Genomic DNA, 72,089 nt, shown 5'->3' on the forward strand with positions numbered 1-72,089 from the left:
TCTCTCACTCCCCCAGACTCACAACCATGTGAAATCTGTTGTTGTTATGGCCAGTGGAGAGACTCTCATGAGCAGTGGTGGGTTTGCATCAGCTGAAGAAAGGACTGAGGGAGGTCAGGAGATGGATTGGCACTGTCTTTCACAATGTGACCTGATCCTATCTTTTCCCTTTCCTCTCCAGCAAAGCCTCATGAAGGTTGATAGCCACAGACTTGCTGCACTTCAGTCTCAAGGTGATCTGGGGAAATCTTCCCTCCTGTAATAAAACATGCTGCAGGACTGAAATGTGCTATACTGGCAACATAGCTCTGACTTGGGGAGAAAACTGGTGGGGGAGGAGAAGAACAATACACTAAGTTATGAATGGGAAAGAAACACCAAGGATTTGTGCAAAAGTCCACTGCAACTAAAGGAGCTGCAGATTGCAGAGACACAGGTCAGGCTCCCATTATAACTTTTTTGGAGACTAGAAAGCCGCACGCAATAGCCTTGTGTCCAGCAATGCCAGTCTCAATCATTTCAGCTTCAACAAGCAGCACCACAATGTTCTAATGGAAGCACAGAGATCGTTTGCCACAAGAGTCAGGAGAGTCATTAGTCCTAACAAACAAAAGGAGATGGGGGAATCTATTTGCTTGTCACAATCACCAGTTCAATGGTTTAAAGTATGTGCAGCAGCTTCAGAATTTGAGATGCATTGTGTTTGCCAACATGAAACCTAAACAAAGTTTCAGGTGGTGATCAGAGGATGCTTTTGAGGTCTCTGCAGGAAACCTAATAGTAAAATTCAAATGAGGTCACATGCTTTGCTGCTTGTCTACAAGATTCTCCCAAAGGTCTCCCTTCTCCCTCAGCTTATGAGCCTAATTAACCCCCTGCACTTTGTTGCCAGGCATGGAATTTTAAGTAATTATGGGGATGTGTGGCTTCCTTACCAGCATGTCAAACTCTTCATGTCACATGCTGAGTGCTGGTATTTGCCTTAAACTTCTTTGTTCAGTGTTGCAGGGGGTGGTCAGCTATCCACACATGCAAATCACAGATCAATTTATAGGCAGTTTTTGGACTAAGGGTTATAATAACTCCCCTAAAGGGTCTTGGGGGTTTCTTCAGCACTCTGGAGAAGGATGCTTCAAGTCTGAGTTGACCTTAGCTGTTTTAAACTACTTCATAGGCATTAACTATGCCCATTTCATACACACAATCCTAACTTAACCAGCTCCCCTGAGCAACACAGATGGTGTGTGAGCTTTTCTGCATATTCAGCTGGCAAGGGACAGCCTAAGGAATCTACACTGCTCCCACAACGCTTTACACATTCCTCATTAGAGAGCCTGGATTGAAAGAATTAAAACAGTACCCAGGAAAAAAATGTAGGAGCAGCAAGCAGAGCTCCAGGAATCGGACAGGAGCTTTGGCACAGGCTGCTGTGGAGGTTGCCCTGTCTGCACTTGTCTTTCCATTGCAGCAATGAATCCTTTGGCTACCCCGTGATTTGGTGATGAAGAAAAGGCACCTCTGCTCACTCCACCATCCTCTTAGTCTCTATCACACCCTGGAATTCAAGGTTTTCATGGAGTGTAGAAGTCACAGAGTCAAACCTCCTCAGGTGGAGAAGAGCTCCAGATCTTTGCATCCCACCTCCTGAGTGAGAGCTCCAACCACTAGGTCAGGAGGCAAAATGGGGGCAGAAGTATTTTAAAAGTCTCCAAATATATGATCTTAACTTAGGAGAGGTTTAAGACTCTGAATTCCAGGGCAGATAAGCCCAGATGACAGTCTCAAACACCCCCTTTCTTGGTTTGCCGCTTAGTTGGCTTAGAGGACCCAGTGCTCAGCACATTAGCTGCTGTAAATCGTATGGGTAAGCATCTACTTTTCCCACCATTCACTATACAGGGAATTGAGGATTTGCTCAGTAATATACTGAATTTACACTAAATTTACGGTACCGAATTTACACTACTGTGAATTCCTAGAGCTGTGAGCCAAATTAGAGGAGCTGCAGTCTCAGCATCATCATACATTGCTAACATGAAGCACTGTCTGTCCAAACTTCACAGAATCACAGAATCACAGAATCGACTGGGTTGGAAAAGACCTCAGAGATCATCGAGTCCAACCCTTGGTCCAACTCTAGTCCGTTTATTAGATCACGGCACTAAGTGCCATGTCCAATCTCAGTTTAAAAACCTCCAGGGACGGCGAGTCCACCACCTCCCTGGGCAGCCATTCCAATGCCTGACCACTCTCTCTGTAAAGAATTTCTTTCTAATATCCAGCCTAAATTTCCCCTGGCAGAGTTTAAGCCCATGCCCCCTTGTCCTATTGCTAACTGCCTGGGAGAAGAGACCAATCCCCACCTGGCTATAACTTCCCTTCAGGTAGTTATAGAGAGTGATGAGGTCACCTCTAAGCCTCCTCTTCTCTAGACTAAACAACACCAGCTCCCTCAGCCTCTCCCCATAGGTCTTATGTTCAAGTCCCTTCACCAGTCGTGTTGCTCTTCTCTGGACTCGCTCCAGCACTTCAATGTCTTTCCTGAACTGAGGGGCCCAGAACTGAACACAATACTCCAGGTGTGGCCTCACCAATGCAGAGTACAGGGGAAGGATCACTGCCCTTGTCCTGCTGACCACGCTATTTTTGATACAGGACAGGATACCATTGGCCTTCTTGGCCACCTGGGCACACTGATGGCTCATGTTGAGCTTCCTGTCAATTAGTACCCCCAGGTCCCTTTCTGTCTGACTGCTCTCCAGCCACTCTGCGCCCAGCCTGGAGCGCTGCAGGGGGTTGTTGTGACCAAAGTGCAGCACCCGGCACTTGGCCTTATTGAACTTCATCCCATTGGAATCAGCCCATTTTTCCAGTCTGTCCAGATCCCTCTGCAGAGCCCTCCTGCCTTCCAGCAGGTCGACACTCCCTCCCAACTTGGTGTCATCAGCAAATTTGCTGATGATGGTCTCAATCCCTTCATCTAAATCGTCAATAAAGATGTTAAATAGGACTGGACCCAACACCGACCCCTGGGGAACACCACTAGTGACTGGCCGCCAGCTAGATGCAGCCCCATTCACCAGCACTCTCTGGGCCCGGCCCTCCAGCCAGTTCTTAACCCAGCGTAGAGTGCACTTGTCCAAGCCATGGGCTACCAGCTTTTGCAGGAGTATATTATGGGAGACAGTGTCAAAGGCCTTGCTGAAGTCCAGATAGACCACATCCACAGCTTTCCCCTCATCCACCAGGTGAGTTACCTGATCATAAAAGGAGATCTTCCACCTTAAGGAGTATTAGGTCTCCCATACATAGCTGGGCATGGTAGAGTTTTTTATTTCAAGAGGAATCCTTATATATTGGAAATCCACCCTGGTTGCTGTCAGAAAAAGGCATGCAAAAATCTTTCACTGAATTGGATGCTGCCTTGTACAATGCAATCATTGCAGTGGCCTTTGTGATACCTATTTTGATTCAACTCCACTTTGAATTTTGTTGTCTCATATGTTGAGGCAGCAGCAGATTTTTCAATGCCCAGTAATGGACTCTTAAAGAAAATAATCAAGTGTACTAGCACAATTTTCAAAATTATCCGGAATAAGGTGAATACAAAGGATATCTTTGAGTTAAAAACTTAACAAATGGCATGTCAGTTTCTTTTTTCAAGACACCACAGCACAAATTCTGATGATACACACACTATGCAGATTCCAAAAGATGAACACTACAGCAATTAGCTATGTGTATATTAAGACAGGCTCTATGAGCAGTTAGTGCGATTAAATGTTGACAACCAATCACAGACACAAGTAGCTATTCTAGATGGTTTTAAACATTTTCCAAGAAGATATCACTGTCCAATTACATTCTGTTTACACCAGTTGATTAACCATGTATTTCAAGTACCTATTAGTCCTTTGAGCTACTGAATTTGGCTTGACTCAGAGTTTGCATCCACAAATCTTACTTAGTGGGTGACTTCCCCTTCTCTGATTCAGTTTCTGCAGATATAAACCAGGGATAACGATAATGACCTCCTTTAGTAATGCCATTAGGGATTTACTAATAAGCTAATTATTATTGGGGAATAAAACTTTATGTGAGAAACCATTTATTAAAGCATCCCCATGGCTTATTCACACTCCATAAGCGATTTATGAATGGAGCCTTAGAGGGAAGGTCGATGAAAAGTGCTCCAGTGCTAAGGCAGCAAAGATCCAAAGCCCATGGCTGCATCTTCAGAGAAAAAGGTGTGTATCAAGGTACAGATATGCACAAATTCTCAGTAGTTCTTCATGTTTATGTCCCTCCTCAGCTTTCCTCACCTGCTGCTTCTGCTAAAGGAGGAGGAAGTGGAGAGTACTTCTTTAGCCTTTTTGGTGCAATAGCATGGGATTCTTGCATGTCCAACTCTGTCACCAAATGAGTGACAAACACTTCCACTGCAGCTGTTTCTGCAGCGTTACACCCACCAGTAATGAGGGAAAGGATGAGGAGGACCTGTGCTTGGAACAAGGATACTGGGTGCAGATGAAGGGAGCTCCCTCATACAGCCTGGAACACCTTTGGGACCATGACAGTGGTGAACAGCATACAAAACTCTCATTTCTTCTTCCACCTTACTGAGCTTCTCCATGGACAATCTGAAATGTTACTAACGTATTTCCTTTCCCTTCTGCCTAGTAACCTCTTTCTCTATAGGTTCTCTTAGTCACACGTTCCTATTTAAGCCTCTGCAGAGCACTTGTCTTGCCCAGCTGCAAAATTTGCTTGGACTGCAAAACTTTGAGATCTGACTGAGTGCCAAATGTGGCTCTTTGGCTCCTACCAGTCACTCAAATGAGGATTTTAGCCTCCATGTTCACTCCTAAAAATAGGAATTAATCACTGGAAATTACAGTAAGGATGTGGGCTGAAAAGCATTTGGAGCTGTTTTCTTCTACAGTTCAGCCTTTTGAACTGCCCAGAAAGGACTCTAAAAGTGTCTAGTCACATGCTGTGATGACCAATGACACATGGATATAGCAAATAAATAAAGAGGGGACAAGTAGAAAGAGAATCATTATGTGCCATGGGTAATGACAACAACCAATCAAATGCTTAGTCCATGGATAGGCAAGATGTCTAGGGGTACTGTAAGCCTATTTTCAACCAAATCTCTTGCTCAACTGCAGTCTACCATTGACTATTCCATACCCTAGGTGACACTACTGAGAGGTTATTACACGTCTGTGCATGGCAGATCTCCTTAGTATCATTCCAGGCACTTTCCAAAATGGTGAGTACAGGCTGGATAAAGACGGGGAGTTAGTGCAAAACAAATCCTGCTGAACTCCTTTTCCTGTGCGTAAATATATATAAAATAATCCTACCTCTTCAAATCCTGGAGGCCCTTTTCTCTTGTATACAGTAATCTGTTCCTGTTCATTTAATGGCAATCATGGTCAAGGGCTCCAGCTGATAAAAAATTACATAGCAGCAGCAATGAACAAAGCAGTGACAACCACTTCAGCATGTAGTCTCAACTCATACAGGCTACAGGTATTTGCTACACAAGGAACAAGCTTCTGTAGTTAGATAACTGATACACAAACGTACAAAGGATCCTAGATCATAGGTTGCACCTATCTCTGTCTTACAGCCAAAGGTCAGGATCAAACTTCAGAACAAGTGGAACAGGAGGTAGAAATCAAATGAAGTCAGCATTCCTATGTAATAAGTACTGAGTCAAGAACAACACTTTCTCAGCTGGAGTAGGATAAAAGCACGTCAAGGGAAGAAGAAATTTGAGCCCAGGGAGGATCAGTCTGTACTTGGGGAGCTAACTCTTCCCACAGTCCTGATCCTGGCCTTTCCCTTCATAGCCAAAAACATTACCACAAATCTGTGCATTGAATCTTCACAAAATGAAATCCATACTTTCAGTCTGCAGGAATGATGCAGGTCTAGCATCAGTGAAAAGTGGCTCAAATGAAACCATGATTCATTTCAAAGTTCATATGTGTTGAATAGAAACCGGCACTCAGCTTCACTGTAAAATATCTGCTTGTCAAAGCTTGGTGGTATGAGAAGTGGCAAAAAGGCTCTGGCTTTTGACAGAGGCCATATGCTTCGATTTGTTCAAAGCCAAGTAGATCGCATAGTGGGAATGGCACTTTGAAAAGGAGGTGGCTGGGCAGTTCAGCCAGATCAGCTTTGCAGCCATGTGCTGCTGGATAACTTTTTTCTCAGACAAGCAAAGAAAGGCTCTGATTCTCCCTCATTCTCCTTTAATTTTCACCAGTGTAAATAATGTGGACTGTGAAAGTCAGTGAAGAGGATCCAGCTTAGATGAGAGAAAGAGCTAGTCCAGAGAGAGAGAAAATTTGTCATCCTGAAACTCTGCTCTGCAGGTGTTTCTGCTGTTACAGATGTCTTGTACAAAGCCCCTAGCGGCATGTAGTTTAAATCCAGTCGGGCCTAAGTAAGGACTGATGTAAGAAACACAACTGCCGTGTTCCTGAGCTCACTGATGTGATGAGCCCTCATTGCATTCTGTCAAGTCCCTGCAGCACTGATGGTAAATGACTGGGGAGGGATACTTCATGCAAACTCACAAGACAAATTATATTAAAAATTAAAAGTGAAAAAGCGAACAGTTCAGCTGGGACTTGAAAGAATAATAGCTGCACTGCATACTTTTCACTCACAGCTTAAGTTCTTATGGCTGAATGGCTTCTGGAAATACTAAGGGTTTGATTTGGCAAATCTCTCGCATGCAGAATCCCTGGGAATTACGATCACTCTGTCCCAAATGTGCTTTTCTCACCTGCTCTGTTCACTGCATTTCTGTCTCCCTTTTACCATTGCAAGACAACAGACATACCAACAGCATATGTGGGCAAGTCCTAGCTGGCATCTTTTCCCCAAGATAAGTGCTTACATGACACAAAAACCTGAAGTACAAATGCCCTAAAGCTGGAAATCTTATTCAGGTTCCCATGCACAGCCCATTTATCTTGAGAGAACTGTTTTTCTGTGCTTTGTAGTCTGGAAGCAGTTGCACAATAGCTTCTGCTTGAAGGTTTCCTATCTTGGGGAAATTACCTTTGCATATCCATGGCCTTAGTCATGCATTTCTTTGGCCATGCGTAGTTTTCTTATGCTGAATTTGCAGTGTGCTAACCACAGTAAAGCTGGGGCCTCTGGTCTCTGCTGCAATACACATCATTAATAAAACTGAACTCTCAAATCAGTTGCTAGGAAGCAAGGGCTTCCACAGCTATGGGTGGTTATATCAGTGAGCCTCCATGAACTGGCACAGGGGCCAGAAAACTCAGGTAACCCCACTGAATACACTGGATCCCAGGCTTCCTAAGCCTGACGTGGGGTGAACACACCCTTTTCCACAGAACCAACCAGGCAATCAAATTTTGAAATACCTTACCACTAGACTTTGAAGAAATACATATCCAAAACTTTTAGCAAAGCCTCCATCCTATCTCATTCCTCCCACTTTATTTGCTGTCCTCCACTGAGATACTCAGCTATGGTGCCCAGGGAGCAGAGCTGAAAACCCACCCAGAGCCCTGTCCTGTGCGGATAGGCAGGGTTGGCAGTGTGCGTGTCCCAGCTCATTCCATACTGACCTACCACTGTGATGAAAACTTGCATCTCTGGCTGTTTTGGGCTTTGTCACTGAAGTGCCTAATTTCACTGGAGGTGTTGGTGGGGGGATGATGTGGTACTAACAAAAGTTCTAGATAACTATTCTGTAGGCTCTTTCAACCTGAATGGAGCTATGTGTAGCTTTCTGGAAAATAGGCCCATATTCTTGCCAGTGATGGTTATCTTCATTCCTCAACACTTTTTTCTGGTATGTGGGGAGAGGCAGAATATTTCAGTCCCCCAGTCTCCCTTACTGCGTCCAGATCCACCCTTCAGGATCCAGTCTGCATGTGCTTGCACTCAGCTCAGTGTCAGAATTGCCACCACCACTAGCAAACTGCACCAGATGGACACTGAGGCCTTCCCCACTCATTTTTGTGTGCTTACAAAATACCTCCCTGCACTTAAAGCTAGATTACCCTAGCACTTCTTTTATTTAAAGACCAGATCCCAAGACTTCTATCTGTGGTGACAACATATCCTGTGCTAGTTTCAGAAGCACAGAATCTGTGCTGGTTTCAGGGGGACTCCTCTGTGCTAATGAATGTATCAGTGTCTAGCGAAAGGTTTTTAGTCTTCAGCAATTGCCTGCAGCAAGGTCCCCATGCTCTGTCCTTCCCATGTTCCCCCTCTCTCTGAAGGAGAGAAGTTGTCCTCTACCCATGGGATCTTGCTGCAACTCCTCCAGTCAAGAACACTTCTGCAAGAGAAGCTCTTAGGGAAAGTCACCTTGTACACGCTCTTTGTCACTTGCCATCATGTACCTGAGAGTTCTGTCTTGTACGAAATCCAAGGTAACTTTAGGTTAAAGCCATAAAAAGGCTTTTTTAAACTGGTGACTAAGCATTCATCAGAAAATGAAATGATGTTGGGAAAAAGCGAGTGTAAGATCTACCCTTATTTTAAAAATCAATTAGCAGCACAACCATGATGAACAGCCCTGTGGTTATGTAGATTTAGTAAAGTCATTAAGATCTCAGATTACATGTGGTGCTATTTCCCCTTACTCTCCCTTTTGCTGCCCCCAGCAATCCTGCCTGTTTTCAGCCTATCACAATACAAAGGGAAACAAATCACCAGGGGTTAAACACCCTAAATTGGATTACAGTCAAACTGTTCAGAAAATAGAGTATTACTGGTAATTGCATTGCATTGAATAAATATCTTTACATTAGTTTACATCACATTAGTATTCTGACAATGATTATTCTCATTGTAATTTTCTTGTCCAAGAATAAGTGTAACACAGAGCTCAGAATCCAAACAATTGATGTGTTCTGAGTGCTGGTATTTGTTTTAAAGATCAAACAGTATCCTAGTTGGACATTAATAAAATCTTAGATCAAAAAAATTCCAGATCCCTCTTCTTTCAGTCTTACTGGAAAATTATAAGCCAAACAACTCTGCTGAAGCCAGTAGGAGTTCTGCTAATCTCTCTTGATTCAGGACCCTCAAAATTTCTTTTATTTATATCACAGTAGTCTCTTAAATGTGCCGGTTCCAAAATATTTATGGATAGTCTGTGATGCCTGGTTTGGTATCAAAGAATTCCAGTCTAAAATGGGGCTGGCACAGTTAGGAGTAAATTTTACCCTTGATCACTTCTCATTTATTTTATTCCAGAGTCTAGGTAACAGTTTGTCTCAGAAGTCTCCATACCTCCCTCCCCACCAGCTTTACTGTGACCACTGACTGCAGTCTCAAAGCAGTTCACTGAGATGATCACCAACCACTTCGATTTTGTTCGGTACCTGCTTTCCTTCACTTTCTCAGGGGAAGAGACAATGCCCTGACGGGCAGATAAAAAAGGATATAAGATAATAAAGGTAAAGAGTTATTTATCCAGGCACTTCTCTAAGCTTCATGGGGTCATGGGAGACACATCTCAAGTTTCTCAGTTCCTTTGTTCCCCCATCTGACTTTGTCTCTGAGATCTCTGATGTTGCCCAGGAGAGTTTAGAGACCTCCAGCTCAGCAGGCCAGCTGTCTAGCAACCAAAAGCATTGCCAGTGTTCCCGGGCCAGCAAGCTCTGGCGTGGAGCTAAGAAGATAAGAGAAGGTGGGGGGAAATACAGGCAGGTAGACAGGAATAGCACTTCATTCCTAGCTGTCAGGTTCAAGAACAGCCACACTACCCCACTGAGCACATTTCTTAATGCAGTACATAGTCCTCCCTTGAAAGAAACACCCAATGGCTGGCTATCTTACACTGGGCATTTGTAGTAATTATTCCTTTTTTTTTGCCATAGGTCCAGAAATTAAAAATTGCCCATGAGAACTACACCATCCTTTTGTCTCAGCCACTGAGCAGCGGCATAAGTTATAAAAGATGTGGGGATTCAGTAGTCCTGGGCAACTTTCCCAAGTGCCTGTATATCTCATCAGTCATGTCAGAATGTTCTGGACATTGACATTTCCATGTTTCCAGGAGAACATCTTAGTGATGATGACTTCTTATGGCAATGCTTTGAATGGAAAAAGTTTTTGGGAAGAGATGTTACCTTTCTTGCATAAAGTAAAAGAAACAAAGACTGTGAGGGCAAAGAAAAATAGGACTGGCATGAAAGAACAGAGATATGATGGTCAAGACTTGAATTAGCTGCACCTGTATAAGGATAAAGTTGAGAAACTGGCCATTGTTTACAGACTGAATACAATATTTGAATAAGGCTATCAATAATGGACAGCCGCTGGGAGGCAAAACCTACCATGACTGGCATTTTCCAAAGAATTATGGGACCTTAGAGTCCAATTTTCACAGGCCACTAGCCTGTAATCTTCTTGATAAATCACTTCCATATGTAGGACTTGATGCTAAACACTGAGAACAACCCACATTTTACTGCCAGCACCAAGTGCATAAAAGAGGAACAAAACATGCTGTAAACTGTTATGAAACTGGAAACTGGGAACAGTACAGGGCTGCATGAAAACAAAATACAGCAAGGAGCCCAGCATTTCAGGTCTTTTCCTGGCAGCTGACACCATAGACAGAAAGTGACTGTAGGCATTGGTGGCTGTCTGAAGAATAGACAGGGGACAGGGTGCCACACAGCTGCCCTCAGCAATATCTTATTCTGGCGTTGCTGGTGGAAAAACCTTGCAAAAATATTGCGATTTGTTGGCATCTTGCGTGATCTGAGATAGTCAGAGAGGAGAGGGACAGAGAGAGGCCACCACAGTAGGCTCTATCCAGGCAGAGGCAACACAGAGCCCCTTTGCACTATAGAAGCAGCAGATCGTGGTGTTTGGAATCCAGTAGGCACAGGGAACACTGGCCTAGAGGACTAAGGCTGGTACGCTGATGGCAGTGCTGCCTGAGGCACTAGCACCACACCCTTGAACTTTTCAGAACATGAATATCTATTATTTATTGCATATTGTTTGTAAATACATCTGGAGCTCAAGCCATGGACTGGCTGGGGGAAATGAGGATGGACCTGTTCCCCACAGTCACAGTTCTACCTTCTGCCAGGTTTCAAAAGAGATAAAGCAATCCCACAACCTCTGTGAACACCAGCAGAAGACTCCTCTCTTTATTTAAACAATAGGCTGGATACCCCCTACCGAAGTAATTCCACCAATCTCCTTCTGCTAAAACCTAGCACAAGTCAGCTCAGTGATGAAGATAAAAGCTGAGGCCATGCTTCCCAGAATGGGGGATAATGCAGCACTAATTCATCCTGGTTTTTAAAGGGGAGAGCTAATAAGCTTGGTCAGGAATTCACGAAAAATGAACTTAGGGCACTGACCCAAGACACAGCAATTTGGAAGCTGGAGGAGAGATAAACAGAACCTATTACATGGCAGCAGCATTTAACTATAGTGAGAATGCTGATATCTGACATCTGAGTCTTGGCTCAGTAGCTACAGATATCATAAAACCACCATGTGCAATTAGACACAATCTGTGATGTGTATTTCATTATAAGGCCAGAAGTACCACAGCATGCTTACTGACTTCATTCACAAACTACAAGCACGATCTTTCCAGGTCACAGTTAAGGTCATTGTCTAGCAACAGCAAAAAATCTTCTGTTTCCTGACAGGTATTTACAATCCTCTCAAGGCTGAGTTAATTAGTCAGATTTTATTTTGCTAATGACATTGACCTTGGGGGGAAAACCAACACAGAAACAAAGTGGGGAAAAAAATTCCTGTTCCAGAAAAGCAAAAACCATAAATCTGATCATGGTGCATTTTTTATTAGTATGCAAGAATAAATCACATTCTAAATGTCTGCTGAAACATGGTGGTTATTTCTTCCTGCATGCATTTAAAACATCCTAAAAACCATGATATGTTACTGGTAAGTACTGCTTTTCTTTTTGTTTTTCCATATGAGTTACAAGTATAAAAATTCAGATCTGGCCCTTCCTTCCCCAAAGCTATTATTAAAATCACATGCAAAACTGACCCTACTGGAAGTACAATTTACTTGAAGCACCTTCGCTCCACTTGGCTAACGAATGAACAATAATCCACATGCTGGTCCCTGCTTATAAGCCATTTCTAAGAAACAAATACCTCAATCTTAGCAACAACAGGGTTTGGTATTTCCAACCAGAAGCTTTTAACAGAGAAACCTTTTTGGAAAAGTTAAAACCTAAGCAATCGACTTTTCAAAGCCTCTTTTGTGGAATGAACAAGGTTAGCTTCAAGAATGTTAAAGGATCCCAGGCGTGCGTGGCACCCAGAGATTTCATTCCAGCATGGAAGATGCCACCTGGTTGCCCTTCCTCACAAGCACTGAACACAGCAGGACCAAAGAGACCCTATTTCTTGAGAGCTAAGCTCTCACAGCCTTGATTACAAGCAGAGCACCTTCTCCTTGTCCTGTTTAGAGCAGTTAAGAACGGAGGCAACCTCTGGCCTTAAGGTATGCATTTATTTGGGATTTCTAACGCACATCTTTCATAAGACCCGATGCTGCAGTCATTTTAGTACTGTGTTGAGCTTGGGTTTTGGACTTCAGTCCACCAGTACTAATATGTCAGAACTTTTAATAGGGAAGAGAATTCATGAAATCCTTGACTGCAAGAAGAGCATTACTGCTCAAGCCTGTCAGTTCCATCACGGGGCAGTGAAAAGGTCCACTGGGTACCACTAGTAACTAAGGAACTAAATGGGTGTTATTCATTGTGGATAGAATTCACACATAGTCTTATGAAGTACATACTGACGGAGGAGAATCAGAGAAGCAGTTTTGTTATTTATCATCTATTCAGATTACCCAGTATATCTGCAAGGATAAGAAAAGTTATTTTCTCAGGCATTCATAGACAGAAACATTTCCAGGCAGAAAAGTGTTTCAGCCTTTGAAGTCCAGGGAAATCAGAACATAAGTATTTAGGCAAGGAGAGCCTCGAGGGGTTTCTCCCCTTTCTTAGAGTTTCAGATCGAGCAGTAGATTTTACGTAGTTCTTACTGAATCAGACTCCAGGATGGAGTTGAAAGAAGCTGTAAACTGTACTCAGTGGATTTAGAAGGCATTATCAATAAGCAGACCTACTGTGTCCTGTGAGAATTATAGAATCATAATTTGGGCTGAAAGATGTATCCAGTCGAGTCTTTAGCACCACCAAAGGTGGAGATTCCAGTGCACCTCTGGGCAACTCATTCCAGTATTTGATCATCTTCTTATTAAAAACAAGAATTTTCCAGATTCTAACTTGTGTCTGTTGGCTTTGTCACTGTACTTCTCATACTGGGGAGTCAAAAAAACTGAAGCAGCACTCCAGATGCAATCTCACAAGAGCTGAACAGAGGGGAAAGATCACTTCACTGGACCTGCTAGCTACACTCTTATTAATACAGGCCAGGATGCAGCTGGCCTCGCAAGGACATGCTTGAAATGTGGCTATTATATGGCTTTAATTAGTCTGAAATAGAAACCCAAAGCTGGCAATGTTTCCCTTCTATGGTTATAAAAGAAGGTGCAACCAAGGCTCTAAAAGGCCACGAATTGTTCAGAGTTCCTCATGGATTAAAAGTGAAATGAAAAAAAAAAAAAGGAATGACATTTTGCTGAGTTTCATTAATACAAAAAAGTGTTCCGTGTGACACAGTCCTAGAGACACTTCTTTAGAGGATCTAAAATCAGATAGATTAATTTCTCATTTTTCCTGTTGTAACCAAGCTACAGTCCATGACATCTTATCCTGAAGACATTACTTTCACCCAGGTTTTATTGTTAGACCTTCAAACAAAGAAATGGCCCAGACTGTAGGAATTGTTTTACCTGATCTTCTACTCTATACCAGCAAAATAACACTGTTCTGGTTCTGATTAGATACTCTTAGGATCAGTAGACTGTAAATGCTAAAACTGGAGAATACACAGAAGAATTAGACTGTTGAATCAGTGCACACCTGAAAAAGCATGATGTACACAACTTCTTTCATCTCCCTTTACAGTCAGTTGGAGTCTTGCCCTCAACTTAACTATGAGTTGGATTTAGTTTATAACATTAAATGGAGGACATTTCAGGTGAAAAATGGGAATCTGCATCTTCCTTAGAGAAGTGTCTTTATATTGCTCATTCTAATACAAAAGCTGCACTGCAAAATGATTTTTCATTGAAATCACTTTGAATTTGATGCAGTGGAGATTTAAGCTGATTGCTGCAGACACTTACTACAGTAAGTGTTTTGGTCCCTTGGCATGGTGGGCTTGCTGCTTTCCAAAACATAGAGTGCTCATATTTTCCCCTGCAGATGATTTATCTTTACCCACAGCTTTGCTCATGCTGTTATCTCCTTCATGTGGAACCATAAAACACTTAAATCAGAATAAGAGAACACCACACAGCACACAAAAGAGCAAGGAAAAGGGATTTAGTGTGAAGCCAACAACTTTAACATATACAGGGACTGTCTGAAATTAAGCGCTGCCTGTAAGCATGAGCGTCAAGCCCAGCCTGCAGCTGGTATCACATGTGAGGATGGAAAGCATCGTCAAACTGCTCGGAGTGCTGCTGAGCTGAGGCGAGTTCAGAGCCCTGCCCTGAGCCTCCCGCGGTGCTCTGACAGCGTATAGAGGTGGAGGAGCTGGAATGGTCAAGGGGCCTCCCTGCAGCAGCTGATGCGATTGTGGCAGAGTCCGACCCAGCAGACAGCCCAGGGAGGGAAGGAAAAAGAACAAGGGGAATGAAATAGCACTGAACAGCACATTGCTCACGCTGTCCTCTTTCCCCAACTGGAATCAATCCACATAACCAGGCAGGAGAACATGTTTTCTCCAGAAAGTCAAACGCATACAGCTGTCAGTTTTAACAGGTATTAAAGTCATTATTATGAGCACACACATTACTATCCAGACAGCACTTTATAAATCCAACCCAGCAGTGCCATCCAGCAGGCCAGAAGCTTTCTTGACAGTAGATTCTACTAGGAATAAGATTTTCATCTACCTAGTCCACAGGACTGAAGGAAAAACCATCTGCTCTGTGCTCTCCTCCCACAGGCAGTAACAGAAAAGGCTTAATGGAAGACGAGGATAATACCAATGCTTTTGTAAACAAGAAGCACAGTGGCATTTCCTCATTCGCATGTGCCTTCTGCAAAGGGGCAGCAATTTTTTAACACAGCAGCCACCATACCTGCTATTTGTCTACAAAGCTGGGCAGGTTGTCTGAAGGCATGTGTTTAACCAAGGTAGAAAATGGTTCTTGGTTGCAGGCAGTAATGAACCAATCCATGGGAGTGACTTCAGCCTGCCAAGGCTCAACTGGTACCCCGAAGCCTCCAAGGTCTCAGAAGCATCATTAGTGAGTTATGGGAGAGGGATGCTTGCAGCCAACTGAAAATCACCTCTGTGGAAGGTGATTGGTGTGCGTGCTGCAGGTAGTTTGCTGCATCTGGGGTTGGACTAGATGACCTTTGAAGGTCCCTTCCAAGCTAAACTACTCTATGATTCTATTTTGTTTCCAGAGACAGGCCTGGGTACGAAGTCAAGGACCTCCCTGAGCACTGTGGACATCAGCAGGCTGATTCAAATTTGGACACTCCTACTGCCTGGAAGAACATAGCACCTACCAATTTATCTCTTTGTCTCCATGGGCCTTGTTAGCGGGCACTCTGAGTACCTCAGAACCTTAATGGGTTTATTTATCTTCGCAGCACTTCGGTGCAACATGTAGGAGTAGCTTCTGTTCACAAACGGAGACCAGAGGCCTGAAAGCATAGATCCTCCCATTTCATTTATTTAGAAGACTGAATTCATTGCTGAAGCACCTTTGCTGCTCTCAAGGGTATCATACTGCTCTCACCCAGCTTTGCTGCTGCCTCAGTCTGCTGGGGTCTCTGTGCAAAGCTGCCTCAGATTGATGCAACCTCCAGCCCACAAGCTTCACTGAGCCAACACTAACACCCCAGAGCAGATCCTTCAGCTGCCTATTCCCTCCTTGTCTTGCTCAGCAAATCCCCATCCCACAGGTGTGCTCATAACACACCTGGGGCAGATGTAGGTTCACTCTGCGTACCCATCTGTGGTGAGGGTGATAAGAAACGTGACACGAGGATCGTGAGAGCCCCATGCGGAGGACCAGCTGTGCACCATTCCCTTTCCACCCTCCACCCACACATCAGGAACCAGGTTAGCCCAGGGCCTTCCCTTGGTGCAGATGGCCATGTACAAACCCCACAGCTGCTCCCCTTGTAGCACTGCAACCTCAGCAATTGAGACCAGCGAGGAGATGAGCCCTGCTCTGCTGGATTTGGAACAGGTCCAGTGAAAAGCCCTAAACATCACCTTCACAGGTGGTTTGAGGCTTTATATCTCTGTTGCTTTCCACTGGCTGAGGAAGAAAAATATTAGCCTGTTTCCCAGTCTAATGGGTGAATGACAAGGTGGATTACCTGCCCAACTCCTGCTCCTCTACCCTGCCACGGACCTGCAGAGATGGTTGTGCGGAGCAGCTATGGCCAGTACTTCTGGGTCAAATTAGCAAGCGTCCAAAGACGGGGTAAAGACAGCAGACCCCACAGATCCTTTGTGAACAGCCACATGTTCTGACATGATCAGCCTTGTATTCTGGCAGAGATACCACTGGCATCACAGAAGAAGCCACTTTGCTGGATGGATCCTCTTCCTACTAATTTAAAATGGAGGCATGAGCACATAGTCATAGAATCATAGAATCACAGAACCATAGAATCTTAGAATGTTTTGCGTTGGAAGGGACTTTAAAAATCACCTAGTTCCAACCACTCTGCCATGGGCAGGAACACCTTCAATGAGACCAGGTTGCTCAAAGCCCCATCCAACCTGGCCTTGAACACTTCCATGGATGGGGCACCTACAGCTTCCCTGGGTAACCTGTAGTCACATCACAGATTTGCTGGAAACAGTGATGTGTTTACCATACATTACTTTTAATACTTAAATGTTTTATTAGCAACATGGCAATGGCCAAAGAAATGACTCCTCCTGTTTACTAATGGCTTCTGCTTAGGTGTTGCACACCAGGAATAGTCATCATAAGTTTCTCCATCGAATGCAGAAGTGCCACCCTTTCCTCGCTGCATATGAGAGGACATGCTGTCCAGTGATGTGCTAAAGAAACATTAAGGGAAAAGCTTCTGGAGAGAAGCTCAGCACCAAAGAGACATGAGAGATGAAATGGGCTAGTAGTTCCCATGCTGGAAAGAGGCATGTGCTTTACCTCCTTCCTTGTTAAGATACATTTGAAATAGAGTTGCTATTTTCTAGGAAAAAAACAAACCAAAACAAAACAAAATCAAAACTAAAAAGCAGACTGCATTTCAATTAAGCTTTGCCTGCTGCTTAAGTCAGTTTTATAGCAACTCCTGTGAATCCAGGCCTCTACTGACATATGAATTACTTCATTTTCATTTGCTGGAATGCACCAATTAAAATCTCACGGTGGAAGAAGAGCTTCTTCTGAGGCACAGCTTGGATGCTTCAGTCAAAAACTCTGTGGCTTTGGCAATCTCAGTAATTTATTTTGCCATGGATCACATTTAGTCAAAAATTACAATGTTGAAAGTAGTTAACAGAGTCATAAGTTTCCAGCGAGAGTTTTAGAAAAAACAGAGTTTGCTGATGTGATAAACATGCACTTAGAATTTGTGCTTTCTGTTCTCAAAATGTGGGTCCCTCTCTGATGTGCAGTTTGCCTTGCTTTCAGGTCTTGAATATGCGGTGGGCCATGCTACACTATATGGAATACCAAAGGTCATATGTTTAGAAGCACGTAGATGTCAATCTCTTGTTGGTGTCATCAAAGGTTTATAGACTAAATGCACATAAAACCTTCCTGACACCAAGAGGATCATTATATCTCTCATGTTATGTCAAAAATCATGAATCTCAACTTTGAGAAATACCAAGCTTCTCATCATATTTGTCAGCATTTTGAGGGACATAAATTTTCTGGTTATCTGAATTCCCAGTTTTCCTCCTGGAAACACAAGCAGAGCCAGCGAGTAGTGACAGCTCCATGCTTATTTCAGACATAAGCCCAAACACAAGTTACAAACTAGTTGTGCCCCTGCCTAGGTCACATCGTGAGGACTGGTCCAACAGAAGTATCAGTATGGCTCTGACACAAGAGAAACCAAGAGGAGCTGATATCCAACAGCATCTGGGTCACACCAGTCATGCAGGATATGTGAGACCCAGCTCAATCTCTTCCTGAGAAGACATGAACAAAACTCTTCCATGAGCATGTCCTAAAAGCAAAACTTTCAGCTCTTTCTGGTGGGTCTGCCTGAATGGCTCCTGATGAAGATACTGCATGATCATGATATATCTGAATATTCATTAGAGAGGACCTCAAAGCACTCTCATTCTCTTCCTGCACCTGATCTAAGAGCTGTTGTCTTTCTTTTCTCTCTCCCCCCACCCCCCCGCCCCCGACTGACTGACTGAGTATTTAATGAGCCAATACAAAACTGAACAGCTTCAGCAGGACAGAGAGAGCACAACTCCCTCAAAAATTGCCTGCAGTCTGGTGGTTTTCAGTACTCTCCTGGGAGATATTGGTTCAAGTTCCTTCAGTGAGATGAGAGACTGACTTCAACCTTGGTTTTTCATACCTCAAGGAAGCAATCTGAAATATTAATGCTTTTTATTAACTGACGTGGCACCATTTCCACTTGTGTGTGAGAAACAGCCAACCTCATTAAAGCACTTAACCTTGGGAGAGTATTAGGCTGTGTAACATGAGTGAAAGGAAGCACCATCCTCCAACAGCTGTCGGGATGCTAATTCTACGTCCTATTCCCCACCAGCTACCTCAGGCATGCCAGATTTGAAGAATCTAATTTCAGGTGGCATTCCTGGCTTTACAAGAACTTGGTGCCTGGCACAGGAATGCACTCTCCTCCTGGCACTGGAGGAGAAAGAGTCAAAAAACTGAAATGTTACAATTCTGAATCCAAATTTCCTTGGTGGACTTAGCTATGGCTGTCATGGAAGGACACCATCCATCAAGGAGCTCTCAGGTCACACATTTCCCTCAATTAAGGGCATGATTGATTTCTACAGAACGCTGTGGAAGAACTTCCATGGACTTCTCTAGGAAGTGGTTTATTCCTCCGGTGCCTGTAATTCCATCATGGTGTTTAAGCGCTCTACTTTGCTAGGTCTATGATGCAGGAGAGTTCTAACATGCCAAATGGAGCATAGTTTATCTCAGCTCTCATAAAACTCTGCTGAAAAAAAGAAACAGAAGCTATTAAATAATTCAAGGGTGTCATAGCTATCAGCTGGCTGAGTACCTGTGAAACACAACATGCCCACAGAACATGACACTAAACCTTGTCTTACTCACAAGAACTTCTCTCTAAGAAGAAAAATAAACATATAACAAGATTACGCATTTCTTCTCATACTGGTTATCTTCTGAAAACAATAATAATGGAAACACAGCACTTCTCATCCAAGTAAGGATGAACAGTGATTTCAAATCAATGTCACTTTTTAAATCTCTGGATATAAGATGTGTGTAAGTTTAAAGATAAGATAGCACTGGAGCAACAAGACACAGCATTGGGGCAACAAAATAACTTTGACATCTAATTCTCAAAAGTAGAGAGCTCAAGTTTAAAGCAACCAGAGCTGGCACTACAAAGGTGGCTGGATCATATCAGCTACATCATCAGAGACTAATAAATGTACCTGCTTCATAGATGGTCCACAGTCTCTAAGCCAAGAGGTACAGTCCCCTCTGTGTTCTGGGTACATGAATGGACTACACATCCATGCTGCTTTGGGTTACTAAAGAGCTCTGCATCATGGCATGTTTTTTGGCCTTAAAAGGGAAATTACTATTTAGAGCATGTGTTATGGACAATCAAAGCCACAAGCACCTCAAATATCCTAAGAGCCATGTTGCAGCCCACTAGAATGGTATTTTTTTACTTGAAATTGTAGATACGTGCTGCTGCACTCAACAATAGATTGAGAGCATACAGATGTGCAAACTCAGCTGGGAAAGTGTTGGAGGGCTGTGAAACGCAGAGGGAACCAGACCCCATGGAGATTCGCCCCTGCTTCCTTGGGGTCTTTGCAGTGGTGGAGTTAGATGGTGGAGTTGTCTGGAGTGAACCAGCCCCACAACTACAACTGGGGTGGAGTTTTCACTCCAAAAGGGAATCTGCAATGAACAAATAATTATGCGATCTGGGTGAGCAAGTGACTGGGACCTGGGAGTGACCCCAGCGAGGTACCATATTTAACAGTGTGGGCATCCCTTTTGACTTTTGCAAGTGATCAAGCACAGCTGTAACTGTGGTATCCATAGCATTCCCTCTGTGACATTTTCACAGGAGACGAATTTGGACCACAAATGCCAGCACAGTGAGCAAGGAGTCATCTAACTGAGGAGCCCCCAATAGCAAGGCAAGAGGTGTGTCTTCAGCTCTGCTCTCCTGCAGTTTGGGCTCCAGCTCAGCAATTGCACAACTGTTCTTCCCTCCACTCCATAGCCAGAGACTGGATTATCTCTAGCAGATAAGCACCAAAGTCCTTTTTTTTTCAAAAGCCATGCAAGAGGTCAATGCTCTCTTTATACGCATGGTCACCGAGATAGCATGTCACCGCCACCAGCCCCCATCCCTTGTACCTGTGGAGTTTAGCTCTGAGGCTTAGAGGTTAAGCACACAGAAGTTTTAAGCATCAAATTTTAGGGACTAGCTCAAGTGATAGATAGGCACTGTAAGTCTTCCATGGCTTTTCCACTCATTGCCATATCTGTAGGTGCAGTATGTCATTATGTATGTGTTTTAGGACACAAAAATACTAGCCCATGGTTTCTGATCCTAGAAAGCAGCAGATTGATCAGAGAATGTGGATTCTGAGGAGCAGTCATTGAAAGAAAACTCAAAGAGATCAAAGAGATCAAAGCAGCTGACAAGGTGCAGAAAATTAAGCACTGGGGTGAGTTGAAGCAGACAGGAAAAAAATGAGAGAACAAGATAGAGAGCTGCAAATATGTGTGGATGTGCACGCACACAGGAGTGATTCCCCTGGGCAATACGGCGTTTTTGTGCCTGCACAGACACAACGTTCCACTCATTGCAGTAGATTTGACGGGAAACTTGGCCTTCAACATAGGGCTGCCAAAACATTTTAGGCAAGAAATAAAACTGCTCCAAAGATAGTAAGGTACGGCACTGAGACACATCTCCCAGTGTAAATGGGAGAACACAAAAAAGTCACTTCTATGCTCAGTCTAGCTCCTGCTTTTAGGATACTCTCACCTTGACACATGCCCATCCTTAATTACTGACGCAATTTTGGAAAGCTCTGACTATGAAGTAGGGCTTTTTGTTCAACAGCAGCTGTGGAGGAGAGGCACCGTAATGTGAAACAGGCAGTGCTGAAAAATGACATTTTGGAGGTTTATTCAACTAGCGTTGGTCCAATCCTGTGGCTGGAGTGCATCTAGTCTGCTTGAATGTTAAAGGAACGTGTGTACGTTGTTTGAAACCACAACGGGATGTAAACTGAAGTGTGTGTGTGTGTGTGTGTGTGTGTGTGTGTGTGTTGGAAGTGGGTGTTAGGGAGACTAATTTCAAAAGCACACCATGATGTGCTTTTCCTATCTCTAAAATGCTCCTGTAATGTAGTCACCAGGTGAATTCAAAACAAAAAGGTCCTGATGCGGGTGCCTGTCACATGCTGCAATCACTTGGAACTGCCCCCACACCCAAGTGTGCATCTCTCCAGCCCCAGCAGTTCTCCCCACCCCAAGAGGCAGACCTATATTTGAAACCACAGAGGCGTATAATCTGATGGAAACGGGTATTCTTTGAGTCCGTGGGCAGTGGCCAGCACCCTGGTAACACCACATTTGTTCCTTCATTTGCTGCTGTTTGATGAATCCTCAAAACAGTGGTGTGCAGTTGGGTTTATAAATTACAAGACAACAGACAAAGAGAATACATGAGACAAAATTAAAGACATTACTCCTGGCTCCCATAAATTATCTCTGTAGTCTATTTTAACAGCATGGATTTACCAGTGCATGTTAAAACAGTACGAATAATAAACCCATCTAGTAGACTAACTAGGCATTAATGAAAAAGCAGAATATTGTTTGGTGTTCTCCAAAACACAGGAAGAAAAATATTCCCACCAGTTCTGATAATGCCTTTCCAGGGGGAAAGAATCATAATCTTCTGTATTGAAAAAGAGAGTGATCTCTTGGAGTCGGAAAGAAAAGAAATTAATAAAACTAATTACACGCTTCGCTCATGGAGGAATCGAAGGCACTAAGTCAGCCCAGGAGAGCCGGGCTCTTGCATGTTGCTCGCTTTACAACTTCCCTGTTATTGTTCGCGGCCCCACGGAGGCACCTCCCGGCGCCCGGCGGGGGCTGCGCGGAGAGGGGTGCGGAGCGGCTCTGCCCCTCGGTGCCGTCCCGGCTAAACTCCGGCTCCCAGTTACTCCCCCCTGACCAAACTGGCGGGTTGGGCTGCCTCATGGCACCGTTCCCTTAAAGGGGCCGTGCGTGAGGGAGTTTGTGCGCGAGTGTGTTGCACACACGCTCCCGCTGCCGAGCGCCGCGAAGAGCTTTGCAGCCGCGGCGCCGAGAGCCCGACCTCCGCTTGCAAATCCGCCTCGGCGGGGAGAAAACCGCTTGGCATGTAGGAGAGAGAAAAGGGAAAAAGGTGCGGGGAACAGGAAGGGTGGGGGGGAAGAAAGGAGGGGGGGGAGGAAAAAAAAAAAAAGGGAAAAAAAAAAAGACCTGCGTCTTTAAATGCTGGGGGCTGAGCCCTCGCCGGGGCGTCCGCAGCCGGATCCAGCCTCCCTGCCCTCGGCCGTGCCTCGCCGGCGCTTGTTGCACAGCCCCGAGTGCCGGCAGCGCGGCGCAGGGCGCTGCTGCTGCTGCGCGGGGAGCGCGGAGCCGCGCGGGCCGGGGCCATGATCGCGATCCAGCCGCGCTGCGCGCCCGCCCCCCGCAGCCGCGCCGCCGCCCGCTCGCCCTAGAGCCGCTCCCGGCGCCGCGCAGCCCTCCCCGCCCGGTAAGTTTGCAGCCGCCCGGTGCCGGGGGAGGGTGCGGGGCGGGAGGCGCACCTGGCCGGCAGCCCGGCGAGGCTCGGCGGCGGGCAGGTGCCCGCTTGTGCGGGCTCTCCGGAGGCGCAGCTTGGCCGTCCCAAGCTCCCACATCCAGATCTCCCCCGGCGTTTGCAGCCCTCCTCTAACAGGTGACTCGGTGCCTGCCCGCTCCCCCGGCGGCTCCTGCGCCTTCCGCCTTCTCGCGGCCGCCTAACAGGTGGCGGTGCCGCCTCGCCTTCCTCCGTGCAGGCAGGGGGGTCCGCAGCCCCTGCGGCCACCGCTGACCCTCCCCGAGGGGCTCTCCCAAGGGCTGTGTTGCAGCGGGGAGAGGTGGGGTAGGTGTGGAGCGGGGAGCCGTGTTCTGCCACCCCAATGCTTCTCTGGAAGCCGCTCACCCTCCTGCCCGCATTCATGGCCCCGCTGTGTGTCTGTCGTTGCAGCGGGCATGGGGAACCAGGTGGAGAAGCTGACCCATCTGAACTACAAGGAAGTTCCCACAGCCGACCCGACAGGTATGGACAGAGATGAAGGGCCCAGGATCGGAGTCTCCTACATATTTTCAAATGATGACGATGAGCTGGAACAGCAGCAGGATTCGGTGCACGACCTGGGGAGTGAGCACCCTGCCCTGCAGCCCTACGATCCCCAGCTGCATGAGGTGGAGTGCTCAGTTTATTACCGGGATGAGTGTATTTACCAGAAGAGCTTTTCTGAGGAGGACACAATGCCAGAGGAGGGCGATGAAGGAGGTGGGGGGCATCTGAGCACCTACACCCCGGAGAACTTGCTGAATAGGTGCAAACCAGGTGACCTGGTGGAGTTTGTGTGCCAGGCCCAGTATCCGCACTGGGTGGTCTATGTTGGAGATTTTCAAGTCGTGCACCTGCATAGGCTGGAGGTGGTGAACAGCTTCCTCACTGATGCCAGCCAGGGCAGACGGGGCCGCATTGCCAATCGGCTGTACCGCTACAAACCCCTCAGCCCGGCCGTGGTGGTGCGCAACGCCCTGGACCAGGTGGGTTGCAAGGACCGGGACTTGAGCTGGAGAAACTCTGAGTGTTTCGCTGCCTGGTGCCGGTATGGCAAGCGGGAGTTTAAAATTGGCGGGGAGCTACGCATAGGCAAGCAGCCCTACCGATTACAGATCCGGCTGGGTGACAAGCGCAGCCACACATTGGAGTTTCAGAGCCTGGAGGATCTGATTATGGAGAAGAGGAGAAATGACCAGATTGGTAGGGCTGCCGTGATCCAGGAGCTCTCCAGCCACCTGCAGGCTGCGGAGGAGGAGGAAGAGGAGGAGGAAGACCATCATCATCCAGGTGCTCGGACTGCTGTGGAGTAGCAGCCTCAGCACCACCATGCTGCTTAACCTGGGTGATGGGGATTAAAACTGAAGGCTGCGAAATTGAGCTGTTATAAGCCCTTTGGGCCGCTTCGGTGCAGCTCCATTCCAATCACATGTGAAAGGAAGGGGGAAAGCTGATTAAGTGTCTGTGCTTTAGTGTTTAACTCCTTCAGTGCTTGATGATAAAACCACTGACTTATTTGTAGAGGATAAAACTCAGGGCAATTTTACCCATCTCCACTCCCACCTCTTTTGCTTCCTCTCTGGCTTCTTCATGCATAGTCTTTCTCTCAACCATCTGCTAGCAGGCCTGACCCTACAAGATGCTAAATGCCTTTGGCATCTACTTATCAGCCGAAGTAAAGAGTATTTAATACTATTAAGAAGGAGCCAACAACTTTCAGGACATGGTCACATAGCTCTGACTGTCTGATTAGTTTGGTAGCTGAGAAGTGTGAGGATATTGTTTTCCCTTCTCTGCCCTTGTTTCTCTTCAGTTGTGGTTCCTGTTGGTATTGCAACAAGCTGCTTGCTTGCCTGGTGCAAGGCTTCATGGATTGATAGCCAGCTCCCCAGGTGGCGTAAAGGAAAAATCTCTGCTAATTTTAATGAGATGGATTTGATGTGTTTGGTGCCTCCTTAATTCATAGGAACTTGCAGGTGGGCTGGGCTCCTTTGCTATCAGTGTGTGACTTGGAGGACAGAAAATGTATTTTTGCTGACCAGTCCCAGGGGAGGAAGAAGTGTGCAACCCTGATTAAGGCATCTGCACATTGGTGGGTGCTGGACATCTTACCGGCAGGCACCAAGCTATTCCAGTACTTGTTACATGCTGCCTCCCCTAAAGCAAATGGCAGAGGTGATTACATCTGTGGTACACATCAAGGGAGCAGAAGCAGGTTGCTCATGTGCAAGAGCACATCATGAGTAAGCTGTCCCTCGAGAGGGTGGCCTCTTGTCTGTGTACTCTTAGCTCCGAGCCTGTCACGGGTTCCGCACCACAGTAAACACGGCTGTGATGGGAAGTGATGGGAGGGAGCACAGGCTGGAAGGCATCACAGGCAGGGGGATTTGGGTGTTCCTTTTTTCCTGCCTTACCACAAAGCAATTTCCTCTTCATTAGAGATTTTGTATTTCCTTTTTTTTTTTTTTTTAATTTTTGATATGCAGCTGAGCTGTAGCATTAGAGAAAAGGAGAGGACATGCCTCCAAAGTTGTTGTGCAAGTCCCTCATTAAACAGGAGAGGACAGGGAGTGCAGTGCTGCCTGCCTTGAATATTCCCTGAACTTTTTAGCAGCTGTTGAACTGGTCTCCCACACAGGCAGCACTGTCAGATCTTTGTCCTGGGATCTGAAGTGTGTGAGCAAACACTGATTTGGAGGCAGTTTCTAATGCAAAATTCATTCCCCTTAAAGCACAATAGTGATGAGGTGAACTTGAAGATAAGCTTGAGTTCATTTAAATAATGGAAACTGAGCGTGTGATGTAAACTTGAAGCATAGTTAATATTGTCTTCCCTGCAGTTGTTTACAGTTACACCACAAATAGCAAAGTACTTTGTGTCCTTTTCACCCCTGGGACTGGAGCAAAGTTTGTCATTTAAGAATAGGTAGATACCAGCTTTTGATTAATTCAGACTATTCAAAGCAACTTTGCCAGTGTAATCCAAATAGGTTGTGGTGTTTTATTTGCTGCCTAAAATACACAAGCCATGAAAAAGCTCTGAAAGAGCCACTTCATCCTGGCTTCAGGAGGGAAAAATAACTTTTAGGGTTATGCAAATATACCATGTGCTGTTTCCTTAATGGCTCCCATGCTCTCATTTTGGGCTGTGAGATACCCAAATCCAAGGGAGAGTTTAACATCAAGCTCCCTTAGAATGCTATAGCTCAGGTGTCTGCACTAAGTTTTTTTTCTTTTTTTTTTGGTGTCTTTTTTCTCCAATATGCAATTGAGTTATACTCAAGTTACTGTGGTTGTCAAGCAGATGTGTGCGACCTTGCTTTGAGAGCATAATAACTACCCATATCTAAATGTAATAGGGTCAAGATGTGGATGTCTGCACACAGGTTTTATAGAACTACTATTATAGTAACCACTAAAAGCAGAAATGATCACTGAAATAGTATGGAAAAGAATGAAGGAGACTCTCTGTTGTACTGACTGATGTGAGATGACTGAGATTATCTAGACCATAAGTAAATGACTGGCTGTGGTTTCTTTCATACTGAGACCTTGTACATAACAAAGTTTATTTCACTGTGTAATATAGGTATGTAAAATAATATTTTCTTACAGATATTTTTGAAAGTTAAAAAAAAATCCCTTCATAACCTTGCATTTGAAAGTAAGTTGTTATGCACATTATTTTCCAGTCCTCTGAATGGGTTTATTTTTCATTAGTGATCTAAAGTATATTCTAGGTCATAAGTATAGAAAATGCTATAAATGTCAAATATTATGTATCTACAGGGTACTAAACAGTAAACTAGTTGTGAAAATATTTTTCCCTTGTGTCTGAAACATCAGAACTGTGACACTTAGCTATTTCTCTCCTTCTGAGATACCCTGCGTAGTCTGGCTTTGTTTTCTGTTATTTTTGTTTTGTTGTTTTTTTTTTTTTAATTAAAAAAAGGACCAAATCTGCTTGGGAATGGAGAGCAAAGCGTCTTTGACCAACTGAAATTGTGTCTTGTGCTGATCTTGGTGCTTCTCTGTACTGGTCATGCCTTTTGGGATAAATTCCCACAGGCACAGAGCCTTAGCAAAGGATCCCAGAGCTTGCACTGCCTTGCTGAGACTTGCCTCGCAGCAAAGCAGGGTCTGGCGTGCGTTCTGCTATGTTAAACCTATGTGTTCCTCTGACACCTGGGCTACAGGTGTTCAGTATTTAAAAGGTAGCTTGCAGGAAAATTAAAGGATTCCAGATAGCTATGTTTGGGAATTTACTCTGTTTCCTGCTATTCTGTTATGTGCAAAAGTACAAGAGGCGGCATAGCCTGGAGGGTTTTTTTTAATTTAGTCTGGAAGAGGGCTACCTCCATACAGGGATTTCTTATTCCAGCAGATTAAGATGCAACTGTTGAATCTTTAACAGGCGGGTCCTTTTCTCCTACCTGTTGATTAGATGATGTTATTTAATAGGTGCTGCTAAACACCACTGCAAACATTTCTAAGCAGTCTGTTTTTAAAGCCATGGCCCCACAGTGAGCTGGATGTGAGAACAGGAATTGCTGTAGCAGCACATCACAACTGCTTTGTTTCTTGTCTTTGTTGTACTTTACTCAGTTACTCTCAGCAGACTAGGCTGGGCTTTCTAGAGCTTGATTTTAAAAAAGATCTCCCAGGAAAACAGACTTTTTTTGTGTAGGTGTCTGCTTCAAGACTCTCGTGTAGATCACAAAAGAGAGGGGAAAAGAACAGATAGAAGTGCTGTTCTCTGCAGCTCTGTCTTGAACATATAGAAATTTTGGTTCAGCAAAGGTCCTAAGCCTAAACCGAAGTCTGAAGTTGTGAGTAGACCCTACCTTGGGCGACTTGAAGATCAGTAGGACTATTCATGTGCTTGAAGTTAACTGTATATTTACATTTCTTTGTGAACAAGGGCCTGGAATTTCAATCTGAGGTCTCTGGTGGAGGATCTGAGGTTGCATAATCGGGGGGAGAACAAGTACTGTTGTGGAAGTTGTTTCTCAAAGGGCCTCTTGTCCAAACAAGGCTTGTGGAATCCAGCCCAAACTTTGGCCTCAGTTTCCCCCTGGAAATCCAGGAGCCGTGCTGATTTGGTGAGAGGCGGGAGGTGTATTACACAGCAGTTGTAAACCCAGCTGGTAACTGTGCTGCAGACTGTTCTCTGGTATCTTTTGTCCGTCTGGTTACGCTTGAACTTTCTTTTGTGTTTTTAACATTTGAAGTTAATATCATTTGTTTTAAAAGCCCTTTGATTGTGCAAACACTTAATCATCTGTATGAATTCACTCATTTGGGAATACCTGCCGCTACTGATAGGATGACTGCTGTGAATATCATTATGCACATGTTAATGCTGGCAAGACTAAGCCCCAGATGTGTAAATGTAGCTCCAGCTAGTAAATGTAGATGAGCTGTTTTATTTCCCCAGAGTATTCGCGTGTTTGATGCAAATAATGTCTTGGAAAATACTTTCTAGCAAAACCAACAGTTATCACTTGATTGAGTAATTTTAAAAACACAGTTTAGACATTCACCCTCCGTGGCAGTGAACAAGGGCATAAACTGAACACTGTTTGAAGTTATCCCTGATTCTGTGTGAAGGCGAAGTATTGATTACAGCAACGCTCTACAGCTCACCTGGCCAACATAGTAGGCAGTTGCAGGGTAGGCAGGGACTAAATACCCAAAAGCTAATTCAAATATTGTATTTTCTTGCTTGGAAAAATATATTCTTCAGACTGAAGGACCCTAGACTAAGAAAGTAAACTTTCAATTGTTTAGTATAAATGAAACCCTAGGCAAACTTTTTAAGTTTTGTTCATTTAAATTCGATATTCCATGCTCAGCACTAAAATAGGTAGTATTATGTGATGACTATATTTCAGATTTTTAATGTAACGGTGGTTTTCTTTTTCTCTTCTCCTTTGGTGAAGCTTTACCAAAGGCCTGTCCTTGGGTGTGTGCGGTGTGTTGTCCAGTGGTTTCCCACCTGTGCTTTTCAGACAGTTAACAGCACCAACCATAAGTCTAACAGCCATGTAGGAACAAATATTTTTTTGAAAGCAAAATTATAATTTTATATAACAGATCAGAGACTAGTAACTAAGTAGAGATAGGAAATACATTGTTTCCAACAGCAGTTTCTATTTGTAAGAAATCTACTGTTAATTATATGTTGACTACTCTTTTAAATCAGTGTGCAGTGGTAAGGCCAGATGTATTGTATGATGGGCTTAGACTTTCAGATTATAATTTTCTTGGGTTTTTTTTAAACTGTGGATAGGAAGAAAGGGTGACTTCAGACACTGGTGGTTTAGATGGCTCTTTTACATGAATATTGAATTAGTAGCTTTTTCTAAATGCACACTCAAAATTCTTGACATTGTAACACTTCATGGAATCATCCACAATAACAAGTGTAATCACAAAATATGATTTATTTTTTTCCACCACAAGTGTTTTCTGTAAGCTGTCTTTTGTCAGTAATGTTGAATTGTTAGTGCAAATATCTTCTTTTCCTGAGAAAGAAGTACAGATCATTGATTGTACCATTTCCTTCAAAATGAAGGGCATTGCATAGTAACTAAAAAGAAATAAAAGATTTATAGTATCTTTTACAACCTTTCTTTTCTTTGCTTTCTGAATAGTGTGTGTTTTTTCCCTGGCTTTTTGAAGAACTAGTGATTTCTCATGATGGATGCATCAGACACACAACAATCAATGTTTTCACTGACTTCACATGTCAGATCAAAATCTGTTTGGTTTTGTTCTTGCTCCAAAGAGAGTGGATGAATGATCTCTGTACAAGGCCAGACTATCAGCTGCTTAATAGGCAATAGCTGTATTACATCTGATGAGGATCTGGCCCATAATTTAATTTTAAAAGTGGAAAATGAATTCAGCAGAAGATCATATAGTATTAGCTGGCACCCGGGCTTGTCTTGTCTGCCAGCAGCTGCTAAAGGAACAGATGTAGTGTCTGTGAGAGGGAGAAACGAGAGAACATCAGAACTCATGGGGAGCTTTTGGAAAATCCGTACAACTGTTCGGTTTGTGTGATGTTTTGTTTCATGGAAGCTCCAGGGGTGGAATGGGATCTGTGTTCTACCCACCCACACCAGGTGCAGTGTAATTTCTCTACTGAAGGTGATGAGGGTTGTTCATTGCAGTAAGATGTTGCATTTATAGGGTAATGGTTCTTAATTCACCAAAGCCTTCCACTATGTGCACATCCATGATGACAAAACCAGCCATACAGCAAACAAACTGTACTTCTCCCTGAGAAAGACCTATTTGAATCTCACACAAAAGCACTGAATCAGCTCAAGCAAGAATACTTTGAGTGAAACCATCCTGAGGAAATTCAGCTGTAACAAGATGAGACCTCAAATGGAAGTACTGGTGGAGATCTTAGTTCTTCTGGGGGTTGCAGCTGTTGTTGACAGTCTTCTCACAGGTGTGACAGAGTGAGACAAATTCTTATAAAAGAGACAGCAGCTTTTAAGACTTAGGGCCACAGGTGGGATTCCACCGTAACATTTAATTTTGAGTGCTGGCATGAACTTAGGTGACTTTGAACAAGATGTATGAGGCATCCAGCTGTGCCCTGTAGAGTGCCTGGATTTTCAGGTGTCTGATATTAGATCTGAAAAGAAAATGAACCAAAAATGTGTGTTGGGTGCCCTAATCAACACCTGTAAATCCCTGCTCAACAGCCACCTAGCACTGGAGGCCACTAAACTCTGAACTGTGATTTATTTTTTTATTTATTTCTTATTTATTTACCATAGTGTTTCCAGAATCTTGAGGTTCTGGCCCTTTTTCTCACCGAGAAATTTATCCCAGCACCTAAAATAAAGCAGCTTGTGACTTCTCTGAGCCTGTGCCCATAGGGAGGGAGATCCAGCAAGCAGGATCCTGCTTCAGATCCCAGTGGTTGCTCCTGGAATGTGTGTACCTCAGATACCAAAGAGGAGCTTCTTAAAAAGAACGTTTGCACTGCCCTTTTATTTCAGAACACACCTGAGACAGAAATAGGTTAATGTAAAATGCATTTGCAGGAACATGGACCGTGATGTGTCTGCACTCCTGGCTGGCTGCTCTGTGCCACTGGACTGCTGCAGAGGGGTTTTCTCTTCAGTTCCCTCTTTTCTTCACTGTGGATCGCTTCCAGCACAGCACTCTGGAAAGTCCTCGCCTCATAAAAATCTGGAAGTGATAGGTAGGTTGAATCCCCATTGTGGCCAGGCAGAAGAGGAAACAATTTTTCAGTCTTCCTCCATCCTGAAAGTATGCTCAGGTCTCTAGGATGTTGTATAAAGGAAGGCTGCCCACCACTAGCACCTTCTTGAGTTGTCTTTATAAAGGAAAGTGGCCTAAGTTTTAATTTGCAAGAGCAGTTGCCTTGTACTTTCTTTCCAAGAGCTCAGCACTGCAGCAGGAGGCAGTTCCTATTAGCTGAGAGAAGGTGCCTGAGCACTGGAATGGAGCGGCGTGGGGAACAGCAGACACTCACAATCACAGAAGATCCTTAAGGGTGGGAGGGACTTCTGGAGATTGTCTAGTCCACCCCCCTTTCTTAAAGCATGGACAACTACAGCAGTTTCCTCAGGGCCACATCCAGTCAGAAGTTTAATAATTCCAATGATAGATGCTTATGACCTCTCTGGGAAACCTTCCACCTCTTACATGCTTTTTATGTTTGAATTTTGTCAAGAACTCTGATCATCCATGGCACCTTTGCTTGATTTGCACAAAAGGATGGACCATTCTGGAGCTTGGAGTAGGTGACTATTGACTATCAAGCAGGTGTTCTGGACCTCCTTCTCTCTAGGACCGCATCTGTGAGATTCTTCCAAGCAGGTCCCCGAACAGGCCCAAGTCTAATTTCCTGAAGACCAGGTTGTCATCCTACTATTTGCCTTGTTCCCTTCTCTGAAGACTCTGAACCACACCATCTCATGGTAACTGCAACCAAGGCTACCCTGGACCTTCCCATTCCCAAACAGTTCTTCCTTTCAAATGTTCACCAGAGAGCATCTCCCCTTATCTCCTCCTTGATCCTATGTCAGGAAGCTGTCATCAATATACTCCTTAAACCTCCTGGAGTGTTTGTGCACTGCTGTGTTGCTCTTCCAGCAGATATTGGAGTGTGGTCCCCTGTGAGGAGCAGGACCTCTAATCATGAGGCTTCTTCCACTTGTCCACTGAAGAAGGCCTCATCTACTTCACAGTCAGACAGTATGTAGCAGCCACCCACCACAATGTTGTCCACATCGTTCTGCCTGCTAATCCTGGCCCATGACCTCTCAGCAGGTTTTGTCACCCAACCCCAGGCTGATCTCCATGTGTTCCTACAGCTCTCATGTTAGTGACAAGTTCACCTCCTCACCATCCTGGTCTGTCCTTCCTATAGAGCCTGCATCCATCCTTTGCAGCCTTCAGTTGTTTGTTAACTCTCTACATCTCTGTGTTCCCTGTGAGATCATAACCCTGCAACTGCATACAGACCTTCAATTCCTGTAATCTCCATGCTGTGTGCATTAATGTAGAGACAGTGCAAGGAGGCTCCCAGAGTGCTGATTTACAGACCTGTCCTATTGGCACTTCAGTCTTCCAGTACATACACTTTGGGTGAGCCCCCTTCAGAGCACTTCTGCTGCCCACATCAATCTGCACCCTTTGCTTGACCACCCAGTTCGCCACTTCTCACTTCACTGTGGGTCTGGATCTCCCTTCCCCATCATTGCTGTGTTAAAGATCTCTTCACCAAGCTGTCCACCTGTTGGCAAAGATGTTTTTCCCCACTTGGTCAGGTGGATCCCATATCTCCCAGCAGTCCTTGAACCTTAAGGAAGGTCTCACAGTCATAGAAGACAAATATCCCTTTTGCTGACACCAGCTGCACAGTCAGTCATTTACCAGCTGGATCTGTCTAGTCCATCTCAAGCCCCTTCCATTCACCAGCAGGATCAAGGAAAACACCACCTGGGCCCCCATGTTCTTGGCCACCAGAGTCATGTAGTCATTTGTGATGTGCTCCAGAACTCTCCAGACATGTAATTGGTGTCCACGTTGAAAAGCAGCAGGGAATAATAGTCTGAGGGGTACACAAGCCTCAGTAGCCTCTTTACATCCCAGATCTAAGCCCCTAGCAGGCAGCAAACCTCCCCAGACAGCAGGTCAGGTTGGCAGATGGGACCCTGTGTGCCCAAGAGCCGGGAGTCACCCCCTGCTGTCACTCTTTGCTCCCTCCTGGTGCTGCCATGTGGCTCAGCCTTGCCCAGCTCAAGTGCTTCACTGCACAGAGCTCCCAGCCACTCATCTGCCACTGAAGCACTAAATGTATTCTATAGTTGCAGATCTTCAGAAGAAGCAGGAGCCTTCCTCTGATTTCCAAGTTTTCAGCCTTCACCATCATTGCAGTCTATATTTTCCAATCCAAGAAGCACAGGCTCTGCTTGTCCTTCCTTCAGTACAGCTTGGGGCTCAGGTGCCTCTTCTATCCAGGTCTCAGAGGGGATCCAGTCAACATCCTTTTCATCATCTCTGATGCTGCACAGCCTGAGACCTGCAGAGCTTCATCCTTCCTATGGTGAATCAACCTTGGCCAAAGGACCAAACACCAGAGTTGTTCTCTCAGTCCTACTGAGGGAGAAAATAAGATGGAAAAGCTCACAAGTCAAGATACAGACAAAGAGATCGCTTACTAGTTACTGTACAGTCCCTCAGGAGCTTGGGCCGAGCAGTGCCCTGGTATTGCAGGGTCAGTTGCTCCAGTGGGTGTGGGAGATGGTGCCCTATGGCATGTCACCACCATTGCTGAGCATGTCTGCAAGCAGTTCTCAGGAGAGTTTCTGACCCCTTTCGTGCAATCTGTGACAGCTGTTGGCCACATGCTGTGAGCTGTATGCCAGGCCCAACAGTTACACGGGCATCTCCCTAACACCTGTGGAAAGGGTGCTTGACTCTCCCGATCAGGAGTTAGATGGAAATGAAGAACTCAAAGCACCCTCTGATCAAGCAGAGCTGGAAAAGCTTGTTAGAAATGTTTGGAGCTTGCTAGAAATTCATGTCAAGTGGTCAATGAGGCTTATTTGTCTCACTTTGCGTCAATAAGGACTGTGGTCAGTCCCTGTGTTGGAACCAGAATTTGTTGCTCATACCAAGTTCATCAGAGGAAATTAACTGCCACTGTTAAGAACCACGTTAACCGAGGATCATATAAAAGTCTGGTCTCTCTCTAAATTTTCCTTGCTCCTGAAGTTTTTCCATCTAGTCCTGTTTAGAACAAGCATTCTGGGACAAGCTCTGCTCTTTCTGTACAGTAGTTAGTGCAATGAGGTCTCAAAGTGTTTACATAGTATTAATCAAGTCAATCACCAGAGGGCAGAGGAAATGAAACGAGGATGTTATGGACCATGAAATAGACGACTCACATCACTGGAAAAGGTTTAATTGAGCAAAACAGGTCCACAAGTGTAACTGGTTCACCACAGAAATTGTACAGAGGAAGAGGAGCCTCCAGACAGAAGGATCAAGGCACCTTGACAGCACACAGAGAAATGTGCAGTGCTGATGTACATTGTGTCTGTGGAGAACAGGCCTCCACACACAACTCCTCCAGCTCCTGTAGAAGGCAGCTGGCAGCACTCTTCTTTACAGCGCTTTTACTAGGGTTGTTGGTCACATCCAGTGGGAAAAAGGTGCTCTGCTGGGAACCTCAGCACTGCATGCACAGTGAGGAGCATATCCTTCACACCCAAAGGTGTCACTTTATGGAAACATCTTTGATGCTGTGTTTTCTCCTCTTTTTGTTTTCTGTGCTTATGTTCCTCAGCTCTTCAGGAAAGCAGTACACCTGTGAAAGGCATGTGCAGAAGAGGGAAATATACAGTTGTGAGACAGACTGGTGTACACACCTAGCCATGGAGCTGGGTCCTTCAGCCCTCACTGCAAGCTGAATAAATGAGATACCCACCGCCAGACTTGCCGTTAAGTGGGCAGCTCAAGTGTTTACCTGGAAAGTGGTCTCAAACCTATGCTCTGCCTAATCCAGAGCATGGGCTTGAACAGAGAACTTGAGCAAACTCTGCCTGTTGAAGGCCCGAGCCATTTGTATTCTCTGGATCAGTGAATATTTGACCCATCAGATTAAAGCAGAAGAGCACCACCAGCAAGGAACAAGAAATCTCCACCTTCAAGTAGCTGGCAGTCTTGCAGTTACAGTGCTCTCTGGAGGACTGAGACACCAAGGCTTCCCCTCTTCCAGCAATGCAGGTGACAGTGATGGTGACATGTGATATGCACAGCACCCCAGCTCTAGGTAAGCCAAGGAGACCGAGTCCCATGGTGGACTGTTCAGTGTCAGGCTCAAAGGGTCTGCTTTTTCAAAGAGCTTTTTCAAGAGGCAGAGGTGCCCACAGCTCCTGGGCATGCACACATGCATTTAAGTTAACGTTTGGAGGTGTTGGGAGAGATCTTCCAGGAAGCCTAGGGCTTAGCCACCTTAAATGTCAGTGGACCAGACTTTTGTTGGTTTTACCATTATTATTACAAACTACCGAAATGATTAAAAGGTATACCCAACTATTAGCAAAGTATTTTCTGATTATGCATAAGGATAAAATAGTTTATTCTTTCCATAGACAGCTCTGCATGTGCCCACCTTCGATAGGCCCTAACATGAGGTTTATAGCCCTTGCGTGCCCCGATGCATCTCAGATCCCCAAGTCTAATGAGTTCCTCTCACATTAATTAATTATACTACAAAGCACAGGAAAGAAAGCCATTAAATCTTGAATTAAGTTATTAAATTAAAATATTACTGCAGAAATTCAATAGCAGCTTACTGCCCCTGGGAAGTGACTCTGCAGGGAAAAACACCATTTGCAGGTGAGGTGGCACTTGGAGCACCTTATTATATTCACGGGGAGCAGGTGCTGACCCCTACAGAGAAGCTGCAATTATAATGAGTCTTTCATCAAGGAAAAAGCAGTTATTCCAATATATTAGTGGTGGAAGCTGAGGTAGTGAATAAGAAGCTAGCAGGGTATAAATAATGAGGTGGTACATGGCTATGTGTTGGAACTGAGCCACTAGAGCAAGATAATGGCAAAGGCAAAAGCTTAACTTACATTGTGCAGTTCCTGTGGGAAAGCGGTTGGGAGGATCACGCCACAGGGAAAGCTGATTCCTCAACTTGTAGTGAGTAACATAACTCCGTAGTCCTTCTTGTCTTTGTCCAGAGCCACAACAAGGAGAGTTGAATTACTGCAGAGGTCTAACCCTAGGTGCAAGGCTAGGTTCCAGCTGAATGTGCTCCCGAAGTCTAAACATACAAAGGCGATTTCTGGCTTCACATAACTAAACCCATCCTGGGAAAGGGAAGAAGCTGCTGAATGCATGGTCCTAGATTCATCAAAGAATTCAATCAGTGTCCCACTGAAAAGGGATTTGAACTTATGCATGACTGCTCTGGTAGTCTGAGACAATCAGAGTATACATTATTTGATATTTTATGGTTGTTTCCTGTTGCCATGCAAGGCATAACTCATATTTCTAATTAAACATTTTAATAAAACACAGCTTGTAAGTGTCTCATGGTACATCCTAGTAAAGACACAACAAGGGGTTTTAAAAAGGAGCGGTGATTTTTCAACCAGCGATGCCAATGCTTTTCAAAATGATTCTGCTGTGCCCTTCCCTCTGCTGAAAAACTTATGACAAAAATTCCTAATAGGAACATTGGTCAATTTATACATCATTGTACAGCAATGTGTTTTGTGACAGGCTTGCTTATATATCTCTCACTGAGATAAAGCAGTTGCAGAGACAATTGCCACTATTGTGAATTTTCTGGTCTGTAACTCTATACAGCCACATGTACAGATTGCTGAAATGCTTAATGCTTTGGTTAAAGAACAAAGAATTAAGTAAACTTCTTTGCTGATTTCTATGGAGAAAAAAGGTCACTAATAATCACGTTTTGTTTTAAAGCACATTACTCTATTAACTGGCCTGGCCTCTCACAAGCTAAATCTAAAGCCCAGTGAAATCAAAAGAAGAGTTTCCACTGAGAGTTGACCGAGGACGTGTTGTGTGTATCTGATCATTGCTGAGCTGCAGCAGAGAAATGAGTGACTTTTTTGAAATCAGATGGCAGCTAATTTGAGCAATACTGCATGGCATTCTCCTTACAACAAATTGGGTATGTGAGAGCACTGAGCCTCTTGGTAACTGAAAAGCTGAGGGTTTTTTAAGTCTCTGATGAGCCTGGCAGCTCCTCCCTGACCACAGTAAAAAGGGACAATCCTTCACAGCCTGCATTAGAAATCAGATATCCCACACAGTCACATTTATAGACCATAGCTCTCCATAATTAATGTAACATATTTAATGTTCCAGTTATCCCATCATGTGCCATAATGAGGCATGAAGAGCTGGGGTTGGAAAGTGGCCCTGGCCACCAAGTGGCCCCAACATCCTAAGGACATCACGGCTTTGATCTTTCAAGGGATCTGCTTAGAAAGGAAAAGCATTCCTTTAGCTCCCATCCAAAGTGCTCCCAGACATTGAGGAATTAAAATAAACCTTCTATTCTCCTTTCAATTATTACTTTTCCTAGATTCATAGCTAATTGCTCTGACCAGCAGTGTTCCTCAGGGAATCATTATTAGGTCTCCTTTAGCCTCTTTTTTCAGTCGCTTCCCCTCTCTGAGCTGATGGTTTCTGCAGCTTGAAAAGGTCTTTGCTTTAACTCAGCACCTTCTTCTCTCAGGCCAACAGCAGGGTTAACTCACAGCTCAGTAGCTCTTACAAAGCTGTTGGAACAGTAGCATTGTTGCTGGAATAAAAGCGTTATGAAAAAAAACAAGATTCTTCAAATAATAAAGAGATTATCAGAATGTCTCGCTCTATACACCTTTAACAACTGCTACGTGGAGACCAAGAATATTTCTTTGCTGTTTTCTAGGGCTTTTTCACCCATAAGAGTCTTGAATCCACAGCACAACCCCTTTTCTGATTCAAGCTGGTCTTGCTATAAAGCTTCTGGTCCTCTCCCTGCCACCTTCTTGAACCACATCAAATCAATATAGGGTATTTCCTCTGGAAGTGAAGTTTGTGAAGTCTAGAAAACTGCAAGTCCTTTAGTGAATGTACTTCCTTGCCTGACCCATTTAACCAGGAATGCAGTTGGTAGCAAAACCTGCAGGAGATATATAAATTCATAACATGGGTGAACAGTCTGTTAATGCTGCAGATGCCCACAGCATCTGTCCCTTTGCCATCTGATAGTCCTGGAATAATCCATGACATTGCGACTGTCACAGGTGCTCCCATGATTAATAATTTTAGCCTGATTTCTTAGAGGTATGAGGCGAAGTCACTCTGACCAGGGGAGCTGCTGCTGTTCTTGTGCTCTACTTGGGATTTCAGCTCTGCTTCTGGGAGAGGGCTGGGTGAGGAATTGCCCCCCAGCACAACCACTGACCTCGCTCACTGCTGAACTGGGCACTCTCAGCCTCACAGTCCTGCAGGTTCTTCTGCACAGATACCATTGGGCATGGGGATCTGTGCCAGCATCCCCCTCCTGCACGCTGCCTGTTAGCTACGGCTTCATATTCCTCTAGTTAAGGTGACCATGAAGAATACTTTAGTTCTTCTTCTTTTTTCTTTTTCTCATGAGAAATTGTCATTGAGATTATAGACATCTCTTGAAGATACTTGCAGAAATGTGCCATAGGGGAACAACAGACGACAACATTGCAAAGCAGCGGTGTTGTCTGTGTCAAAAGCTTCAAACTACAAGATGTCCTTTCTTGGCCTTTTGGACTTCTTTGTTCCAGAGATGGTGAGGAATCGAAATAAGTTTTCTGCAAGCTTTTGATGGCCTATTCAACAATACTTTGTTCTTGTCTCTAAGCAGCTCATGCATCTCAATGCACTAAGCTGCTGAGCGATACTTTTGGCCTGGTAACATGTAACGTTACGTTGCACTAAAAATTAAGCTTTTTCCAATACAAATCAAGAAGCTAACTGAATTTGATAATTTTCGTTGCAGGAGCATGCTTCATGAGCCTAAACTTAGGGTTGCCTATCTATGAAAAAGAGCAGACTTCTCTCAGAATGAATGCAATCACCAAGCCGGTCTGTCTTAAGAGTCTTCAACCAGAAACGATGCCTAGTTTGGTAGACTTCAGCTTCCCACCCAAATAAAACTCATTGTTCAGATATGATGACTCCTTACCCAAGAAAATTTTTACATGATTCTGACATGGTGTCATTTAATGAACTTGGATCACATCTACTCATAAAATCATAAGCGAACTGCCAAAAAAACAAAGACAACAGTAGAGGAAATTAGAGCTCGACAACAAGGTTCATAAATGAAGTTTGCCAGGGCTGGATTTTTCTCTCTCTCTCCCATATAATGAGATCAGACACCTCCATGTTCTCTTCCAAATCAGGGATTTATGCTCACAAATGGCCTATGTGTCTTCTAGGTGATTTCTGTCTCCTATTGCACCACTCTGCTTCCTGCAAAATAAAATGGAACAATTCTAGCTTTTCTGCTAATTAAGTGCAAAGTTGCCTGAATTTCTTCATTAATACATATTTTAATGTGCTCATTGAAGGGAATACATTATGCTTCCACTTGCTTCTGAGCTTACCAGACAGATTTTGCTATATTTGTACTGTAATTTCTTCCGCTCCTCTACAGATGAGAAGGAAAGGCCCAGCTTATTGCTGATACAGAACATCAGTTTGTCAAGCATTTTGTGCATCCCCTGGGATTAGTGGAGCTATGAAATTGTATCATTATCATCGCCTGCTGCATTACTGAACCACCAGGCAGGGCCTGAGAGAATATGCATGCATGTTTGTGCAATGACATTTTTGAGCCACCATTTGCCTTTTCATTTCTTTACTTCCTGCATACTAAACCAGCCCTGAAGTATTCCAGGCTGGTGCCCAGAACCAGATTTTCCTTCCCTGCTTTAAAAAAGGATTTTTTCAGGTATTTGAGCTATTTCATCTGAGCCCATTATTTACAGATAGGAGAACTGTTGCTTTTTGCTTAGACACATTTACGACTTCTGAAGAGAGAGGCAGACTTGCAGACTGCTGTGAAGTGATTTGGGTTTCAACCTTTGTCTCCACAGCATGCCTTTGAAAAAACAGACTGCTTGTAGACAGAATTTGGCTCTGCAAACACTGAAACGTGCATATAAAGATAAAGTGCAACAACAGCAGCAGAGTCATGGCTGTACAGTATCAAGCTCTGTTTTAAACGTGTGGATAGGCCTGGAAGCGCTTCATTTTAGGCAAATTTAATTTTTCTACTTTGTTACAGCAAGACAAATTTCAGAGCTAAGTAAGCACCAACCTGACGGGAAATTTGTAAGTCTATTAGAGAGGGAAATGTGCTTGAAAGAACACCCTTGGACACTCTGCGGAAGTTATTGCTCCTTTGTAAGCCTACATATTAAAAAATGCTCCTAAATCAAAGTCTGCGAATTAATGATTAAGTGATAAAGCCTCATTGCAGTGTTTGCTGTTGCTCCAGCTCTGCCTTACCGGTGTCTTGTGCTCCCCAGCTGGTCCCTGGGGGTTGCACAGAGACCCGGCACGGAGGGCTTCCAACAGTTGCAGGTCCTGCCAGGGTGTGACTCTGCTTTTGGACACAACCCTAAGCAAACAGTGGTGACAAACTTTTCCGTCCTGTAAGGGAAATCACTGTGACGCAGCCAGCCATGCTAAGCTGGGCTAGGAAAGATTAACTCTTCCCAAGGCATGTTCCTCTTCCCTGCTGTCCAAATCCAAGAAGAGGGCTCATTCACCCACTTGTCACTCCCTTGTTTGTCTTCCATTAGCTTGGAAAAGCAAAGACTTCAGTGCTTTTACACGATGTGGTTGTGGAGGGTGTGAGAGGTTTCAAATCCCCCGTGCGCTTTGCAGAAGCATGAAGGTTAAAGCAATGTTAACATTTAAAGTGTAAGGAAGCAGATTGAGGAGGCACAGCCCCAGCAGCTTGGCAGATCTGCCGATGTCCTATATGTTTCCTACAGGCTTCTGTTGTGGCAGGCTGGAATGTTGATTTGAAATATGAAAATAGGGTGACTGATCACATTGTATTATGAAATGTAACTCCAGAGAGAAATTAATAAATTTATACAAAGCTTGTGGTTCATATTTTTAAACTATAGTATTATGTAGCTCCTGAAAAACAAGGACTGTAATACCAATAAGTGGTATGTAATGTTAGCATGGAAAATAGAGGTCTAGAATGAAAAAAAGGAGTTTTGGTATTTTCAGACAAAAATGTTTTGAATTTATGAATGGCTTTGCCCATTTTTTCAAGGAGGGAAATTACAGTAATTTCCCTGCCACTCTATGGACCATTATTATAGGATACTGCAGTATGGGTTTTGTGATTTAATAAAGGAGCCCACCTACAAATGGGCTGAAATATATTTTGTAGATTTTTGAAGCGATGTGTTAACAAAACTGTTTTGCATATTTGAGGAAAGGATGATGAAACTGAATTGCCAGAATTTAATTTGTCATTTATTGGTCTTTATTCTCTTTTGGCTGCAAATAAGCCATCTTACTGAACTGCAAAGAAATGAAGATAGATCATATGAGTCATTATTTCCGGTATGTAAAAGCAAAATGAGTGAAGTTTGTGATCTGGACATTGATCTCAAGCAGCCGTTTTTGCATTAGATAAATTTCCAGAAGCCTGATATCCTTTTAGACTTTGTGATAACTCATGCAAACTGTTTAGTTAACAAACAGAGCATTTTCAAATAATGCTGAGAGGGATTTCTGCTAAAACACTAAAGTACAGTTTGGTATCTCTGATGGGGAAGCAAAAACACAGCATAGTCAAACACGGGCAGTATGTTCTAACAGAGGCCAAATAGAGGCTACTGCTACAAGAAAAGGGTACTTGGAAGATATGATTATATATTGATAGCAGCACTCACTATTTAATCTCTTTGTGTTAAAGATTCCACAGTGATGTGAACTAAATCCAGTGCAATCTTGAAGCTGAGATTTTCTTCATTCCAGTTCCTTGCAGAAGGAGCATCTGCAAATTGGAAAGTAGAATGGGGAAAAATAAGATGCAGAACTGTGCACAGAAATAAAATATTGGTTTGAGGAATTGTCAGGCCTGTCCTCCATAGCAGGCCAGTGGCTGTGTGGAAGTGTCACCACAAATAATGTGAGCAGCATTGTGCCATTCCTATGTAGAAATCATTTCTGTGTTGATATGAGATCAGGAAGCAATTCCAACACTCAGATATGGGAGAAATCGGGCTGTCTCAGTTGAGCATTAACAGTTATGAAATTCAACACAATGCACCTGGCTAAAACTCAACAGACCTGAAACGCTCATTAGTAGATATTTTCAGAAACATACCAGGTTCTGAATAACAAGCTGAGTGCTGTGAATGAGCAGAGGTAAGTTCTTTCTTCAGCCTCTTGCACTGAACTCCTGTAGCTGTAGCCCTGAGAGACTCTGCCCTGCTCCAGGGACCAGGGACAGGGGGCAACTAAACCCCCTTATTTTCATCTGTGAAATTGTCACTTAATGCAATTATGCTTTTCCTGTTCTTTTAGGGGCATGTACAACCACAATAGCTTTATCAACAGGTATTGCCATTGGTTTAGGTCACGTTTTATCAATACTGTCTTCCTATATTAAATAACAACACTCATTGGCAGAACTGGGAAAATGTTCCTCCTTCTCAGAGAAGCAGTCATCTCAGATGCAGGCTTTAAATTAAAAGAAGAAAATGCTAACAACTGATGGTCTAGAAAGAACATTTAGAAGGTGCCCTAGGGGTACCCAGGGTCACTGTGCCTGTTGTGGAAAGACAAGCCTACTTCTTCCACATTTGAGTTTTGTCAAAGTGTGAAAAAATTAGTCTGGGCTGGCTGGAGCTGAAAGGAGGTTTAGGTGTTGTGAATTCACTTGTTTGGCTCAGACTTGCAGCATTGAGCTACAGTCATGAGAACCATTTTAGTGGAGAAGTTATGACGTCTTCTCTGTGGACCTCAGACTAGCGTCTCCCCCACATTAAGTCCAGGGATATATTAAACAACAAATTTTAAAGGCAGAATTGAACCGGCATAGTTTGAATTGTGATCAACAAAGATAGTATAAAATATATTGTTAAAATATATTGTTTTACATAGCAAAAAGGTTCCCTGAATTTTTATTTATTCATTTTTTTCCTGCTAACAAAAAGAGTTGTTTTCTTCAGGAAGAATGTCTATATTCTCACACAGCAGCACTGTGTACATGTCTGAAAATGTAAAAGTGAAAGTGATTGGACACTGATTGGTAATAAAGGTGAAACCACACAATTCGTTTTTCTTGCTCACAGTGGAAGAACGAACAAACCAATCAGGATTAAAAGCCAAGTTAATTAAATTCAAAATACCTTTCAGTGTAATAAGTTACAATGGTATTAGTAGCACAAGCTAGGAAATTTATTACTAAAAATAGCATTTTTTCAGTTCCCCAGGTTTCCTCTCTACTTAATAAAGAGAGACAAGCACATCCAGAGGGCATTTCAGATCTTAGGAGAAATGAACTATTTTCTCATATGTACTCAATCTCTTTCTTCCTCTCTGTATAAATATACGTGTATACACAGAAACACACACACACACACAAGGAAAGATTTGTATGTATGTACACATCTCTGTGAGTATATAGGTTACACACACATTTATGTGTGTACACAAGCACGTGTGCATGTGCTAACAGTCCCCAGCAGGCTGCAGTCTGAACCCAGCACCCTCGCCCACACTTATGTGGGATAAATCCAAGTGTGGAACTCTGACAGAGTGAATTATGATTCTGCTCTTTCACTGTTTTTACAACTATGTTGCATAAAGGAGTTTCTTACGACTTCTTACGAGTGAGGCTTTGAGAATAAAGCATATCAGGATAATATGGCTTTAAATAGAAACTGGTAGTTAAAGAGCTAACACATGGTTGAGCAAACTGAACATCATACCTGGGAAATATGAAGTCATGTCTTCAGCTCATGTACATTAGCACGGCTCCCAAGACCTTGGCCATCTGCAGACCAGTTGAGGGATTGATCAGAGCCTCCCTTGATCAGCATTTGGATCTCCCTGCGTGTCTTCTGCCAAGCCCTTAGAGCAGACAGATCTCTTCCTCCAGGCTGGGCTGTGCCCTGGCACCTCAGTCTTCTCCAACCTGGATGTGGCTGCATTTCGTCACTGTTCCAAGCATGGTGGGGAAACAAAACTCTGCTGTTACCCATGTAACATGCATGAATGTTTCTGAGCCACATGTGCCCTGTTCAGGGAAGAAAGTTTGGCCTCCCACGTGCAGGAGAGCAGTATTTTGACTCTTGTTTGGAGGTCACTGCAAGAGTTATGACAGAAAGTAAATACATATCCTGCTAGTTACAGACAAGCTTGAGCTGGAGCTACTTCATCTCAACTAAATAAACACAAACCATTTTACCTTGTAGCAACATTATAGTTATCGTAATGTGACTGTTATCATTGAGTTTCTTGTTCTTTAAAGATTACTCAATATAACCAAAGATAAACAGGTAAACTGTGCATCTGCAGTTCTTCCCCACACAAGAAATACCATGAACAACAACAATTCTGGGCTTATCTTACTGCAAATACTTACCCAGTTACCTAATGCAGCTCACAGGTTTTAAGGGAATTCCTGCTGATGGCTGAGACTCTTGAGTAAAAAGCTCTATTGCTGCACAACATTTTATCCCAATACGACTGGTTAACATTACATTAGATTGATTGCTGTGCTCCCCTCACGATTTGATTAAAAATCCAAAGCAGACTGGCTAAAAGAGAGCACCAAATTTTAGGTGATACACATATACCTGAAGTGGCAGCTCCACAGCCTGAGCACAGTCCCTAGTTTTCATGTGTCAGCCAGTGATTTTTAAGCAGCTCTGACTACATTTGCTGTCACAGAATACAAGAAAGCTACAGCAGCACTGGCCAGTATCAACCCCCTCATCCTTTCACATGAACGTCAGAGATTATGTCCGGTCTCCATTCAGAGAGTCACCTAAAGAACAATATTTAGAGTGTGGGTAGATTCTATTTCCAGCAGTTGTAGTTGTCATTCTCTTCTTCCTTTTAATACGCTCCAACAGAAGGAGACAGCTCTGGGTTATTAAATAAGTATATATTCACTTTGTGTTACTGCAGGTTATGCCTACATATGCTATGGAAACCTATAGACACCTCAACAGTTTTCATCCTGGTGTGTATAATTAGATTTACATTCTAGTAGGTGTGCTTGGATGTTTGAAGAATCATCACTGCTATTACCACTGAGTGGTGCTGGTTACTTCCAGTGACCATAAACAAAATGGGGCTTCAGTCATGGGAAAAAAAAATAGGTACTACACATTTTTCGTGTTCGTATACTGCCCATTATGTTATTCTCTTCAATATGAACTTTCAACTCGGGTTGTCTTATCATGCCAAAGCTTTGATTCCTGAGAAATAAAGAGCAATTAGCTTGGTAAGGATGCTGTTTGGGTATAAAGGTGACCTCTTGATACAAAATAAACAGCCAGATCACAGACTGGAGCAGATTCTTCTTTCTGATTCCTCTGAAATTAGGAGGAGCTGGAAAAACAGCCAAACCAGACTGCATACATAGTAAAAGCTCTAAGAAATAAAGGTTTACTGAGCATATCTGAGCTGAGATGGCTTGATGAATACATCATGAGCTGACAGCCTAAGTGGCTTATCTCTGTGTCGCTAGTGAGTTACTTCTCTGTTAACTCCCTCGCTCCATAAAGCTGGTTTAATGTGTTTCCCTCTGTCTTTATTAATGTTTCAAACTCATTGCTGGAGTATTTCATTTCGTCCAGACTTTATCCACTTTCACTATATTGATATTTGTTTATTCTTGTAGCCCATTAGCACCTTTGCAATGCTGCTGAACATTTTTCTTCTCCCTCTGCAGGTACATCAATTTCTAGGGAGCATGGAGATGTTTAGCCCAGCACATAAACATGATATGACATACAGTGGTGCTCAGTAGCTTCAAGACGTCAAATCTAGTAGTGTAGATAATGAACTGGATGTCTGTTCTGATATGTTCTAGCAAGGAAGCAGCAAGGGGTGGTCATAACAACCCAAAATAAAAAAATGTAGGTGCTCACCGACCGATGTGAGATGGCCTTTTTTGTGCTAATTCAATCCTCCTTCCCTAACTGCTCATAACCTGCTGTATCACTTGTTACCAACCCATCTCAAAAACTGCCTTTCCTCTTGATTTAGACTTCAGTTCTTGATTCTTCCACCCACGTCTGTGTTAATTTGCCTCCCTCATGTTGAACAAAGAGCAGATCAAGGGCTGTCATTCTGCTCGGCTTAATCTCCAAGCAGAAAATGTACAAAGAAAACAATTTCAGAAATTCACTGATTAGTCAGCGGAACCACTGTCTTGGTAACTGCCAGGCAGAAAACACCTTTATAACTGCACCCGCACATGACAAGCAATGACACCAGCTGCAAACAGATCCTGTAAGTCAAGAAACTTCTCAGCCCTGAAGGTAAAGTTTGGGTTGTGGCTGACTCCAAAAGGCTATGCAATTTTCTCAGCAGCATGTTAAACAGCACCATAAAAGAGGGCTGTTAGGTTGTAGCTGTGTCTATAACAGTCTGTGGTGAACACGCTTTGCTGGACATCTTTAAATTTGGTGCCCCAATCTCACCTCCTCCTTCTTCATACACCACCTGGGTTGGTACCATGAGTATTCTTTCACACAGTAAATGTTAAAAACTCCTAACAGACCAAGGGCCTATTTGTTTTGGGTGGATGATCAGAATTCTTACAGTATTTTTTGTCACGTATTCTATATTATAGCTGATATCCTCCAGTAAATATGGGTAGTGGAGTATTTGGTAGAGCTGGCTATTGGTTTCAGGAAGGAGGCTGAAGGGCACATTGTATTCAACATGAAATGCCTTTCAAAAATCCCGGCAAGCTGAAGGATTAAATTGACAGAGGTTTCTTACCACATATGCTTTTGGGGCATTGAATGACTACTCTGTGCATGTAAAAGTACCAGATTTCAAACCATGTGCAGTTTTATAACACATTCAAGCATAGGCATCATCAACCTCTCTCTTTAAAGAGCACATTCATGTTGAATCCTCCTGAGGGATTTATGTGCCTTCATCTTTAATAATGCACAACCTTGTAGCTTGTGCAGTCTCTAGGAAACACTGGCAACCTGCAGTCAGAAGAAGCAAGGGATTATTTGGATACAGCTGTTTTCACACATTTTTCTGTTCCTGTTCATGTTCCCAGTTCTGCTGTATGGAAAGCTGATACCCTAGTTTGTATCATGTATATATTGCATAGCACACATGTACATGTATGCACTTCATGGGTCTAAAGACACATTTGTGTGCACACAGACACACATAATATATACACACATCCCTTGTCGGGATTGAACTTTTTGTGGAACAGGGTCTTGGTTGAATTTGTTGGTCTGTGCTGTCCATTGTAAAAGAAAAATTCTGTTCCACAGGATCACCTGGACATTCATCATACCTAATCTATCAACTCTCCTTTTCAAGTGTAAGGAACTTGACAACTCAGTGACCCTAAATATGTAGGGTATGTAGGGTTACCGATAGTTCTTTTATGTATGAATGTACCTCTACGTATAAAGTTACAGATCTCCATTTGATACATTGATTAATAAACCGATACTGCTTTGTAGATGCCACTGAATCTCTCTTGATTTACATCTCTAGAGCATCCAGTTTGTGATACACTATGATGTGCACAAGCCGCAATAGCACCATGCAACATTATTTAATATTTTAGGTATAACTATATAAACAGAGTGGCAAAATGGGTTAACAAAAGGTAGACACTAAAAAAGATTAGCTGAAGTGTAGCCTGTTATAAATTCTGTATATGAGCAGCAATGCCTTTTTTTATTATTATTTTTTATTTTTACTGGTATTTCCATCATTAAGTCTGTGAAGTTGAGTGAATTAGTATGAGCCTGAGCAGAAGTTCAGGGTGAAAATAAACTAACAGATATTTCACATTCCCCAAGCTAGATACATTGTTTAAAAGAAATCCTTATGTTGCATATCTAGGACTCACTTTGTCCAGTAATAGATGAATGCTCTGTTTGTTACTCATACATACAAAGATTAAATATTATCTATTTTGCATTCAGTCCCAGTGATTTGAGGAATGAAATTCTGTTTGGGAACAGAAGATAACACTTCATGAGCAGGTTGATTAGAAAAAAGAAAGACTGTTTAGTTAGAAAAAAGAAAGACGGTGAAACATAGCAGCTATCTGAAAGCACAGAGAAGTTCAAAAGGTTAAAAAGGTTGAGCCACTATTTTCTCGGGAATAAGATGGTAGATAAAGATAAACAGAAAGCAATTTTCCACACTATCTGTGGCAGTAAAAGTTAACACCCTATGAAGTGCCTTGTTGCAGTCTCAGAAACCAGGAACCACACATACACAAAAGCTGTAAAAGATGTCAGCAGAGTCCTGCATGCCCAGAGCTAGACAGCACTGTAGTCATGTCCAAATTTTGTAACAGAATAAGGAAGTTGAACAGCACATTAATACTACAACTGAAAAGCAAAATGAATGTATATTTAGTAATGTCTTGGAGACAATGCTTCAGTGCACCTGTACAGTATTAGCGACGAAAGACTTCAAAGGCTTTATGTGACAGAGGGAAACAGAACTTGACCAAAAGATGTTGGATTTGCAATGACAGAAGCAGAAGTCAGAATTCAGGGACAGAAAAACTGACTCAATAAACAAAGCAAAACATAAAACCAGATCTGAAGATCATGAGTCCTGCCCCAAGTTCTTCTGTCTCTAGTGCAAGTATTCATTTTATATGAACTTGTAGATGTGAATGATCTACAAGTATCACATCAATGTTACCAGCAGGACCATAGCTGGTAGATATTAACTAGAATCTGCCTTGAGGTTGGTCTCCACCCTCAGAGAACAGAGGGAAAGGAAAAAAGCCTTTTATTTTTTCATGAGGAGGAAAGACAGAGGGGTCAGTGTACCCTATATTGTACATAATAGCAGCTGCAAACAACAAAGCAATGGTGGGAATAAGTAATTCTAATGGTGGCTTTAGGGGAGCTGCAGTTTCTCTCACCAGTAAACCGTAAAGCTGAACCAACAACCATAGAGACAGTCTTGTTCCCACCCAGGTGGAAGCTGAACTTGCGAATGTGTTGGCGTTCCTCCTATCACAAAAGAAAAGCCCAAATCATACTGTATCTGTTACTGGTGTCCCCAAGAAATCAAAGCTAAACCCAGTGGAAAAGGCAGAAATGAATTTCCAAACTTTTTCTATGCACCAAGCCTGGGGGGTTCATGAGCAGAGCAACTCAAGACCATCCACCTCCATGAGAATCACGAAGACAAAAATCCATAAATCTGATAAACACTGCAGTCCCCAGATTGAAGGCCAAAAATTCTGAAAATGTAGCTTGGTGGATGTGATAACTGGGGTGAGACAGCCTACCTGTGCAAATGCTAAGTAAGGTATATACCACTGGGGTATTATAAGAACGTGAAATTTTGCAGCGAAACAGGGAAGATTAATTAAAATTTTACTTGGTTTAAGATAATCCTCCTTGTAGACACACAGGATCCTGTGCACTTCTCAGCACTGGAAATGCTTCTCTTCAGGCACCTCATGATACGTTCAACAAGGGAGCAAAGTCACAAGGATCAGTTCTCTGCCTGCCTCAGTCCCACCACAGCAAAATTACTGATATTAAATTATTACCACAGGTTCATCAACATCTGAAGGAATGTTTCCCTCTGATATGGATGCACAAAGAGAGTTTAAACCAATCCTTGTGAAACTGGGGTGGGCTATACATAGGTGAGTGCAGGAAATTATGTAAATCATGCAGTCAAATGAATTGCTGGAAGATTTAGATGGAGTTCCAATCTCACAGGAATACTTTGGTTTACTTTTTGATGGTGACCAGGTATCAATGATAGCTATGAAAAGAAAACAAAAAAATCAAACAAATAATATGAACTGATAAAGCCAGGGCAGCAGGGTTATCTGTAGAGTCGCGGCATAACAGACAGACACGAGAAAAATGTGCTTTCTCATTTAATGATTTCAATAACCTCCATGACCATTGCAAGCTCAGACAGATCCTTGCTGCCAGAAACTAACCACGGTACTTGACACGAGCAGTTTATGAGCATAAAGACTTTTAAGCAAGGTGGTGCATTCACATTTCCCAGTGTCTTTCTAGAGCTGAAAATGATTAATGAAACCCTGCCAACAAAGCCAGTTCATTAGCTGTGTTCATTCCAAAATACACAACAGTTCCTTGAATTATGACAGGAGTGAGTGCAGCCCAAATGTTGATGTGAAGGAAGGTGAGTGTTTGTTTGAGTTTGTTCATGCTGGTGAGGAGGGGCAATATTATGGGAGTGAACCCCCAAATTTCTCGTTTTAAGTGTCTTTTAAAGTTTCAGGGCTTAGTGATGCAGAAGCTTCATGTAGAAAAGCTGGCCTCACATCTTCCAGATTGTGTCTCTAAATAAAACAGGCTAAGAATCATTCTCTGGCCCTAGTAAGCCAATGAGTGGTATTACAGAGTTTATACCATACAGCTAATTCCCCGATTCCGAGGCCTTGGCCTCAGCACAAGATGTTCAGGCCCACAACAGCTGCTCTGTGTTGGCCCCAAGCCATGCCCGAGCAATCTATGGGCAACCACTAATTGGTGTGGGCCAAAGCCACGCTAAGGAGCATGCTGATCATTTAACAGTATGGGTACCTCCAGGACACAGCACAGCCCTGTGCCATGATGCTGTTTTGTTTACGAGCATCGAGGCCGCATTGGAGCCTCTTCAAGCTGCGATCACATTACAGGGAAATCAGGTTGGAATTCATTTGCCACATGGTATTTGAGGCCTTCACATGATGACCATGGGCCATTGCCAGAAGATCAGAGGAAGCACAAAGGGTATTCAGAGACACATGCCAGAGACTTGGGAAGCAGATACTTGATTGCAGGATTCCACCTGGGCTCTACATTGAAAGTTCACAGCGTCACCACCGGGCTTATCAGGGCTACTCAGCTGTTTGGTGGAGCAGAGCCTTGACCCTTGTTATTTCCTGTTTTTAAATTAATAGAAATTGCTGCAGCACACACAAACATACACATATCCACACACACCAGCCACACTTGGTGATGCAGCTAAGTAATTCAACATATTCTGGAGTCTTATACTAGATCTCAGATCATTTCAGGAGGACTTTTTAAAGCTTTCTGGACAAGGAGACAAACATTGACATGCAATCACTAGCCCTGCAAACACTTCCATCACATACATTTCTTTAGGTGTATAATTCCACCAAAAAATACAAAATTTGCTTCAGCTAAGCAGATGGCCGTAAAACTTAGCAAAACTATGTACAGTGTTTTGTAAAAGCACTGGTAATGTCTGGGTGTGAAAGGAACTGTATGGCAGGAAGAGGATATTTTTTGTAACTGGTCAGAAGATGGGCAGTTGCCTGAATGCAGCAAAATATTTGTTTCTGTGGGACTGATTTTTGCTTTGGGCAAAGTTTTGATTTGATTGAAGTCCTTGATTTAGGGAATCCACAATAGATGCTGCAAATGGAAGTATCAACGATGCTGCAAATGGAAGTATCAACGCTTATTGTAGTTTCTGCAGTCTCATTTCAACAATGTTGGAGAATGAATGTTTGTTCGCCTAAACTGTCTACTCCTTCTTTCCAGAAAACCAAAAAATTATACTTTCATGAGATTATTGACATCATAAGTGGCCTTCCAATTTAGGTAAGTTGTACAGGAAGGCATATAGAACAAAAAAATGTAATCTGCAACAATTGCAGCAGAAAACATGTTTTAGGTAACTCAGATGAGAACAACCTGCACAGAAGCAGTCATGTGTTTCCTAAGGTGCCATTGGTGCCATTTCACTTTTGCAAGCAAAATGGTTCTAGTTGCTTTTTCAGACAGTACCTGGATCACACATGACACTGCTTACCTAACTGTCGGTTTATTTGCAAGCCAACCTTGCTTGAATACATAGCATTTCATTTCAGTCACCATTTCTTTTAGGAAACGTTCTGTTCCTGGAAATGGAAAGGGCTCCATTTAATGATTAACCGTCAAAACAGATCCCCACTTTATAATCTCCTAGGGAAAGGGCAAACCACTTTGACCAGTATACTTTCAGAACAGCTGTTTTCAAGAACAGAGAATATAATTACCAGGGCCTCTAATACTGCCATGGAAAATGCAAACTGGAATATTTTGTAGAAAGCCTCTGTTGTGTTAGAAATCCTTCTGTCCTCTGTATATCAGGGTGTATCACTTCCTACAAAACAGCAGCTCTTTGCCTCCAGCAACTCCCTTCGTAGTTCTCTCAGTACTGAGAAACCTTGCCCGGGGAGATCGGTTTTCTTCCTCTAGGACATTGTGATATAGGAGTGTTGTTTTATGCATCTTTATTTCAATAAATAAAGTTGATTGTTGCTGTATTTGCTTTTCTGGTTTCAGTATTTTTACTGTGTATAACAGATGGAGCTGCTAGCAACACGGAGAGATAAGGTTGCTTAATGCTTTCCATGATAAGTCTCTGGTTTCAGTTGCTTATATCTCATTTTATCCACTTGGGCTAAAGAATTTCATGCTTGCTTCCTGCCTCAGATTGATTTTTTCTCTCTGGTTTTCAACAAAAATATTCTGTTACTTCTGAGAATCAAAAAAGGTATGTTTCCTAATGTTAATTCCATTGTTGTGAGACTCTTGCATTTGGTAAAAGTGTGTTCCATTTTGGTAGGAACATTGTGGTGTACTGAATTAAATTAACAGGTTCGCAACTTTTAATCCATGAGCTAATCTCACGAACAATAAAACCACTGTGAACAAAGCATGCACCTTCCTGTTTAGCACTGGCTTTTGAGCTCTATCCTTTTAGAACAATTCATTTAAAGACATAAAATTAACTTGGAACTAATATGACCACAGAAAATACAACACAGAAACTTTAATATCCTACCACTGGCAGCTTTAGCTGGTATATATGCACACACACAAACACTCTCAAAAGAGTTATACAACCTTATTTTATCAAGATATGCAGCCATGACCCAGAGATTTCAGCTACCACCACTGAAATACTTGGAATATTTTTCCTGCTGACTTTGCTGGGAAAAGTATTGTTTCCTTGGTGAAGCTCCCTGCAACCTCACATTTTAAGTAAAGTTATGCAGCTCAGACTGCTCCTACGCAGAAAATACAGCTTTTGCTTCCCTGCTACCACATCCTCTGCACACACACTCGTGCAGCAGCAGCTCCTGCTCTTTGCTCAGCCATTCCCAGGCCCAGACAGACGTTGGATGTTTGAGAATTACTCGCCGCAGGAGCAGCTGTTTTCCACACTGTTCAGCTGAACACCTTTAACACTGGCTCGTGAGAAAGTCCCCGTCTGGCAGCTCTTTGTCCCTGAACAACCTGCACTGCGACAGTGCCTGGGACATTAGCTATATATGATATATATTTCTCCTGGAAATGAAGACCGCCTCCCGGGAATGGTAGCTTTACTAATGCCTTCAAAAAATGTAAACTACTCAATTAAGATTTGTCAAGTAATTACTCTAAGAATTGGTCTACGCAACTGAAATTAATCAATTAAAATAATTAGCCTTACAGTTTGTGTGTTTGGCTAATTATATAAACATTTACCATGCACATTTTCAAACTAAACTTAACTAGCATCCATCTAGAAACTCCCCTCAGTGTCAGAGACTGTACCACAATTATAGAGTTCACATATTTAATATATGTCAAGATATTTTCAAGGACATTTGCATAATAGATGCAAATGTATTGAAGAGTCTTAGCTGTTGCAAATACTAATCCCACCCTTAACATCCAAATCATACACTACAATATGTGTTGTGGGTTTTCTTTTCTTTATTTTAACTGACCAGATCCTCCACCAGTTTAACTAAATTAGTGAGGCTGCTGAAATACGCTCCACATGGGGCTCTGCTCTGAGACTGTGCAGGCACTGGAGTGAAGGCAGAATGCAGCTTGATTATTAAATGTAGTGGTTCACTGGGGACATGGTAAGATTAGAAATCCACAGTCCTTGCTGCTTGCCACTTACCTTCCACTTACAAACCAAGGTGTTGGTCTTAGCTTGTGAAATTTTGGATGATTCAGGCTTGGTCAAAAGGGACAGTGTTATTCTCCTCATGATAAACAGCTTGAGTAATACCCAGAGAACAAGCAAAATGTGCAGGATTAATTCTGTGAATTAAAAAGGATATTAGCCTTCAGGCAGGCTACCGTGTTTCCAAGCTTTCATATGCTGAGAACTGCTCTAAAATACATAGTATTAGCACATAAATCACAGAATGTCAGGGACTGGAAGGGATCTCAAAAGCTCATCCAGTCCAATCCCCCTGCCGGAGCAGGAACACCCAGATGAGGTTACACAGGAAGGTGTCCAGGTGGGTTTTGAATGTCTCCAGAGAAGGAGACTCCACAACCCCCCTGGGCAGCCTGTTCCAGTGTCTGTCACCCTCACTGAGAAGAAGTTTCTTCTCATATTTAAATGGACACCTCCTGTCTTCCTGTTTATACCCATTGCCCCTTGTCCTATCATTGGTTGTCACTGAGAAGAGCCTGGCTCCATCCTCGTGACACTCACCCTTTACATATTTATAAACATTAATAAGGTCACCCCTCAGTCTCCTCTTCTTCAAGCTAAAGAGACCCAGCTCCCTCAGCCTTTCCTCATAAGGGAGATGTTCCACTCTAGATGTTTCATTTCTTTAGAGCCTGAGTATCAGAGTTCAATGTTTGACAGAGCCAGTTCTCAATAATAAAGTCAGGGCAAGAACATCATAGAATCATGGAATCATTCAGGTTGGAAAAGATCCTTGAGTCCAACTGTTAACCTAACACTGCGAAGTCCACCACTAAACTATGTACTTACCTTTCTCAGTGTATTAACGCCAGACTCCTGACCTCACTTTCAGACCTTTGTGTATTTTCTGCTATTACAGAGAATCACAGAATGGTTTGTGTTGGAAGGGACCTCTGGAGATCATCCAGTCCAACCCACCTGCTAAAGCAGATCGCACAGGAAGGTGTCCAGGCGGGTTTTGAATGTCTCCAGAGAAGGAGACTCCACAACCTCTCTGGGCAGCCTATTCCAGTGCCCTGCAAAGAAGTTTCTCTTCGGCTAAGCACCGAGAGCAAGGAAACAGTCATAAAATGTGGCAGTGGTTCCTGGCTGCAGAAATACCACAAATTAGGTGCATTTGTATGAATTATTTACATCAAACTGGACTCAGTTACACACAAAGCAAACCAAGGACCAGCCATGACTTTTATGTTTTCCAACTTGCACAGCATCAGCCATAGTTTCCTTATTATGCAAAGTTATTTTTCTTATGATATCTGCCACAGACAATAAAACTAAACAAATGGGTGAATATAATTCATTCACTGGTTTATGAACCTGCAGTCCCACAGAGACGGTAGGATATGGCAATCCAAACTGCGGTACTGCGAAAATTGAGCGACAAAAAGCCACACAAGATCAGAGTGCTACCAGGCTTATGAGGATTTATTCCAGGAAGCCGTATATGCTCTGAGATTGATGTTCCTCCCTTTCCCTGTGGGTTTGTTATCCTTACTAAAAATATTTACCTATGAACAACAAAACAAGGCACCATGACTTCAAAGGAAAACTCATGCATCATCTCATGCTGGAAATGGAGATGGGTTTATTTGGGATTTGGAAGGTCTTTAGGTGTCAACATCAATGATCCCTTTCAGTGGAAAAGTCCAGTTTGATCCTTTGAAAATTGTGATGGTGCAATACACATAAAATTATTTCTCTTGCTACTGTATTATTCCACTTGCTTTGGGTGTACTTTAGTGGAAGAGAGCAATCCAAAATATCAGGTGGATTTGTTGTCCGGTTGGGATCATTATTAAGTTGACATTGACTTTGCACAAAAGTCTTGACAGTAAAGAGCTGAATTACACAGACATGGTTCAGTCTGGGACTTTTTTATGTAAAAAAAAGGCAAAGAAAAAAAGAATATCACATGGTGCTCAGACAGAAATCATGCATGTTATGAAACATCAGGAAAAGGAGCTAGGTATAGAACTGTCTTGGGAACACAGGGAATACCCAGACTGGCACTGAGGACATTTGCAAATGGAAGCTAATGCCTTTCAGGATTAGTTTTTAAACACACAATGATGCAAATGCTTATTTATCCGCAGAGCAGCAGATTGTTAGTATTACACATGCCAAAATATGCTTTGGCCGCAATTCGAAGCCTTGTCTGAGAGATACGGATCAGTCTGGGGAGCTGAAGTGACACACAGGAGATTTAAAAATCAAGGGGGTCTGTTCTCTGAGGCATACACAAAGTATTCATTAACTATTACCAGCACATAACTCTCTCCATCCCATCTCCTGCACTGCAAGCGGATGGGAGGAAAAGATATTTTGAGGAAAACAGATATATTGATTACCATGCCCCTGCTGAAAGAGCTCAAAACTGCTTGAACTATTTGTCTGAGTACCTGTATATTTTCTGTGTACAAACTTATGGCCTAGGAAGCAGTCCAGAGCATTCATCTTTAATTGCGCAGTTTCAAAAGCAGCACAGCATACCTCAGCTGTACATGTGTACATTTTACACCACAACACCTGCATTTGGCCTATGAGACAGAGGTTCTTGCAAAAATAAGGTGGTGGTGTGGGACTATGGTTGCTCTGCCAAGCTGATTGCAAGTGTTCCCCAGGCTGGAGCACCTCACGTCATGTTTAGCCAAACCCAGGGCAAAGGCAACTGATGTGTGGCACAGATCATTACACACCAGACCTCCCTTTGCCTCAGCTTTCAAGGCCAATTTTAATAATTTTGCAAGTTACTATGAGGCTTGCTTAGTTATGTTTTTATTAGGCCTCTGTAATGGGCCCTAATTAAGCATAACACTGCTGCAGATGCTGTTGAAAAAGGCTCCGCTACCTCTTCGTACTCTGGAGTATTAAAAGGGTATAAATCTACAATTATCCTCGGTATGGTCCCCACAAACATGCCAGAGAATTTATGGTTCATCACCAAGACCAAATTACCATCCTACATTCCCCAAAGGTGCCGTGCACTAGTTTCCTATTTGAGTTTTGCCATTACTTGGAAGACCAAGAGATTTCCCCATGGGCTGTGGAGCAGTTCTGCAGCTGAGGGCAGACTGGGGAGTGGGAAGCAATACAGTGACATGGCAGAAAAATGTCATCGATGAAAAGAAACTTTTGCTGTTTAGGCATTTTTGGTTGTTTGATCTCTGTCTTAACTCATCATACCTTCTTTAATAAGAAGCACCTACTTACACACTCCCAAACTATTAACTTTATTAACATGTTATCACAATGGAAAACATCAACCACAAACATGTATGTAGATATTGATGAGGAACATAATACTGTAAAATGGCAAAACTTGATGAAAGTTATCAAATCCATGAAATTAGTTACAGTATTTTCTATCCAAAATTATTTTTAATCAAGAAACTCCACATTCACATTGGTAGCTAAGTAGTCCCCCATTGTCGTACTGCAATAGAAAGAAGAATGTTAGAGGAGTCCAAATTCAGCTGCTGGAGATCGGATGGAATAAGGAGGACTGGTGTGCACAGAAAACTCTCTATACATATCTTCATCATTAAAATTTCCCTAGCATGAGCAGAAAAGTTATTAAATTCCCAATAAAAAATGTTTAAATGTCATTAAAAAGTTTCAGTTCTATCATAATTCTCCGTAATGGTGAAAATTTCAGTGCTGGTTCTCAGTTCTGAAATTGCATTTTCAAAGAACCCTGTGCTTTAAGTCCCAAATTGCCTAATTACCATATTTATTGCTGGATTCTGTTTTCTAATCCCTGATGACTTTGTCAGATATATTTATGTTCATTTTACTCTCATGCAAGAAGGACATACAGCAGTTAGTAAGGATGGTATGTTGCAACCTGATCAAATAGGTGATGGTTATCACACAATATTAATATCTGTTTAGCTACCCAGTATTTAAGACTCCGCAAACTCCACAAATGCATGTGAAAAATCATAGCTGTTATCTTCTGCTTAGCCTTTATCCATGTTACACACATAGAATGGTCATTATAATTTATATAAATTAAACCTCTAGAGTAAACCAGTCAGTCTCAAGTTGACAGCACCAAAACCAGTCTTATTTCAATTGAAGATTTGAAGAACAATTCTTCTTCTTCTCCGCTTCCTTTAATTAAAGCATTGCCACAAAAAATGTAATTCAAGGGAAGAGGTGGGATAAAATATTAATAAAAGCAGCATCCAGGCAGTCCAAGAGTAGTAAAATCTTTAAAATGTTCAAAGAAAGGCTCTAGTTTTCTTTAGCTCCTGTAAATTTAGGAAGGGAAGAAGGAGAGGAGGAATTAATTGCTAGTTGTTTAAATTAAGATCTCATTAAACTACAGTGGCCCTTTAAAGCTGAGTGTATAAAATGCCAGGATAACATTACACATTTTTTCCCCCTTCATAGATTAAATATATTTAATAAACAACCCTGACTTTTGCTAGCTTCTAACCTTGTTGGCTTAACCCACAGTCGTACAGATTAGCTGCTTTTTTCCCATCTTGTAACTGATTGTTGATGATCTGATATTTTTTCCTATCATATATTGATAATAAAATTCAAGACCATGGAACTTTTGAAAATTACAAATTTTAAAAAGACTGACAGCTATTTTCAATCAAGCATGTCTTGTTTCAACTTCACCCTTATTATATTCAAAGCATAAAACACTAGCTACATCATTTTGTCAAAAAAAAAAGGGGAGAAAAAATCTAATTTACAAGCATCAACATACTGAAATATCACATATCATTTTAGCAGTTCTAAAATACATCTTTTAACAGAACACTATTTGGAAATGACCCTCCCTCTTGAACAATGCCAGGATTTGGGGCCATAAAAAGATACCTCAAGGGAACTGCAAACAGAACTTGCTGTTAAAAGCCATCCTATCACCATCACAAATTAACAGATTTTGCAGATCACATCATGAGACCAGTGGCCAGTACAAACTACCCCATGCTGGCAGTGACATTTGGCAAAGAATACAATTAATAAGAAGAAAATAAAATCCATCACTTATTTGTACTGAAACACTAATTCTATAGGTTTGAGAGAAGTTAAAATTTACCATAGTCATCACGATCAACTGATCTAACACTGAAGAAACAGAACAGGTCTCTCACGCTTTAGATTCCATTTTTAACTCTTTTTTTTGAATAGAGAAGATTTTTAAAACTAGAAGCAAAGTCAAATTGTGGCTTTTTAATGTAATGAATTAATGGATTCTAAAATATTCCAAATTTTGGGTTGTTTTCATGGTCCTAAAGGACATGGTCTGTTGTAGGGACTATGCTGCCCCCAAAGCTGGCAGTGATAGAATAAGGTAGTTAACTTCTTCTTTAGTTAAAGATTTATATTAACAGAAATGAGCTTCTAATAATTACTGAATTAGAAACTGTATGCCAGAGAACACTTTCTAAAAATAATAGAAAAATGAAAGACAAAGTAGGAACTGTAGGAACATTAAAAAAATCTTGATGTATTTAAGAGGTTTTTTCCTTACTTTCTATTCCTGCAGATATCTACTTCATGCAGCAATTTAGTTGTCTTCAAATTTTAATCAAATTTAGGTAAAAATAATATTTTTTTGTTTAAAATATGGTGGAAGCTGTAAGTACTTTAAAAATACGTTTTGCAAGCATGCTTTAAAGGATGCAAAAACCTAAAGCATACAACAACTTACTGTGCCAAAAAGAAGCATTGGTGGGACCTTAAATAAAAATATTTGAATGCATCCTACCCAGAATGCAATGACATGAATCACACATCACTTTTAACAAATCGAATCTGCTTCTGTTTCTCAAGGATAGTAAAATGACTGAGTTCGAGAGGAACAATGTTCTTCTTTCATTTGCTAGAGAAATAGCTAGCACAAAGCTAAAAGTTAGGTCTGCCTGTAATGGACAATCCCTAATAAAATAAAAGATCAGTTGATAATTCTAGTTACAAACACCTTTTTGAGGACAAGCAGTTTAGGCATTTACAGCTCTTTGGGTTTTCTGAGATTGGGCTTCATTGATAGCTACTAAGTTCAGGACCTGCACTTTATGTTTGATAGCAGCTTCACTTCACTGTGCACAACTCGCCTTCCTAATGTGAAACAAACTAAGTACAGGCATATGTCTAGAAAACAGTAACTAAAACACATGGAAAAAAAAATTAAAAATTAAAAATTAAAAATTAAAAATTAAAAATCACCAGTGTATAAAACTAGATAATTTTCCATTATGCTGAGAAACCTGGAGGGATTTAATTTACACAGGTTAGAAACATCAAGCAGACTAGAAGTTGGGAACAGATTTGGCATATGAGGCATCATATAAAATCCTGTCTGCAGGTAGTTTGCAGACCAACCAGCAAACAAGAAGGGGATGTCCTGGCTCTCCAGTCAGTGCAACTCCCACAACCTTTTTATAAGCAAAGAAGGGTTAATTCTGCTCCCCCAGATTAGCTTTAACTATAACACATGGATGTAGGTCATTTCAGTGGGATCTTCTCTGTGTTGGTCTTTAGGAGTTATCTTCCTAAATCACAGGGGCCTTGGAGGATGTAGTTAAAAGCAGCTTGCAAAGCAGATTGGAAAGTGTGGATGAAAGTTCTCCTGATGTGAATTATTATTAGAATAAGAAAACTAGCCTAGATGGCCCAGGTAAAACACCTAAAATTGCATCAGAGAGAGGTCATAGAAACTACACAAACAATATCTGAAATTATTAAAGCTATAAATAAAGTTAGAAAGGGTAAAAAAATAAATGTAATCATGATAGCACACAAAGCCAAATTGTAGTCATCTGATGTTAGATGCCTAAGGCAGGACACAGGTCTCATGAGGCTCCCTGTGTGGTCCATGGAGACAGAGAGCAGTTCAGCCAAGAGCTCAATTTACGCGCCTAAATAAGTCATGAAAGGCGAGAGAGCCTCTTCCTCCCCTGACTGCTCACACAGCCAAGGCAAAAAGGCTTTCAGATTTAAACATCTCAGCTGGATGCTTCAGTAGATCCCCCAAGGGCTTCAGCCACTGGAAGGGTCCAGCTACACTGTAAATGATACAAGGATGTATGAAATGGTTCTTCCCCAGGGTGTGCAAAGCCACAACAGCAGCCAGAGCAGAGGAAAGAAGTGGAAGTGGGAGGGCAGGGGCCGTGATCTCAGCTGGTTCAAAGACCTGGCACCAAAAAAAAGAAAGGAGTATTGGGTGTATTTTTTAATCCTGTTACATTCCTATTTCAGTGGCTAGGGGAGTACTCTAATACCTGTTTATGGAGGCAAATAGTCCCACTGTTGGTGACAGAGCACAGTATTGAACTGAAGTCTCTGGAATCAGAGGCTGTCTCACTTCTCAGAGGGTGGGAACTAATCCTAATACCTTTTGCTTATAAAGGAAACAATCTGCCATGTAAGAAAAATTTCTTATTAAAGCCGTGTAAGTAGAATGATACAGCAACATGAAGGCACAGGATAAACACCAGGTAAAGATCAGGCTTTCAAATAAGTGATTTTAAAGAACATATTACTAAAGATGCCAACTTAGATGCTACGTCTTCAAATGAATCTAAAACTCAAAAGTCTAGAACAAGCATATTTTCACAATTTTAAATTCATCCACAAACCCATGCTAAAGGAATTCATACCACAAAATCAGGGTTTATTAGCCTAAAACCAAAACCTTCATGGTTTCAGAATTTTCCTGTTAGTACTTAAGCCATAGAGAAAACAGTTAACTCAAGAAATACTGATTAAAACAATCACACAGATTTTCTTAAGATTTAATCTAAAATAGCTACAAGACTTCAGATATAAGCAGAGTACTTTCATATACACAAATATATATATATACACATACACTGCTTTAGTGCACACTTTGTGCAATAAATTACTTTTTAGGATATTAAAATGTATCCTATTTTCAAATTTTGTGCTGCAGCTTTTTGATGAGTCAAAACATAGTCAAGTCAAGCTGTTGATTATTACTTCCCCTATTGATAGTTAATCTTCACGGTGATACTATGGATCATCCTAGGACCCATGGATGGACCAAGAGAGTTAATTGTAATTGTACCTCAAAACCCAGCAGAGAATAATTACAAGTTGCTCAAATCCTTATAATAAACACTTCATTTTCCTTGCAATCATAATTTACAGCTGATTTTGAAACACACATTGAAAGATACAATGATAAAGGATTAAAAAATAGTTTTAAATATTCTCACAATCGCAGTCACAGCTGCTTTTTTTTTTCTTTAAGACCATAATTTACACTAATACAGCTATGGCAGGCAAATAGGAAATATTCTAAATATATTAGTGAAAAGAGCACAATTAGATGACAGGCAATTTGATCATGTTTTTAGTCTCATCAAATTAAGCAGGTTAATTAGGTAACTATTGAGGTATGATGTAACTTTTTTTTTCCTGGCACTATGCTGAACATCTTGGTATTTACATTTGGTCTGGGGAGAAGGAAGGTACTAAACCTTATCACAGTTTATGACAATAGTTACCTGTCAGCTTGGAAGTCAAGAAGACATCGAATTTCTAAATCACAGAATCACAGAATGTCAGGGGTTGGAAGGGACCTCGAAAGCTCATCCAGTCCAATCCCCCTGCCGGAGCAGGAACACCCAGATGAGGTTACACAGGAAGGTGTCCAGGTGGGCTTGAATGTCTCCAGAGAAGGAGACTCCACAACCCCCCTGGGCAGCCTAAACATATTTCTCATCATGGGATTATATGAAAGGTGTATTCAATGGTCAGTAAAGGGGTAATTACACTTCAGCTTCTTTGCTGTGCCTTCCTGTCCCAGCATCCCTGCTCAGGCTGTGCCTACGCAAAACCTTTATCTGATCCAATGGTGATCAGGTTGAGGAGCTGATCTGTCTGAAAAACAACCCGAGGAAAAAGAAAAGTAACTTTCAACTGGCTTAGTTTCCCAATATTCCAAATATTTCCCAATATTACCAAACTGTGCAAACATTTGCTTTAGCCCAGCACAAGAAAAATTAGCAGGCTTGAGTATCAGAGACAGCAATTGCAGATGCCCATTTAAGCAGCTGTCCTTCCTAGGTTCTTCAGTTTTATTTTATCTTTGAAGATATTCCCAAAGCACATACAAATTTTGGACACCTTTTCTATTGGACACTGTGATTCAGACATGTCTGAGTTGATCTCAGGCAATTAGCCCCTTCACTTTCATAGATTTTTAGTCCCAGGAGATGCCCCTCAGAGCACTGGTTTAAATAAGGTCAACTCATTGTCTAGACAGGATGCTCAGAGCAGGGCCTTCTCCTTTTGTTCTATAAACCTACTTACATGTTTTCTGGATTGATGATCAGCAAGAGGGTTGAGGCTTTTTAATTATCCACTGAATTCCAGCCAGCAAAAAATGTGCTAGTTTTGAAGCATATTCCTTTACGTGTGAATTTAGTTAATTTGTGTGTTTGCTTTTAAATTAGCCATTATGTAAATTCCCTTGATATCTTAAGCAGAATAAGCTCTGCTATGCTTAACTTTAAATTGTTTTGTGAGACTCAGAAAATGGAACAATCATAAAAGAATACCCATGAGACCGTGTCTGATGAAGGGGTAACCAATATGGTTTAGGCTTTGTTTTTAAATAATAACCAGCCACTAATACAAAGTCATAATTTCTCTCTGATCTGATGAGCTGTTGTCTTTGATATCAAGCTGCTGAACTTCAATAAAAACCCCATCAGTCATCATTTAAAAGAGAAAGCCAAGGTACAACATTGAAGAATGTAATTTTCCATGCGCTAGATAGACTTGTGTTTCTTTTATGCTTTTCTTGTTCAAGGGAAGTCTCTTTTAAGTCAGGGTGTTTTCTTCTCACTGAACTGGAAAACAGAATGACACTGTGGAAATAAAAATGCTTGGTAAGTTCATTTTTTCCTTAGCATAAAACCTGTAGGTAAAGCTGTAGCATATGCAGTTCACTGAAGTTGGTGGACTTACAGTTCAGCTTGTGTTCAAATCTTTTGCTTGAATAAAGACCGTAACTGCCTTCTTTCAGATTTAAGGCCTGATTTTGTGAAACTTGATTCCTGTGAGCAGGGCTGGCTCCACTGAAGCCGAGGTTGGTGCTGGACCTGCATCCAGAGCTCTGCCCTGCCTGCCCTATGGAATGTGGAGGGCAGTGCCTGACCCCTCTGAGAGCCTGTGCAGAACTCAGGGTTTGCAGACCCTTTTCTGAATCATTCCTAAGCAGTGATATTTTCCTCCAGGATTAATCCTGTGGCTCCAGGTCTCACAATTCATCACCATTCTTCGGGTTTGCTTCAAGCCCTGGTATACCACCTCTCCTCAGGGAGAAGAACAGGGCTTAACCTCTGGTAATTCAGTTTAGCAAAGCAAAATGCTGTTTATTTAGAGGAAAAGCATTCTTTTTGGAAAACACATAACAAACCAACAAACAGAAGCTTTGAAGTCAAGCCACTTTTGCCCATACTACTTCAAAGCTCCTTGCAAGACCCGTGAAGGAGCAAGACATGGTGCCTCATTCTAGCACAGCACTGTCTTTTGGCCCTTTCTTTTTTCCTAGTTCTCTTGAACCAGACCAGACCAGGATAGGGCTCTTCTCATGGTGAAAACCTCCAGTGAGCTGATTACCAGCACTGGGAACTGGCAAGAATTATCCCGCACGGACTCCTATGCCCAGTGAATCCCTCTAGCATTCTCTAATTCTCTTTTAAACATACATTAGCCCTATAAAAAAATTATCTGATTCAAAAACTTACCTGAAAATCCCAAGTTTCCAAAATTTTATTTTTCTCTCTAAACTGTTCAGGTAATTTAAAGGAAGAGGATGAGACAGGAGTTTTTCCAGTGCTTTGTGATAATATTGTGACTGTCATGATAGTTAGAGAGGCAATCAAACCAACTGTATTTGTAAGTACACACCACAGAATGCTTTATCAAAAAAATCACCTTTTGGATGACTTTACAGGACACTATATTTGCCTGTACTGAGAACCTGGTACAGGCAAAAGATATAGATCTGTAAAAACTTCCAAATTAAGCCCTCTCAGAATGTAGTAGCAAAAAATATTTCTGAACAACAGACTGTTCCAATCAGGAATTAAAAATAGGAGGAAAAATATAATGTGTAAAGTAAATTAGGTGGTTACTTCCAGGGTGAATGAGTTGGAGACTGCTTTTTCTCCAAGAGAAGAATAGTGAAAGAATTGGGGCTGCATTTCTTGCATCACCTGTCCTGATCACAGCTCCCCTGGACCTCCCAAAGGCCCCCATCTGCAGGGGCTCTACAATGTCCGGTCCTGTTGCCCCATGTCCTTGAGATAAAAGCAGCTAATAAAATAGCCAGCTGTGTTGATCTTATTAGAAAAAAAGATTCCTCTAGCAAGATCAGCACACCAGAGGAGGCAGTGAGTGCCCTAATAACTTAAACTCACTGGCAAAGGCTGTAGATGTTATAGACAGGGACAGAAACCCATGTTTCTGTGGCGCTGTGATGGTCACTGTTACAGACAGCAGCGTAGTACAGAACCTGCCTAACCCTTGAGAATGAATTGCTGGTAAAGCGTAAAAAAGTTTTTAAGGTGGAATTCAAAGGAGAAAGAGGTTTCTCTTTTCTGACACTTCTGTTCGTCGCCCTGCATGCCTTGCCTTCTCTGATAACATTTCTTTTAAAATTTCCACAAAGAACATTTGCAAAATTTCTGTGAGTAATTTTGGAAATAGAAGTGAATTGTCCCACTAGTCCCACAGTATATTCTGGTATTTAAGTCAGGAGCAGGGCAGGTAGTTTTCCCCAGTAATGCACCTGTGTTTTCAGACTGCGGAGCTCACCATATCTCTGATCAAACGCCAAATCAGTCTCTAGAGGTACAACCACCATGGAGAAAATACAGAATAAAGACTCCAATTGATATACACAGGTTCCAAAACATCTGTCATGGGTGGTGGTAAGATCTTTTTGATGCTGTTTCCTGAAGACATTTAAAACTAGGAGACTGAAGGCTGAAATCTCTTATTTGTGGCAGAGCCGAGGTGGAGGTCCACAGTCTTAATCCAGGCTGCAGGTTTCAGTCTGACCTCAGAAGATCCTAACAATGGATCAAAACTCTTTTCCTTCTACAGAAACGGCTCAGAGAACAATGAAGACGACACTGAAAGGCAATCCCCTTTACCTAGTATTCCCTACAGAGTTAAAATAAGATGCCACATTATCAGTCTTTCAGTGCAGAGACTGATGCTAATGCTGACTGGCTGGCTGGAGAGGTGACAGGACGATGGGAGCTGCACATCTGAGTGGCTGTCAGTGGAGCAATGATGCTAAGCAGGAGAGAAAATGGGTAAGTCCAAAGCAATCTGAGAAGCAGAGCTGTCAGCCTGGAGACAAGCAGTCCTTGCAGCTTGATGAGATTACACTTTAGTAGTTTTGAAGCAATGTGGCAATTTACTCCCAGGTTTCTATTAAAACTAGGGATTTCAATGCATAGCTCTAATGAACAAAACCAGAGTCCCAATAAAAATAAGTCTTTAAGCTACTTCTCAGCACTTTTTTAGAGCTAAGGCGTAACACCAGCAAGGAATCACCCAACTGCAATTTCTAAATCTCCTCAAATACATTATGAAAACAGGGATACAACATGAGGTACAGGTGTTCACTATTTACAGTCACATTCATACAGCAATAAAGCAAACAATAGTGTTGAAAGTGAATAAGACAGCTTCTGATCATGTGGATGACTTCTTTCAATGGTCAGAAATCTGTGAAATTCTCTTCTTCTGCATCATGGGACACCAAAAGTTTATTGTCTGCAATTCTGAGGTTACAGAGGCATGAATCCTTTGCTGGTAGAAATGTTTGCCCACCACAGTCCTGACGTGATTTGTCTTGTCATCTTATTTGGTGCTTGGTAAGAGAAGCCCTGTCTCCTGGAGTCCTGTGTATTCTTGAGAATTATAGTTCTTGCTTGTTGTAATATTAAATACCGAATCCAAAGGGATCAAACTCCTAAATTCTAATTGTTCAAAAGGCAATTTAAAAGAAAATATATTTAAAACCCTCATTATTTTTAATCCATCTGAGGATTTTCAAGATCTAGCTTTTGCTTTTTGACCATACTTAGCTAGCAAACTTGGAAAAAATATGATGTTACAAAGCACAAAAACAATGTAGAGAAATAAATGACATAAAAGCAATTGAAGTTCTTGCATTTTCCTTTAATTGACTTTTGCTGCTGTGCTGAAAAATGATACAGTACTAGAGAGTCCCCTCTGGAACACTAGCTTTATTAATTTCCATTCATGTCATACTTAAGTAAGTTTAATCAAACTACCAAAAATAGATCCCAAGGCAATAATTTCTGGGGTCATCAAATTGATCCTATGTTCAATAAATGGCCACGCACTGATAAACAGGTTGTTAATTTTGGGTTGACCTTCTACTGTTGTTAAACCTAGGACTTCTAGTCAAGGACTAGCAGGATGAATGTGATGTGACCATCCTCCTCCTGTTTTTTTTCCTGCTGTTGGAAAGGCACGATTAGGTAAATAACCCTCTATTTATCAGAAGGCAGAATAGAGCAACATCCTTTGTTTCTGCTGGCTATCTGCAGCAGTGAGAGAACAGTATTTTCACAGAATCACAGAATGTTGGGGATTGGAAGGGACCTGGAAAGATCATCCAGTCCAATCCCCTTGCCGGAGCAGGAACACCCAGATGAGGTTACACAGGAATGTGTCCAGGTAGGTTTTGAATATCTCCAGAGTAGGAGACTTCACAACACCCCTGGGCAGCCTGTTCCAGTGTTCTGGCACCCTCACCATGAAGAAGTTTCTTCTCAAATTTAAATGGAACCTCCTATGTTTCAGTTTATACCCATTGTCCCTTGTCCTGCCATTGGTTGTCATCAAGAAGAGCCTGGCTCCATCCTTGTGACACTCACCTTTTATATATTTGTAAACATTACTAAGGTCACCCCTCAGTCTCCTCCAAACTAAAGAGACCCAGCTCCCTCAGTCTTTCCTCAGAAGGGAGATGCTCCACTCCCTTAATCATCCTCATTGCCCTGCGCTGGACTCTCTCCAGCAGTTCCCTGTCCTTCTGGAACTGAGGGGCCCAGAACTGGACACAATATTCCAGATGTGGTCTCACCAGGGCAGAGTAGAGGGGAAAGAAAACCTCTCTCAACCTACTAACCACCCCCCTTCTAATACACCCCAGGATGCCACTGGCCTTCTTGGCCACGAGGGCCCAGTGCTGGCTCATGGTCATCTTGCTGTCCACCAGGACCCCCAGGTCCCTTTTCCCTATGCTGCTCTCTGATAGGTCATTCCCCAACTTATACTGGAACCTGGGGTTCCTGCCCAGATGCAAGACTCTACACTTGCCCTTGTTATATTTCATTAATTTTTTCCCTGCCCAACTTGCCAGCATGTCCAGGTCTCGCTGGATGGCGGCACAGCTGTTACAGTGTTAGTTGTCAGTAGTTCCCTATCACTTAGAATGGAAACTGCCAAAAATGGAGAGAATACTGCTTTTCAAAGTCCTATTTTGTAGAGTTTTTTCTTTGCACTGAAATGGAATAGCTTGGATGAAAATGTCATCCTGTCCACAAAGTAACTACACAATCAAGAAGCACCTAATCACTGAACAAATCATTCTCTTCTACCAGCGAATGAGGAACTCACCTTACACAAAGGAAAAAAAAAAGAAAAAAAAACATTTTCGTGTGACTTGTAGCACTCTGTCATGGGTTTGAGGAACCATTATTCCGGTCCCACCAAGACCCACCTTGGGAAACCCACATGTCTGTGCAGCTACCTTGAGACAGAGATCAGAGAAAGAGAGAAAGAGCCAAAGATCAGATCTAGCCCTATTGGACAGATTTCATTTACAGACATAACCACACAGCAAATGTAGAGAATGCAAAGAGAACTGCACTTTCTTGGGAACCTGAAATAGGGATTACCAATTAATTAATAACCTAAGTCTCATAACGTTTTTCATCCATTCCAAATGCATCTTAGATGCTGTGCTCATACTGCCCTTTCACTGGTGACACTCAACCACTGAGATGTGTCTCTGACTCCATTAGCCCACCCCCTATATGCTGCCAGATACACACCAGATGGTGACTTTTCATTCTTCACATGAAGACTATTGCTTTTTGGGAGAGAGGACATCTTTCTGAGGCTGTTTTTGGATGGCCCTAGCACAATGCAGTTTTGGATACTCACAATTTTGTTAGCCACTACAACCCATAATTTTGAGGCTGCCTGTGATGGGTTTAATATCCATCCCCAGAGAGTGACTGCAGGGCCACATGAACAGCTGTAGAAAGCTCCACAGAGTCTGAGAAACCTATTAGTGGCAAATGTGTACAAATTGGCAGTTTCTTCTAGATTTTCCAGCCTGTTAGAGGAACAAGCTCATTAGGGTAAAATTTACTCCAAATATGTAAAAACTGATGGTTTGAAACCAAGATGTTTGTTATAATTGTAGCATGATTCAGTGCTTGGGCATCTTCTGTATCTCAAGTGCTGTCTAAGCAATTAGCAGAGCTTCTAACAGCAGCCAGCTCAATGTCACCCTCAAACATACGGGCAGTTCTTCTTAGAAGAATCCCTTGCTTCCTGCGAGGCTGAAAGTACCTGATGAAGAAATACAGTATACCTGATACACCCCGCTCCCTGACCCTTTCCTAATTGTTACAGGTATTTTTCCAATCCTATCATTACTACTGTTTTTGAAAACTTTGCTGTCATTGTACCAGAGGGTAGGAGTGTGCTGTGATTCACATGTTCCAGGTGGGAAAGTGGGACAAAAAGAAGGGATGCCTCTAGGATGACTTAAGATCTACCAAGGAAGGGAGACTAAACCCAAGTCCTGGCTTAGTCATTCTCTCATTAAGACAATTTTCCTAATAAACTACTCCAGCCTTATTGTTCCCAGTTCTTTTGAGAGCATCCGGAGCCATTGGCATTAACTTTTGTGTTAAGGGATGGAGCACAATAGTACACTGAGCTCTGTATTGTGCTACAGAGGCATTTTATCACATTCAGCCCTGCCTTTCTTGCCCATTTCCATTGCAAAGTGATTTCAATAGATCTAGAGAGCTATTAAAACAGACATCAACACTTGCAAGTATGTGCCTGGTCGGAATACCAGCTTCAAACATTGCAGAGCATTGTCTCTAACTGGGTCAGTTCATGAAATATTGTCTGTTCAAATGATGTCCATGCTGTAATAAGAAAAAGGGGAAAATGCAGTAGTAATCAAAATGATCTGATTTTAAAAGTCTGGCACCTGAAATGTGTTAAGAACATTTCAGTGCTCCATTAATAAAGCTTCTAGGATACAGGAAATTTGCAAAATGTTGGTCTTGAATATTATGTCCTGAATTTTTTTTACAAAGGAGACTAATAAAAGGATTTTTAAGGAACTTTTGTGGTTTTGGGACATTTTATTTGTACTTTTTCTTTTTTTTTTCTTTTTTTTTTCTTTTTTTTTTTCTTTTTTTTTTCTTTTTTTTTTTTATTTTTGCTGAGAAGGGTCTTTGAGGGCATCCCTATCTCAAATGGCTATTCAGTGTGCTAATGAGATAAGGAATTCAGTAGAATGTATTGTGCAATGGCGAAACATTAACTATTACTCCATCTTCCTGTGTTCTTTAATAACAGACTTTCTGATTCAGCAGCAGAATATTTTACTGACCTTTCAACTTATTTCTAGTTCACTGGTGTGTCTAGAGCTGTCTTGTCACTTTGGAATTAATTTTAGTTTTTGCCTAAGTGACTGCTCGGAAGCAACAAGCCCTACTGGAATGTCAGGCACAAACTCTGCTCTGGGGACACTGAAATGGACCCTGCAGCCACCGAGGAACTGGTAAAGGTGCAGAAATTTGTGTCAAGGAAGTGACCCATGAGACAAAGCGAGATGGGCTCCTGCAGCCAGTACCAGCTGAAGCTCCAGCAGGCAGCTTTTCACCATTGTTGTCACACTCAATACTGAGGCCTAGAGGTTGAAGAGGCTGGTCCCACTAGCCAGGCCTGCTACTGAGAACATAGGATGCTATTTTCTACCCAGGTACAACGGGAATTAATATTTTTCTTTATGTGTCTCTCTGAGCATCTGGAAGTCCTGGGGCTCAAATTGTTTCTTTCACTGTATAGGGCTTTGTCTATGCTCTGGACTTCGAGAAGAAAGCAAAAAAACTTTGGTAAATTAAAATCTAGTTAGACTCTCCTGCTCTGTGGTCTCTTCTAGAGACAAGTGAGAAAATTCTAAATTAACTTCAGGCATGAACAAACTCTGCTTAGCTCCACATGCACTCAACTTTATCTCTGACTTTTATTCTCTCTTAGACATACTGTCAATAGTGCTATGCACAAACTCAGTCACGTTTATGGGATGTTAATGTGTTTCTATGTCTTCCTGGCCAACACCTGTTTGACTGATAAACACTCCAGATCTCATGATCTTAACCTGATGCTTCAGAAGTCAGTTCTTAAAGAAGAAAACAAATTATATTATCCATGCTTACAAACAGGAAGAATCCAAGGCATTGTGACCTGCTTTGGTACTCCTTTTTCTTAAAAAACTACTGAGTACAG

The 72,089-nt window shown here is 42.4% G+C and overlaps 1 protein-coding gene across 1 annotated transcript; it reads left to right on the forward strand.

Moving 5' to 3' along the window:
- The first annotated feature begins 23,005 nt into the window (after window positions 1-23,005).
- LRATD2 (LRAT domain containing 2) lies at window positions 23,006-29,787 on the forward strand. Its single transcript, XM_082044663.1, has 2 exons — window positions 23,006-23,138; window positions 23,613-29,787. Exon 2 carries the CDS (start codon window positions 23,618-23,620, stop codon window positions 24,512-24,514), a length of 897 nt encoding a protein of 298 aa, XP_081900789.1. The 5' UTR covers window positions 23,006-23,138; window positions 23,613-23,617; the 3' UTR covers window positions 24,515-29,787.
- The last annotated feature ends 42,302 nt before the right edge of the window (window positions 29,788-72,089 follow it).

Source organism: Streptopelia decaocto (genome assembly GCF_964273445.1).
Source record: "Streptopelia decaocto genome assembly, chromosome: 2".
Classification (NCBI taxonomy): domain Eukaryota; kingdom Metazoa; phylum Chordata; class Aves; order Columbiformes; family Columbidae; genus Streptopelia; species Streptopelia decaocto.

Coding starts and splice junctions, on each gene's coding strand:
- LRATD2 (XM_082044663.1), top strand. CDS start 23,618: ATGGGGAACCAGGTGGAGAAGCTGACCCATCTGAACTACAAGGAAGTT.